Source organism: Coptis chinensis, chromosome 8, assembly GCF_015680905.1.
Source record: "Coptis chinensis isolate HL-2020 chromosome 8, ASM1568090v1, whole genome shotgun sequence".
NCBI classification, from domain to species: Eukaryota; Viridiplantae; Streptophyta; class Magnoliopsida; order Ranunculales; family Ranunculaceae; genus Coptis; species Coptis chinensis.
Window position 1 is genome coordinate 14,342,689 of NC_141463.1, and position 71,199 is coordinate 14,413,887.

Consider the following 71,199-nt stretch of genomic DNA (forward strand, 5'->3'; position numbering starts at 1 on the left):
GGAAATAATCATGTTCCAGACTATCAACCAAACTAATCTCGCCCTCCATTATAGGATCGGGAAATTGTTTCATTAATTTGAATACGTTGAGTTCAACAGAAAGGTTCCCGAAAGACAATATCATTGAACCGTCCCAACAATTTATGAGAGCGTTAGCAGTTGCAAGAAAATGACGTCCCAAGATGATAGGAATGGAGTCACAGGCCACTTCAGTATCTAGAATGACAAAATCAACTGGGTAGTAAAAATCTTGGACCTTGACTATGACGTTCTCTACTATGCCCTTTGGGTACTTGATGGAGCGATCCGTGAGTTGCAGAGTCATATTGGTAGGTTTTAATTCATGAAGACCTAACTGCTTAAATAAGTAGTAGGGAAGTAGGTTAACACTGGCACCTAGGTCTAAAAGTGTTGTAGCGGTATACTTGTCTCCCAACGTGCATGGTACAATTGGTCGACCTGGGTCCTTGTACTTTACCACACCATTGGTAGTGGTAATCGAGGGAAATTGCTCAGTGAGGAACACTTGTTAAGGAACATTCGTACGTCGTTTGGTGGTGCACATGTCCTTCAAAAACTTGGAATGCTTGGGTAAATGCTTAAGCGCATCTAGGAAAGGTAAGTTTATGGTCAAATTTTTGAAGGTTTCACGGATCTCATCGAAATGTTCTTCACGTTTATTCTTTACCAAATAGGCAGGGAACGGATCTTTTGGGCGGAATCGCGCATAAGGATCAGTGGCGTCTTTCCCTAGGGACGTGGGTGTAGAATTGGAAGGCACAACTTCGTCCGTTATAGGTTGCAAGGTAGGAGTTGGAAGGACGTCAGCCATGGTTTCCGTCGATTCCTCATCTGGCATACGTATTTTATTGTCGATGGTTCGGCCAGAACGAAGAGTGGTAATGGCATTTACCTCACCCTGGCTTGGATTACTAGATCCTGGTGCATTGTTGAGTTCAAAGGCGGTGTTTTGTAGGCTTAGGGTTTGGAACCGCTTGGCGGGGAACACACCCTTTGACTTTTATCCCGAAAGCTAACAACCCAAGAGATCCGTTGGATAGAAGCTAGGATTTGATTCTCATTGATTCATGTATGTCGAAAAGTTTCAATTTGTTTTATCGGCCGCGTGGATTGTACAAGCCGAGCAAACAGGAACTAGTTCATGGTTATTATTTACGGGTTGATTTTGGTAGCCATATCCTTGATTAGGGGAACAAGGTTGGGTTGTTTTGGTACCCTATATTTGTATTGTTGGGAAAATTACTTTGCCCCTTGCTTTGGAATTGCGGAGGATTTCCTTGACAATAGGAATTGTAGTTCGCGGGTGGTCGTAGAGGAACGTTGTTGACACCGGAGGAGCTTGTTGTTAAAGGTGGGGTGTCCAAGCTAAATTCGGATGTTGTCGCCAAGGTGCATTAGGGATGTTGAAAGCACAAGCCTCTTTCGAAGGTTGGTTGGGGAGGGAACTCGTGATAATGAAAGGACAATAAGAATCGGCGCGTTTCGGGACTTAAGCAAATAGGATATGGGGAAGCGTTGGCAGCCATGACCTGTTTGGGTTTTGATCATTTACTTGTACCGAAAAGAGCATCGACCTTTTGTTTAGGGACTCGATTAGAGTTTTAATTCGGATCGGGTTTAACCTAGAACATAGACGTAACTTTGGTAGGAGTGTCTTTAAAAGATCCGGAAGAATCGGTGTCCCCAATGGGTGCTTCGTGAAGCCCGTTTCTCAAGAAAAGTGTATGCTTCAAGATGGCCCTTGTCCATGAAACAACCGCCGTTCATGATATCTAAGGTTTCCTTTTGATGGTCAGAGAGACCATTAAAGAATGAACGGACTAATACAGCGGTGTCGAGTTGATGATGGGGACATTCGAGAAGCAGATCAGTAAATCTGCTCCATGCTTCCGAAAAGGATTCCTGAGGGTGTTGGCAAAAGAATTGAATCTTTTGAAGCATTTATGTAGTTTTCTTCTGAGTATAGAACTTTATCATGAATGCTTGTACGAGTTTGGCCCATGTGTCAATGGATTGCGACGCTTCACCTATGAGCCAAACTGAAGCTTTATCAGCTAAGGTGAAGGAAAACAACCTAAGCAAGACTTGTTCATTGGTAACAGTCGGATGGCGGAAAGTGGTGACTACTTGTTGCATCCGGACGAAGGTGATCAGACGGTTTTTCATGGTCTAGACCATGGTAAAATGTAACAAACCGAAAATGTTTGGCGGAATTTGAAAATCACCTATAATAGCATCGAGTTTAATGCAAGAAGCGTGTCCTTCTTTGTAAGGCAAGATAGAACCGAAAAGGGGTTTCTCGATCGTGGGATTTTCCTGAGCCATAATTAAGGGAGATAACGGCAGCAGAGATGTTTGATGAGGTTGATTTACGGAGGAGGAACTATGTCTAGAAGATAGCATAAGCAGTTGTTTTTTGTATTTTCGACGACGATATGTAAGTTCTAATTCCTTATGTTTACCAGACCGTAGTCTCATACAAATACAAATTTTAATTCAAGGCTCATAAGGAACAATTTATGACTGGAGGTTTTAAAATTAAGGAAGGAGGGAGGTGAAGCACGTCTTCCTGAGCTGTTGCTAACTCGAGCATGTAAGCTAGGATAACGTGTGAATATTCCAGCAGCCAAGTCACCTGAGAGAATTGAGGGAGGTTGTCCATGCTAGCATGTTCCTTAATTAGGCAACCTCAATCTTTCGAGTTTCCTAGACACTAATGGAATAGGATGATGATTTATGATGGTGTATTATGCGGGGTATTATTAAGATTATTAAGATGAAATTTTTAATTACTATGATTTTTTTTTTTTTTATTTTATTTTTATTTTTTTATTTTTTAGTTTACGTAATTAATGTATTATGGAGACGTGATTACGAAATATGCAATTAAAAATGATAGATGCCAAAATAGAAACTAATTAACATATACTAGTCTACGCAGAAAGTCTACACATGCAAATCTATATGAATAGAAATGTGTCCTACGCATCCAATAATCTATAGCTATTGATACGTGCAACTTAAATGTGAGCTAGGGGAATGTCGAGAACGAACTCATACAAATGAATACCGCATACGTGAATTGATGTAACATACACATACAAAAATATTCTAAGCAGGTGGTTTGAAACTACACATACATCCAAATATATTCGAATCATATTAATCGTGTTAACGTGAAGATGTAATGACGAACCACATTTATATGCAAAGAGTTCTTATGCCAACACACAAACATGCAAGATAAAACAGGTTATAGTAACAACTAAATAATAACCTCAACAAAGTTTGAGGAGTTTAAGAATTTGAAACCTGGCGTCCCGCGATTCCTCGTACACGATCGAACTAACTCCCGAGCCCGTGAACTTACTGGATAAACTGAACAAGAGAGTCCAAAAGAGTACTGAAAAGGAAAGTGGCCTGTAAGTGAAAACCGGAGTGTTGATACTCCAGGTTAGTCTCTCGCGCTACTAATTTAGTCTCGTCCGAGACTCTTTTGTCAGTTCAGTACTTCAAGTTCCTACGAAATACTTAAACTGTGCTAATAAAAATAAACAAGATCTGGTTCACAGATATATGTTAGTAGAAAAAGTTAAGGCAAACAGTTACGTAATACGTTAGTATCGTGAAAGAAATGGAAATTAAAAAAAATGAAGAGGTAGGGGAGGGGGTTTTACGTTATGTGTTCTAGTTATTATGTTAACTCCAGAGTCCTTCGGTGTGCAGCGGCGCCATTTGATAATGTCGTTTAATTTGGTACGTTTATTGGTTTTCTTGATTAAGTCCGAGGTCCACAGTCCGAAGTCCGAAGTCTGAAGACCAAAGTCCAAAGTCCAAAGTCCGTTTAGTCGTCCGTTTTAGTCAAGTTACCTTACTCACGTGGATTTGGTAGGATAGGTCGAGTAAAGGATCGTCCAAACCTTAGGGCTCGAAAAAGGTTCACAACTTGAACTACAACTTTTGGTGAGTAGGATTTTAGGTTTTTTAGTTGGTTTTAATTAAATTAACGGTAATGCAAATAATGTAACTTACTACGGTGATTTTGATGTAGGTAAACAAAGATAGAGAAACAGGGAGAGGGTTAATCATACTCATGCAAGAATCATTTTTCAACAGTTTATATTAACATATCACTACATCTCTAATTCGCCTCGCGGTTTAGGAGACGACGCCGAAAGTATTGATCCCTAGCGATGCTCACATCTCTCGAGCCGATCGCGACTAGCATAAGGAATTGAACTAATATTTCATCTCGGAATATCATTTCAGCTCCTGGCTCGATTCCACATCGGGTTGGACAAATTGGAGAGTCAGTTCGACACCATCGAGTCGCGCGGAGACATTTTTGATCGCAAGACGAGACTTTTCTAGAGCATCAAAGACTTCAAATTTGTACAGTCTCAGTCATTTTGGGACCGGATGTCTAATCTATGCCTAATTCTTAAGCAGTGATTCTAGAATATTAAAGAGTCAATCCGGATTCTCACACAAGCAACATAACCCTCCCCCTGAGGGGGGGGGGGAATTAGCTCATGGTCATTGAAGGAATAATAAAACTTGTTGTATACATTAAGTAAATAAATGCAGGACAGAAATTAAACTAGAAAAGAAATGACTGTTATTAAGGATAAAATGACTTACAGTATTTAAGCTGCTGGAATGAAAATGACAGAGTTTAAGTGTTGGAATGAAACTATAGATGTTAAAGTAAAACTAATGTATAGCTAAAGCATAGAATGCTGAAGGCCGAATAATGAAGACCCCCCTTACATATATATAGGTTGATCTCTCGTGAAGCCTTTAATTGGGTTTCATCTGTTTGCTAATTGAGACATTCAAAACTTTGAATAACAAAGTTTTGTCTCCATGTGAATTAATTTGATCCAAAGTTTTGTTACGAAACAAAACTTTCATTTAATGTTTTATCCTTTGGTGTTTTGTCTTTTAGCCAATTTCAATTCAAACCACCTGCTTTTAATTGGTACGTGTCTTCTCATATTGCAAGGTGGCACAATTTTGTGACCATCTCTTGCCATCTGCCTATGCTAACTCGTCATGCCTTTTGGGCTCGTCGAGTGGGTCCACTTAGTGTGTCCAGTGGCGGCGCTGATTTTGGCATTTTTACAATTTTTTGTCTTTGCGTAGGGTTCGTCGCCGTGGTCGCTCTGGCAGTTCACTAGCCAACGTCGGCATCTAGATTTATCAGATGTGAGCTTCCAAAGTTTGCTGTTTCTTTATATGTGGGCCCGCTCGCGACCGGGTTTTGTTCTTTTGGAAACTTCGCTCTAGTCGGGGCTTTGTTGGGCTTCACTCGGGTTGAGTGGGAAACTTCAAATATTCCAGTATTCCTGTACTTTGATGCATTTTTATCATTATATTCATGTTAACTGCGGAAACCTGCAAAAGTACGAAAATACAATTATTACATGATTATTAAACACATAATCGACCAAAATGCTATGTCTCTCGGGGTTTAATATTACAGTTTTGGGTGCTTATCACCTATCATTCCAAAACGTATGGAGGATGAGTTGATCTTTAATGAAGATAATATGGTTGCTGCTGTTGAGGTTATCAACTGAAGAAAAAGACCTAGAAAGAAATGAGATGTTATTTTATTATATGAAGTCTTTTGTTTCGAGAATTACATATTTAAACCTGTTTTGCTGCTTTTTCTAAATTCATATTTAAATTAGTGGTTCATGTTTTTAAATTAGTGTTTCACATTTTGACTAATTTCTGAATTCATTTTTTGTTATTTGTACATTGATCCTTATTGTATTGATCATTAACTTAATTGTATATGCAAGTGCTTGTTTAATTTGCAGAGTTTAGTTGTCGCTTTATACTATGGCTAGTAGCACATCCCCAGATTCAGCTTGCCCACTAGAGGACTCCCCCAACACTAACACTGGTAATTAGTTAATAATTCATGATTATCTTATTAAGTTAATTATTTCCATCTCATCCTTGTATAACATCATCAGTTTTTGCATTATCAGGTGGGTCTACTACTTCACAACCGCGCTCAGATAACACTAGAGGTCCTACTCTACCTATATCCGATCATTTGGAAGAGGGGCAGAGAATTGAACTTTGGCTTAATATCTATAACCAGCCTGATTTTCTTGAAGAAGGTGTCAGCCGGCTATCTAGTGAAGCTGCTCGCCTTGCGGACTGTGAGATCCCATGCTTCTATAAGGATTGGCCAACTATGATGAAACTTAGTAAAGGAACTCACTATAACAGAATCATTAAAAGCTTGAACGACACTTTTGTATTTGTTAATGGTGACGAAGACAAGGGGTAGGATCTGTAAGTATGTTAGGGATAAAGTCATGGCCGCATGGAGGAGCCACAAGGGTGAACTGAAAAAGAAATATGTTGCTGGTAAGGATCCGAAATTGTGAAAATGAAGGCACCAGACGGAATCCCTTTGGAGGATTGGAAAGCTTTTGTGAATCATTGTCATTCAAATGAATTTAAGGTATTGTCTTAGACATTCTAACAATATACTATACGATATGCACTGTCCTTACTAGCTTATAAGGTGCAAAGCAAACTGTAACTTAATTTGTGTATGTTATGTAGGCATTAAGTGCGAGAAATATTCAGAACCGTGCAATGCAAATTGAACCAAACTGTGGGGGGACGACACCAGCACAAGTTTATCGCCGTAAAATTGCAAAGGAACAAGGTGTGTCGGTGGAAGAAGTTGATCGGGGTGATATGTACGTAGAAATGCACACACTTAAAAAAACCGGTACACCCCAACGACAGAGTTTGGCAGTAAGTCTTTATTTTATATGTTTTTTTCTTGGATGCTTAGTCAATGTATCATATATATATATATATATATATATATATATATATATATATATACTATTTAAAAGTGTATGCTTAGTCAGTGATACAACTATGTTATCTATATGATTTTAGATTTTTTTAATGTTTTCCATTGAATAGGATAAGATTTCTCAACGTTCCCCTTTGAACTACAACACGACCTCCAACTCCGACTTTGAAGCATGCGACAATGATATTGTGACAGAGGTATGAATTTATACTTTGCTCAATTTTATTTTTATTCCTCAAATTAAAATCTCCAAGTACACAGGTTGTTGGTAAAGACTCAAGAGGGCGCATGCGGGTCATGGGTTCTGGTGTCTATAAGTCTTCATTTAAGCATTCGCTCCTTATAGGAAGAGATATCGAAACAGATTAAGGTCACCGAGGAGTTAAAAAATCAGTTTGAAAAGAAAATTGATGAGCTGAAGGACTCATTTGATGGAAAAGTAAATCAGATTAATGAAACGGTGCAGAATCTTTTCCGCCAGATGCCACCCACATGTAATTCCCCTATTGGACCCTCTTCTTCTGGATCACATGATTTATTCTCTCAGGTACGAATACGTATGACTTTATTTTATTCTCATAGTAATAGTAAAATTTAATGGTTTGTGTATTTGAAATTTTAACTAATGTTATTTTATTTTATATCTATTTTTGAAGGGGCCTGATTACATGAATGTTGAAGTCAATGTGAGAGCCTTTTGGCCCTTGAGAAAGGTTGCATCTGGGAGGGTGAAACAAGTTGATCCAACATTTAAGATTGGAGATAGAACTTTGGGGGATGGAAAATTCTTGGTTTACATTGAGGCGATTACGATAGGTTCTTACGAATTGCCTGAGCCCTATAATCACTTTCGTACCCTTGGTCAAGTTGGGCAGGGACGTGTTATTTGGCCTAAGGAATTTCTGCAGTTTCTCCCCCCTCGTTGTTAAAGGACGTTTCCCCTTTTCTAGTAGACACATAGTGTCATTTTCATCTTGGACTTGGAAGTATTTTATTTTGTATAAGTCAAGTCAGGATTTTGGACATGTTACTTTGCTTTCTGGATACATTGTTTTGTTATGGATACTTCCGATATGTTATTTTGTTTTATGGATATTTTGGTTGTGTTATATGTTGGATGAGCTTGTTTTATAGATATTTTGGTTGTGCTATATGTGGTACTTGCAATTGTGTGGTTGTTTGTTTACTTTTTCAGGTGGCAAGATTCGTTGTACTAATCTAACCCCTTTTAGCTCCGCCAACGCAAACTAGATATTTGTGTTGCTGGTCCCAAGCCCAGATAAAGGAGGAGGGAAAAGGTGGAACTGATTGGTTTTTGCAGGTTATGAAGTGAAAGCAACCTCACCTGTCCCTTGAAGCACAAAAATATGCAGATTTAGTTCCCGAGTTGAATAAGATAGTGTCTACAATTCAAGTGTTTGGTAAGTATTACGTATAGCCGTATTACTTTGATAATTATTCATTTTTTTTCTTCTAACGAACACTGAATCTCTTGATAGTTTCTTGAAGGTGAGAATTTTTCGTAGCCTGAGAGGTTTGAGTTTTTCTCGGAGGTTCTTCTTGGAATCCGGAAAATTCCAACCAAATCCGTGATGTGGAGATGGGAATTTTCTGCAGGCCAGTCACTGTAAGTACATCTACATTGATAGTGCATTAGTGCCTACTTACGTCATTGACAATAATTTTTTCTCATATGTATAGAATGATACTCCAGAACGTGTAAAACCTTTCAAAGCTGATCCTGCAAAGCAAGAAAGGTTTGAGCAGTTTCTTAAGGAGAAGTACCAAGGAGGATTTAAATTTCTAAGTTTCTTCCCTAGCAGTAGTCACTGTCTTTTCTAGAGAGAACTGTAAGCGACATAAAATTTGTCTGTTTTTTCCTTATTCTTCTTGGCCTGTAGGAGGTTATTGATTACTAATTTGAAGTTGTTGGAGTGAAATGTCTTTCCGTTCACATAGGGCCACTAGATCCACTAATCCACTATGTAGTAGGTCTTTGTATAGGGTTATATTAATAATAAAAGGTGATGACTTGGCCCAAATTTTTGGGTTTGGTTTGAGCTAGTATATATACTATTTTGTATATATAATGTGTCAGGGCAGTATCTTGGTATAACTAACATATACTATTTTGGATATCAATTTATGGTGTACAAGCTCTGTTTTTAAGGATCTCATTGTCATCATGTGATGTACCTGTTATTTAAAATTTCTTATATACTCTTGTTTTTGCTCTTTAATCACCAGATTACTTATTTTGTTCATAAAATCATCTGCATGTCTTTTTCTTCTTGTTATTTATGCAGATGAGAATTTATCTTGTGTTGTTGATATCCAATCAAGAAAGGGAACCAGTAACTCTTTTATCCCGAAGAGATTGCTGATTGACAATAATGAGTATGTTTCGTTTTATTCTAGTATTTATGTTTTTGAGTGGATAGAAACATCTCAAATTAGGATGGAAGATTAAATTTCTTATAATTTTCTCGAAGGTATTTTTATGCTTTGCAGTTTCTTTGAATAAAAACAATAATAGGAGCTTCCTTTGAAATGAATATATTTTATGTAGAGGGCCTTAAGCTAATGTATAGATGTTAGAGGGTTATCAAAAAACATCAAACTTTTATCTCTATTTCTGTTTCTGTTTCTTTGTGTGTGTGTGTGTGTGTGTTTTAATTAATTTGTTTATTTATTTATATCCCATTTTTTATTTTATTTTATTTTATTGTGCACAGATACATCCGACTTGGCAATGGTAACTTGACTTTGTTAGGGATCCAAAGAAACTTGTCCGCCTCTTGGCAAGTGAGAAAATTCACTGGAGTTTGCACAATCGCTAGATTACGCTTTTGGCTAGAAAATAGCAAGTATTGTCAATTTTTCACAAGATTTGGGAAATGCAATAAGGGCGATGGAAAGTGTCCATACATTTCATGATCGATAAAATTGCAGTACCGCACAAAGTTTCTGAAAGGCTTATGTTCCAATCCTAGCTGCAAATTGACTCATAAGGTGGGTTACATATTGTCATACCAAAGGGATTTCTTATAAATTATGTTCCAGAAAGAATGTCGGACTGTTCATATTTCTTACAAGGTGAATTGTTGTTCTCTGTTATATTGGTTGAACATGATCTTAAGTACACTAAAGTTCTGACACTCCTTTAACAGGATTATGCACGAACGATAGTTGTCCATATAGGCATGTGAATGTAAACCCAAATGCTCCTGTTTGTGAAGGTTTTCTCATAGGCTATTGTGCTAGTGGTAATGAGGTATTGCTCTGTTTGTGCACTTTATTGTTGTTTGGTGGATTTGAAAACTTAAAATTGCTCGCGATTTATTTTACTACTGAGACTATAGGCTCTATGTTTTGCTATTCACGTCACTATTTATTATTATTTAGTTAACCTTTGGTTTTTACTACACCATGCTTTTGTGTCTGTTGTCTCCAATTTGTTAAACATTTTAGGTTTGGTCTTAAATTATTGAGCATCTTAAATTATTTAGTTGCGACTTCTATTCAGTTCCATGAATAGTTAGTCAAAGGGCACCTTCCCCATCATTTGGGGTAGTATGTACAGTAATGATAGTAGTTTGGCTGATTATCTGGCTGTCCATGAAACTGGAAAACTGAATTATATGTTTCATAAATCCTCAATATTTATATACGTTGGTATGATTTATTATTATTTCTCCATTGTTGTCTAGACGGGGAAGTGGATGCGAAGTATCGCGTCACACTACTGTCTTCATTTAACATGTAACTAGCCTAAAATGTACTCATGCTTAAGAAAATGAATCAGCTAATCATGAACTTTTTTAACCTATTTACGAACTCCTTTTCCCTTATCCTTAAATTAGTTAAGTGTATCTTTGTTGACTATATATAGTTCCTTTGAGTATGTTTTCTAATAGCCAAGTTTGTTGTATTTGATTTATCAAAAGGTGAAATTTATAATCTTGGTTTGTGTTATTATATTGTCTTGGTTCTAGTTTGGTTTAAGTATTTGTGAATGTGTCCAGAAACTATGTTTTCGACATCGGATTTCAAAACTTTTTTTTGGTTTTTTTTTTTGAAGATTAAGCTAGGGTTAGGCAGACCCTCACCTGTATTTATTGAATCCTCATAGAGTACAATCTATCATTAATCTCCTCCCTTACAATCTTGTCTGATACAAAGTCCAGAGGAAGGACAAAACAAATTAAGCTATCCTCATTACAATTGTATAGAGAAGCTAGGTCGTCAGCTTGAAAAACTTAATTGTAGTGTTTCTCTTACTCCTAGAAAAGAATTTGCATTTGTACTTTATTTATAATGGAATATTTTTATAGATACCTTTGCCTTATCTGATTATCGTATATAACATTTGTTATTTTTTGTTGTCTAATGTATATTAGTGGACCTTCAGTACAACTTTCTCTAGTGGTAGTGGTGGCACCCATTTCACCAGTATCCTGAGCATATGTGTGCATGTTTCTTGGTCCCTTGCATCACACATTCCAAATTCCCGACTTCGACCTTTATGTCCTGCATTATGTTATCCTAAAAGTTTAGGACATGAACATGAAGCGTGCATTTGGCATGCTTTTCAATTAGTAAACCATTGAGCGTAAGATGCGGACATGCACTTTGAGACATCTATTCTCTTATATTGCTTTTTGCAAATTTACAATACTTATCAGATTGAATTCTCGTCCGGATGGACCAATCGGAGAATCGAATTGAGCCCCGTCATTTTGCTATAGTTTTGGTTCTCTGTCACAAGATTTGCGTAAGATTCTTGGCTAATTTTCCACCGGTGGCTGCTTTAATAGTTGGTAAGGATAAGAATGTTAAAGAGTTAGGCTTGCTTTGCATGTTTGGGAATATATAATTTAGATTTAACTTTCCTCTATCCTGGAGACCTGGATATAGACTCGTTGATGTGGAAATACCGATTTGCAAGACATTACCCTGTTCATTTATAGACTTTGTGAAGATGGCTGGTTACACAGTATTTATTTTTCAAATCCTAAATTATCATGGGGTTGTACATTTTATACAGTCCTATCAAGCAACTAAGCTCGGCTTTTCTTTTCTTTTCTTGGCAGGCTCCGAAGTTCTTTATGGCTTCAATTTATACCTCATCATATTGCTGCTAAAGCTGCATATCTTGCTACCAAAATCCTTAATTTCGATCTTGCTACTCATCATGGAATGTGGCAAAAGTTCCAAACAACACCGTCCATTTGCCAAGGTATAGAATATTTACCTTAATTCAAAGTTATTTGGAAGTATTACTCTCGTAGTGAAATCTGACGTATAGTTAATCTGCCAAAATAAATTTTTCTATATATTCATATAAGTTTTTCACTTGTTTCCTCATCTCTTTTTAGGGATTAACTATAGTCCTTAAACCATGTGTTATCATTGAAATGCAGATGTGGTCAAGCAGTTGACAGAGCTCTTCTAGAACGTAATTATAAAATAACGGGTTTTACATCAGCTGAACTTTGTCAGAATTGTATGAAGAGATTTTGTGCTAGCTTGGAGTTTGTGAAGGCTTATAGAAAGGTCAGGTTTTTGTTTTGAGACTGGGTTTCTTAAACCCCTAAGAGAATTAATATAATTGATTGTGTGCAATTGAAGTGGGTCATACTTTAAGGAATATGCGTCAGTGAACTTCTGAAGAAAGCCTTGTAGTACAGTTTTTCACTTTTTCCTCGATTCCATCCAACTTATCTCTTTCCTAGAAAAGAATAGAGCCGGGGAAGGAATTCTCCATCAGCTTCATTGCATGAAAGAACTTAACAAAAACATTTCTGCATCCCTACAGTCTTTCAGTTCATGTTGCTTATTAACATGTGAATGGGTCTTTAAGCAATGACCATGTGCTGTCTATAGAGAAGGCGATAAGCAGTCACTAAATCCAAAGTGTGGAGTCTCAATTGTGAATGGTTAGATTATGATTATGTGCAGGGATATACACTTGACATAACATTTTTCACTTGAAGAGTAAATGCAGAGAAAATGCATAACTATTATTATGATAATCAGGTCTGCATGATAGTCCCTATCTTCAGTTAATGGTCCTTGGGTTGATAACTGGTGTTAAAAGTATATGAATGCCAAAAACTATTGTGGTCACAATGAAGTTATGTTTTCACTTGCTAATAGTATCATGTTGGAGCTTCTCTTGTTTTCACTTCTGTTTACTTCTAATCAAGTGTGACCTGCTACTGTGGTAAGCTAAAGCCAAGGACTGTTTCTTATCTCAAGTTCTATTGAATTACACATGCATCTTATTAAACGTTGTATCATTTTATGTTCTTCACAATATACATGAAGATTTATTTCTGACATATATGTAGGATGATATGAGGGAATGGATGTTGATATAACTATGTAAGCATGTAGCAGTTGATGACAACCAAACTTCATGAATTACTGTTGATATAAAGTTGGAGCAGTAGAATTCTTCAAATTATGGTTTTCCATTCAGCTAGGTTCCGACTTTTAGACTTATGGGATTTTGACTTTAATATCATTTCCTTGTGATTCATTTGTATGTAGGTATTTGTATGCAGGTGGATGCTCATGAAAAGGTTATTAAGGCTAGGGTTCTATGAAGCTCGGACTTCAAATCATTTTCGAAAGTATTCAAGTGCAAGGGAATGATAAAACGTAACGGAGAAACATGCGCGAGGTGAACTAAGGCATTATTACTTGTACGGGGTGATGAAATATATTGAAAAATATTTGGAAATTCATATTATATTGAGCTTGTGGTAATAAATGCTCTGACTTTTTTTTTTTTTTTTTCACTTGTATGAATATTCATCTCTTTATCTATTATTCGGCAAAGGAATTTTGATTGGGAATGTGGCTTCTTTGTAATATTGTTATTAGGATGGATGGATTATTAGTTGGATTGAAAGGCAAAAGTGGATTATATATATATATATATATATATATATATATATATATATATATATATATATATATATATATATATATATATATATAATTCTAAAACGCGTTTTAGCCACGGCCAATGTCCGTGAGATAACAAAAAAAGATGTGTGTGGAGGTACTTTTACCACGGATTATGCCACAGCTTTTATCTCTCACAAAAATAATTGCAACGGATTATGCCACGGTTATTATCTATGGCACTTGCCACGGCTTATACCACGGTCGAGAGCTGTGGTAGTTGCTACGGCTATTCCCACGGTCATTATCTATGGCACTTGCGATGGCGTTTGCCACGGTCATTCGCAGTGGCAAGTTCCTACGACTTAAGCTGTTGCGTGGACCGTCACATTTACCCATGGTCATTCGCTGTAGCTAACATTTTCCCTACAGGTCAAAACCCCACAGACTTGCAACAGCCGATAGCCGTGGCTAAAGCCCTTTACCCACGGTTTTGGTCCGTGGCTAAAAGTCAGCTTTCTTATAGTGGTGGTAGAAAACAAATACATGTTGGGAGAAGTATAAGTCATTGGGTCAACCTCCAAATATATCAACTCTAACAATCTCTCGATCTCTCTGGCTCTCTAACAATTGAACTCTCTCACAATCTAACAATCTCTCTCAATATCTCAACAAAATGGGAGGAGGGGAAGAAGGCGAATCATCTAAACAGGTAAAGAATTTGACCATCTCAAGGAAATTTGGGTTTTTTGAAGAACGATAAAGGTACTGATATTTACCCTTTTTGTTTTGCATTTTGGGTAAAGGGGGTTGTTTTCTTTGTGTTGATACAGACCACATGAAGAGAGACTGTCGTTGGTTGAACTACTTATGTGTGTTGTGCAAATCAAACACAATGACTGTATTTTTTTGTAATCAAGGCAAAAACACTAGTAAAAGGTTTCTAAGGTGCAAAAGTCAACCTAAATGCATTGCGTTCAAATGGATTGATCTCCCAGATGAAGAACTTAATGAAGCAAGGCATGAAACACTTGTGAAAAGTGACAAGGTGGGCACTAAATGAGGGAAGGTGAAGGTAACAGTGGAGGGTACCTCTAAATTGACTGTAGAATGGAGTGTGAAAGATGTGTGTGCCCTTGTTAAGTCTTTAGGGTTTGCACCCTAAGTTGTAATGGATGTACTGCTATTTGAAATGAAATGAAGAATGTATTTTGGGTTTTTCAATTTGATAATGCATAATAACTTTTCTGAATTCTGAATGCACAATGACGTTTCTGAATTCTGAATGCACAATGACTTTTCTGAATTTGACTTAAACATGATTACATATGTTCCTAAAAAGAACGTGAGGGTCCAAAACCTAATAACAAATCTATGTTTCCAAAACCTAATAACAACCACCCAAAACATTCAGTACAACCCAAAATACATATAGGGTACTCATACATACATCTGCTCCAAAAAAAAAAGAAAAGAACCCAATAAAAACAAGTTCACTGAGTTCTTGAAGCTAAAGTTGGTGGCTGAGAAGCACTTACAGCACAACCCTTTCTTGTTGGACCCTTTGTTGTTAGCTGAGAAGCAGTTGTAGCACGACCATTTGCTGTTGGCTGAGAAGAATTTGCACCAGTAGGACCATTTTCTTTTGGTTGAGAAGCACTTGTAGCATGACCCTTTGCTGTTGGCTGAGAAGCACTTGTAGCATGACTCTTTGCTGTTGGCTGAGAAGAACTTGCACCAGTAGGACCCTTTGCACCAGTAGGACCCTTTTTTGTTGGCTGAGATGCACTAACACCATTCTTATGCTTTTTTGTCTGTTGCAAAGCTTGTGCTGATGGGTCTTCAAGTTGTCTCTTTCTTTGTGTTTTACAGGGAGCTTTTGGAAGTCTGACAAACAACTCTAGACACATTGTATCTTGAGATGGAACTGTTAAAGTCTCTTGAGATGCATCCACTTTGTCCCCACCTTTTTCTTTGGATCCTCCACCTTTCTCTGTAGCTGGTCCACCCTTGTTCTTCTTTGCTCTACCTTTCTGTGCAACTGGCCCTCCTTGACAACTGACTTTATTATGACCAATCATCCCACATTTACTACATTTTCTTTTGTTTTTTGTGGACTGAGGTCCCCTCATCTTCACCTCTCTTCCTATTCACCCTAGGCCTACCTGGTCTCCTTGAAAGCATGGGTGGTAGCACATCAGATGGTTCCTACATGCACCACACCATGTGAGTATACAGATGTCATAAACCATGTAAGTATAAAAAAGGCACAAAAAAAGGAGCACAAATGCAACTACTGACCTTGTCCCATGCAGTCTCATGAAGTGGTGGTAAGATGCAGTCTGCATATGTTCTTCTATACATTCTAACAGTTAAAAAAAGGCTACAATACCTACAAATAGACAAATAGACTTGAAATGACAAATATCTTATAAAAATGAAATAAATAATGGGTATAAATATGAGAGTAAAGACTTAAAATACTTACTGAGTCCAATTTATGCCCCTTTCGATAGTCATATGAGATATAGCACATACAGCATGAATACATGGTATCCCGTGAAAGATCCACTCCTTGCAATCACAGCTATGAGCATCTAAGTTCACATTCCACCATTTACTTTCAGTTGACACAACAAATGTAAACTCAGTTGACCCTGAGACATTATATCCCCTGACAGCATCCAAATGCTTTGCAATGATCTCCTTAACCCTAGGCACAAGTTCAAGGTCTGCACCCATACTATCTCCTTGGACCCTTTTCTGATACAATAAACTACTCATCATAAGAGTGAATTGCAAAGCCATCTGGTGTATTGGTTTGTCCCTGATTTCTAGAATCCAAGAATTGAATGACTCTGAGAAGTTATTGGTAACATGTTCAACTTTTGACCTTATATCAAAAGCATGTCTTGCCCACAATTTAGTTTCCTCTTTCATAAGGTACTCCTTGGCTGTCTTCACCTTTGGTCTCTTTGGTTGGACATCTTCACCATTACTTGGTATCCCTTTCTTTCTGATTTCTTCATTCAGTGCTGCAATTTCAAGGTCTTCCATAAAGGTCTTGAACTCATGTTCTGTGTATGCACTAGATGCTCCCCATGCCAATCTTTCCATCAGAGGCCCTCTGTGATACTTTTACATGTTCTGAAATATATGTCTAAAGCAGAACCTCTGATCAACCCTAGGAAATATAGTGCTCACTGCTATGTCCAAACCATCGCCTTCATCGACATGATAGTTAGATTGAATGAGTGATCCTCGAGGTCATTCTTCATAATCTCCAAGAAATTTGTCCAATTCTCCTTATTCTCCACCTTGCAAATGTAGATAGCCAAAGGGAACATGCCATTATTACCATCTAAACTTACAATTGACAAATAAATCCCACCATATTTACCCTTTAAGAAACACCCATCTAATCCAATGATGGGCCTACAGCCTCTTACAAACCCTCTCAAACTAGCCTTAAAGGCCACACATAACCCAGTGAACTTCTTTGTAGCATCATCCCTTGCACACTTGAAACTACTACCAGGGTTAGCTATTAGCAACTGCTTACACATCTCAGGCAGTCTATTGTAAAAGTATTCATAATTGCCATGAATCTTATCCAAAGTTATAGCTCTGGCATGCCAAAGTATTCATAAAGCCTGCCAGCACTTGATCTTAACTGTGAAATCCTTCCATATGATCTTAATGATATCCCTAGGTCTGTATGACTTGTAATGCAACCTCATTTGTTCATCAATCTGGCCAGAAATCCAATTAGCATTAGCCATAAGGTTTCTATGATTGCTTTCTTGGTTACAGGTGTGCTCAAAGTTTGCAGTCTTGAGCTTGAAAGTGTGTTGATCATTTAACCTAGTTAGATTGCCAAACCATTTGCATTTGGATTTGCCTTTCTTCCCTTTCTTTTGTTTCTTTTGCCCATGTTTCTTCCCTTTCCTTTTCCTCCCTCTATTCTCTTTCTTGCTTTGTAAATGCTCTGTGTCACAAGTTAATCTCAACCTCCTATTGTCATTGTAATCCCATGATATCACAAACCTATTTTGAATACCATAAGTCCTCATATATTGTCTGGCTTCCTCTTTTGTAGCCCATTCCTGACCAAGCGCAAGTTTTAACCCCTTACCCACATTAGTTTCCTCAACCCTCTTTTCTGGATGACATGTAGAATTATTCCTAACAAACTCCTCAATATTTGAACCTACAAGATACTTCTGAATCTCTTCCTCTTGTTCATCAACCTCATATGCATCTTCTAACTCATCCTCAACCTCAACATCAGCCTCATCCTCTTCTTCAATTTCTATGCCTTGTTCTTCATTTAACTTTTCCTCATCATATTCACTATCTCAAAGATTACTGTGATAGCCTTCTTCAGGCTCCACATGATCAATATCTACTCTGACCCCAGTATCTATGCATAAGAAATAGATATCAATGAAACAGACACACCCATAAATTTATAACAAAATCAAATACAAACACAATCATACCTTCAACAACTTCATGACCATTGGCATTCCCAATAGTCCTAGCAGTCCCAGCATTCTCTATATCAACACATTCTTCATCAACTGTGTTTCTCTTCAATGGTAGATTCTTCCTCTTAGCTGTTGGGTTAGTAGGGTTCACCTTACATTGTTGTGTGCATTTTTTTATTGGTCTGTGTTGTAGGTGGGAAAGGTATGACTAGGTTATTGGTCTGTGTTGTAGGTGGGGAAGGTATGATTGGGTTATTGGCTTGTGTTGTAGGTGGGGAAGGTATGATTGAGTTATTGGCATGTGTTGTAGGTGGGGAAGGTATGACTAGGTTATTGGTTTGTGTTGTAGGTGGAGAAGGTATGACTGGGTTAATGGTTTGTATTGTAGGTGGGGGAGGCATGACCCCAGTGAGGTCTTGTAGAAAATCCACATAAATATGCACATGTCCATTTTTGTCTGGATTTGACTTACTCCAAAAGTTCATCACCCTAGCATCAGTCTCTAAGAGTAACTTTGATCCACTCACCAAGGAATAAATCATAACTTTTTCATTAGGAGGAGAGGGAATAACCTCATGTATCCAACCTAACAGTTTCCCCTTGGTCATATAATTTTTCTGGAATTTTTTTGAATCAACCACATTACCTCCAACGTACTGAAATAATCTTAATCCATTAATACAATTAATAACCCATTTACCACCATAAAATGCCCTAATGACCTTGTAACCAGGCTGACTCATGCCTACATAGCAATTGAACCACGAACACCCTCTAATTAGTAAGCAATAAACATCAATTGACTAAATAATTTTACCCAATTTGTTAATGGGTACCCTTTGTTAATTAGACAACAAACCCCCAAATTTTTGTCATTAAAAATGGATGAAATTACAGTAAACATTGTTAAATCAGGGTAACAATGTTAAATTAGAATAAGCACATACCTTTTGAGGAGAAGTTAACAAATTGCGATCTCTCTTTGTCCCTGCCTCTTAACTTCTTTCAAATGCCATTAATTTCCAATTGGATGTGAGTAATTTTGAAGAATGCTTTGTTTTGTTTCGGGAACCATTAACCCTAGTTTTGTTTGTTGAGTACCCTAATTTAATTGACTTTCGATATTCATCGAGATTCAAGTTGTTAGACCAGATTGATAATATTTGTTTTCTACCACTAAGATTGTCCTCGAGTATAGTGGTGAGTGATGATGGATTGTATAAAAAAGGGGGGGGGGGTTATGTATATATATACGGTCAACGTACGGTTTGACCTAGTCAAATACGTTGACTAACATATTGAGACAGAAAAGTTGACAGAGTGTGACTAAAATCAAATATTTGAACTTCATGTGACTAAACTCAAAAGTGCACTATTATAGTGTGACGTACTACAAAAAGACCCTTAACCAAAATGCTATGTCCCTCGGGGTTTAGTATTACAGTTTTGGGTGCTTATCAAATATCCTTTTTTTATTAGGTGTACCCAAGACAAAACAATTCATTTATTAGAATATATACATCGTGAGACTATTAAGGACCCAAATCTAAACCCTAAATACTCTAATTGTAATTGAAAAAGAACAAGAACGTGTTCTTCTTCTTTTATAAAAAAGAAATGATCTTGATTTCTTCTCCAATAGCCTCTTCTTTAGCAACATTTCTCTCACTAATAAACATGCAAGCACCCACGCCTTTGATTTGAATCAACCATACCAAAGTAATGGGGATGAATACCAACCTAATGAAGATGAAGAAAAAAAAAATCGAAATCAAATTTGACGAATGTTGTTTTCTTTATTTTTTTTTTCATTTTTTTTAATAATGATAACGAGTTTTATAAATAATTAAGACAAGCGTGCAACAAGTTGCGCCGCAAGTCCTTTTTGAATAGCAAATCCTAACTTTTTGCAACCTCTTATCGTGTTTCTCAATCTTCCCTGCCGCTGCTCTAATAGTTGTTTATCCCACCTCAAAGACTTCATCCCCAAGCTCTACCAACGATGCTCTAGTTATATCAACACACGCATGTTTTCCCCCCGACCAACTGTAGATCAATACATTCACAGGCCGAAGCATCGATCTATTCTCATACGGATCAATAAAAAATTGGCAGGAATCTCCTTCTTCACTTGTACCCCAGCCCTCCAACATATACTATAGATCAACACACACACACACACACACACACACACACACACACACACACACACACACACACACACACACACACACACATATATGAATATGATTGAGGGAAATTTCAGAAAAATATGAATATGATAAAACCAAAAACGAGTAGCAAAAAAAGAGAAATAGAATGATTATAGTTATAAACGACCCAATTTTTTGATCCTCTGTTTTGAGCGTTCTAAAAAAACTTAAGCTAAGTTGTTATATAATAAAAATTTATGAGGTCCTTACTCAATGCTGCGAAAGCATTAATTCTTCAATTCATTTCAAAATACTTCAATTGGTACGTGCAAAAAATAGGCCAACTCTGCAACCCTTTTTTCGCGGAGTCAAATTCTCATCAGTACGAGTCAAGGACTCAAGGGGATGGCAACCTGTCCTCTAATTTCCATATAAAGTACATGCCAAGGGTAAATACCTTTTTTAACCTCTATTCTAATCGACTGAATATCTCTCATAAGGAATCGAAGGAAGATGCAACGATTTCTTCTAGGGAATCCCCAACGAAAAATGCACACTATTCCCTTTTTTCTATCGAATCTGTCAAAACCACTACCTACATTCCACGAAATTGTGCACCACAAATGGGAGCTAATGAACAAACCTGCGATCCCATAGAAAGATATCACGATCCCTTGTGAAAAAAAAATAATTTGCTGAGAAGGAAATAAGGATATAAGATTCCTACCAAGGTAACTAGAAGTTCCAACCAATAAGAATCCTAGTGAGCCTAAAAAAGGATACAGGCCCAGCATAAGTTACTTAGTTTGATATCAGGTACGTTTCATTTTTTTCCCAATTCTCTCTGTCAATCAATTTTCAAGATCAATTACAACTCTTTTATTCAATTTTCTAAATCAAAATTTTTTCTTCAATGGACCAGTTCTCATGATAAAAAAAGATATTGAGAGGAAAAGGAAGGAAGAGTTGAGTCAGTAATTCTCTTACCGAACTGAATTTCCTATTTATGATCATTTATGTCAATACTTTTCCTTTTTTTTTTTTTTCTTTTTTTCCCCATTTGAACAGCATAAGTTATAGATATTGGTTCATAATTAAGTGTCAGATATTGATTTTATTAATGATATTAAGGTATAAACAGTTGGATCCTTCTATGGGTGGAACTGTGGAAGAGGTGAGGAACCTATTTTTCGTGACAAAGAAGGTGAGAAACATTCTGTTAAGTATTTAATTTTTATGATTAGACTGGTTGTATGTTGTAGCACATGCATCTGATAAATTATTGCTCTAGGAAAAAGCATATTGAAGGAGGACATCTTAAAGTTACAAAAAGGGGAAGCAAAGCCGAAGGTATTTTTAGACACAATCTGTCTTGCTTTCATATCTTACGTTCAACTGTATGAAGTGATTGCCAGTTTTTGTTCATGGGGTTTTTGGTTGTGGGTTTACTTTGCTCCTTTTGATTACTCTCTTAAAGTTGTTCTTTCTATTTTATGATAAACTTCTTATTTCAATGTCTATAGTATATTAGAGTAGTACTATCTATCGCACAAGTATGCTTATGCCATCTTAATCATGGTCAATTTGCAGCCCTTCATTAAATGCCTCTTGATGGAATCCGTGCCAACTTTTCTAAAAGTTGTTATTTCCACACTTCAGCACAGAGGTCTTTCCGGTTTTGCATTTGGCATTTGGAATTGCAAGATCGTCTTTGGCTTTACACTAAAGGTTAGATGACTACTTTTTGTTTAGTTTTCCATGGGCCTTTCCAAAATGAGTGTATTATCTCAATTCAGCAGGTAAAAATGCCTTAAAGAATTAGAATGTAGTAGGTCTAAAAAATGATATCACTGCCATGTCAACTAGGAAGGGTTGCAATCTTTAAGGTGACACAGTCATAGATTATCCCAACCCTTAGATAGACCAATTTTGTAATTCTATACCTTGATTATTGATTCCAAATATAAATTGAATAATATTGCTGAGCTAAATTAGGGTGTAGTGGTGATTCATGTTGCTTCTTTGTCAATGTGCCACTAAACAGTTTATGTATTTGTATTTCTGCTGGTATTTTTTTTTGTTGAATTCATATAATACTTAATGCTCAAGATAGCCATTCTGTTTACAGATATGAATGAATGGTAGTTTTGGTCATGTTAATTCTAGCACAGAAGCACATCCAAATAGATTTCGTTTTGGCGGGGAAATTGCAAATTGGTTATTTATGCAACCAAGAGTTGAATTTATGCGGTCTTGATAGCCAACGGCTGGGATTTAATCTAAAGGTGGATAAATCTTATAGTGTGAGTTAGATTAGAATTAATTAGGGCAATAAAACCAAACATCAAAAGTCCCACGAACTCCCCACCAATTTAACCAACTAAACTCTTCGTTCTCCATCTCCCTCCTTCTGTCCCTCCATCTACCCCTCACTCTCCCTCTCCCTCTCACTTAGTCTGTGGCAACACCATGAATCATCTACCCTCATCTCAATAGAATCTTTAACTCACTTTCGTTTAGGTCACCACTTTGGTTTTCCTTCTGTTTATGTAAGCCTTTTTCTTCTATTTAGGTTGTCAATTTAAATTTCTAGGGTAAGTTTACGATTATGGTTTTGCAGGTTCCTAAAATAACTCTTGCACAACTTGCTAATAATGCTGCACAGGAGGAAAATCAAACAAGGCAAGTATAAAACTTTTGTTTTTTCAGAAATAGGAAAAATGGTATTCAATTTCTGTAGTTGCCTAATGGAAAATAGCAATTTTTGTAATTGTTAATTGAGTGTAGCAGGAACACTTCCAATGGGATTTAAACCTTAGAGTTTAAATTTAAGTCATTCACCAACCTTATTAGAGTTTCTATTTTAAGTCCTTCCTTTGTTTCAGATATAGAAGCTTAGAGTTAATCACTCTCTTTGCTCACTGTCATTGTCTACAAATTAAAATCAATTCCCAGCGGTGGACTTCACATTCTCAATAGGTATTAACTCTTACATCTTCTTCTTCCTCAAATTTTGTTTTCATATTATGGGTAAAACATGTTAAAAAAAAAAATGGTTATCAGTGTTGGGGTCCCTCACCATTTGTTAGAATGACCTCATGAGATCGGGTGGAAGGAGCTTGACCGATCTGCTCACATCGCTTGAAGAATGGAAATCGTATATCTCTCTTTAAAACTTTTCTTAATAGTTCCTCTGAATAATGGCCCTTTCGGTCAATGTCTTATCCATACCAAATGGCCTAGAAGTTTTTAGGGTTTGCTTTGTGTCTTTTTGCATTTAATTTTTTAAGCAATTTGTTTTTGAACTGCATACCAAATTTTCCTTGCTTTGTTGTCGTTGTGTCGTCATCTCTAATCATTTACTTCTACCCTATAATAGTGCTTGGTAGTTTGTCTGACCAAACCGCATTTTGAGAGTGTGTTAACCCCATTTCTAACATTGTTAATAAATTTTAGGGTTAACTAGTATTACCCCCCCACTAGATGAGCCAATTAGGATCCCCCACTAGATGGGAAATTAGGGTCTCCCCCCTAAACACACGGTCAACTTTAATTAGGTGGGGGCATTTATGTTATTTTCAGTTGTTTGACTTGAAAGTTAACGGTCAAACCAAGTTGACCGTGTGTTTAGGGGGGAGACCCTAATTTCACATCTAGTGGGGGGGAACACTAGTTCACCCTAAATTTTACATCTGTTTCGGAGTTTTGCAATGGAAAGCATGAAGTTCTTCTTCCATAATTAATTTGTTTCTTCCTTCTTTCTTATTGTTTAAGCACAAGACTTTTTAGTTACTTTAAGTTCGCTTTAACTTCAAGCATGCCGGAGCAAGTTGATGCGCACACGGTGATTGAAGTCAAGGTATGCCTGAAATTGTTGACTGGTGTTAAAGTGTGCGCATTCTTTAAAATGTGTTGTATATTTGGACAGATTTATCATATCGCTTAATGTGTTTTAAGTTTGTCATTCCATTTTCCTCTGCAGAGAAATGTATCAGGCAACAATTCATGACAAAGTTCAAACGCAAATGGTCAAAGAAGTTGAGGTATGCGTATTATTCTTATCACTGTTATTGTTTAGGAGGCATCCGTCCCAGACTTACAACTTCATCCATCAATAGTCACACTACCCACATTTTTTTTTAATCACAACAGTCAGACTTACAAGTTCATCAATCAAGGTTAAGGAAGCAACTTCAAACTAAAGTTGCGCAAGAAATCAGGCCGGGTTTAAGTATATTTTTGGAGTATGCGTATAATTGTTTTTACTAGCAAATTCGTTTTTGCCGCATGTCTTAATTTATTTTCTAACAAAAGTCAATTGTTCAAGTTCAACAATGGTGAGGGAGAAACTTCATACCTCAAACTGTCAATGAAACTATGGTGTGCATATCTTCTTCCACTATTAAGAAAATAATAATGGTGCCAAGGATTGTCCAACTATAGAGACAATGGTACCATGAATATCAACTCTATCATCCAATTATGCTCAAGTCTATTGGCAACGTTACAAGTCTCATTAGCTTGCTCTTTTGAATTTGTCATTACTGTTTGTATTTTTCACCTGTTAAGTAATTACATATCTTTGTGACTTACTTAGCAGTCTGTATCTGTTGGGAATATAGGGAACGTTGGAGCCACTGCAAACACATGTGAAGAACAACTAACAAGCGTGGTCTGGGTGTAGAGCAGACAAATAAAAAGACCTTGCATCTTTATGAAGAATCAAAGTCTAAAGTGTAGAATGAAAATGTCAGTTTTCTTTAATGGAAGTGACATGCTCCCTTTGTGCCCTTTTGCTTAGTAAAATCATATACGAACAAAGTGAACAACAATAGACTGGAACATTCAAGACACCTCCTACTTTAAATATATATCTTCAATTTGGCTACTGCATATAACTATATAAGTACATATGGCATGTATGCAAGCTTGGTGTGCTTTCACAATATATGGATAGGTTCTAGACGATTAGTATGCTAGAAATGGAGGTTAAGAGACTAGAGCTTTACCAATTATCTATATTTTGTTAGGTCAACTTGCAACCAACAGTTTCATTAAGTACCCCCTGGATGGCGGCTTTCTATTTGTGTTATTAGTTAGCTTTTGGATTATACTTTTTACCATGCAAAAGACGCCTACTGCATGCTAAGTTTTTATCTACTCATCAGGAGGACTCTCAATCCAGAAAGAAAGCCAAATTAAAGCATTATAAAAAAGGGCAAGGAAAATTCAGGAGCAGGAAAAGTGCATGCAAGAACAAGAATTTGAAAGAACATTTTTCAGGGAGTTCGAGTCGGACAATGTATGAAGCGCAGTTTAGATATCCACCTCAGATAGTTTTCTTGGTTTCAAATTTTCAATGTTGTGAAAGGATTTTCTACAGGTAATGAGTTTTGTGTTATGGCTTCATGTATTCTTTATATAATAGTTTTTTGTCGTTGTCTGTTTCTTTGGTTTCTTACAGTGTTGTGCAAAGAAGTCTTTTATTAATTTGTCTTAGCTATTGCTACCCCAAAAATAGGGCTATTGGAATTTTGATTTTGGCATTATTTTAAGATTTGTCTATGGTTTCAAAATTCAGGCACCTATATAATTCTTTCAATCACTTTTTTTTTTTGGCAAAATAATCATTGGATATCTTTCTGCACTCTCTTTGTTGGTCGCTCTTCTTGCCTCACTATCGTACACAACCTTCTTTTACTAATTGATTTATAACAATCATAGGACACTTTCCTCTTCTTTTAATCCCTACCAAGACAGACTTCTCTCCTAAAATAAAGTTCGTTCTGCCATGCTTGAGTGTTTAAAAGAAGGTAAAAAAAAAAGTTGTTGGTGAGGCACTTTCTATAATTAATTGTGTTTTATCGTTGCAGGAGGGGTAGCTCAATTTTGGCTACTAGAACAGACCCTTTTTTAGACTTTCCTTTAGCTCTAGAAATTAAGGGTTCTTTCTTGCATAGTAATGTTAATTGATCATGGATAGTTTGAATTGATTAATGTAAGCTTATGTAATGTGGAAAGACAGAAATGTTTTAAGCCGGCGTGATTGAGACTGATAAGATAATGTGAGGGTTAAGAGTTCACTAAAAAGGAAGTGGAGTTAAGTGAAAAATACAAGCCAATAAGCCATTAATATTACAACTATAGTTTGTATAGCCTTAAGTGGCTCCAAAGCTTTACAAATCTCATGTGACCTATGTACAAATGTGTGCCATTAGTACAAAGGCACACCTTTAGTACTGCAAGGATGAAAGTGAAGCGAAAGGATCTTAAAGGTGATGATATTTCTGTATTTTTATGTATCATCTACTCCAAACATTACATATATCAATCATGATAGATGCTTTGATGATATTAATACACACTATTATTTTAGGTTCTTTAGCCAGCATAGTTTTATGTCCGTGCAATTTAAGAATCTTCAAATACAATCCGCGTCGAAGGCACGGGCATTAAGTAGTAGATATAAACAAGAGCAAAGAGCAAATCAATATCAATATATCACCTCTCTCTATATTAAAGCAGAGTACATTTTATATGGACAATCTCTTTTCTAGGTGGCACATTCTTAAGACATATGTATGCCACATGGACACTATTAATTAATCTCTTTCCTAGGTGGCGCATTCTTAATTAATCATAAGAAGTTTTCTAATACAATATGAACTCTTAATCTTAAGAAGTTAATTTCATAATACAGCACAACTCTAATAAGTCAATCAACATCTGACGAGGAAATTTTATACGACTCCAATAAGAAAACATTGCTAAATCAACTCCAAAAACTTATGCTAATAATTATCAGTTATTGAATTCCTCACAAAAATTTAGGGGATGTGAATTTTAGAAATGATTCCGGCCATATGGCCGGGTCTAAAACCTTGTTAATATTAAAGCTCCCACAAGGGGTATTTTTTCAGCTCTCTTAAAATTACATGTCATCAAACTCCTATTAAAACAGGAAGTCCTGACTAGAGGTATATATATATATATATATATATATATATATATATATATATATATATATATATATATATATATATGCCCCTCTATTGGAAATAACCCAAAATAATTTGGGAGATATTATTGGATTAGGGTATGTGAGTGTGTTTTATGGGTGTGTCCAAGATCACCCTATTTTTAATATGAGAAAGAATTTTCGTTTTAAAGATGATGTAGATTTTTAATAGAGCTTGGAAAATATACATATTGGATGCAAGCTTTAATATTAAAATATAAATATAGATAACTAGAAGAAATTTACACACTGGCTCTTTTGAATACTTGCTCAAGTATATATTAAAATTTAATGACAAATCGAATGTTTTAATAATTGTGAAAAAAAAAAGATGATGTTTTAGTTGAAATCACATGTTAATTGAGTTTTAAAAACTCATTTTTAATTGGGGGAAAGGTCCTATTTTAATAGTTGCCTTAATTTAGAAGTGTGATTCTCGTTTTTAGTAGGAGAAGGATTCTCATTTTAAATTAGAAGTGCTAAAATTTCTTTTTTAAAAAGGGGGAATAATTTCTGTTTTAATAGTTTTAATAGGAGATGATTTGGAATTTTAATAGAGCTCGAAAATACATTGGGTGTGAGTTTTAATATATTAAGACTAGAAAGTGTGCATATGCATATACAGTAGCGCTCTTTTGAAAATTTGCTCAAGAACTAGTAGAAATTTTCTAACTTCTTGTTTTAGTTGAAAACCCATTTTAATTTTCTAACAAATCATTTTAATTGTACTTTAAAACCAGTTTTTAATTAGGAGAGAAATCCAGTTTTAATAGTTTGACTTAATTTAGAAGTTGTGATTCCCGTTTTAATAGTAGAAGGAATTTCCGTTTTTGTTTCTTTTTTGGAATTGTAATTAAAGTGTGACTCTCTCGATTTATGTGGAATTTTTGAAAATACATTTGGTGCACTTTTGAAAAATTGTTCATGAACATACACAAATTTCGTGACAAATCGTATGCTTTAATTGGAAAATGATACGTTTTAGTTGAAAACCCATTTTATTTTATGACAAATCGTTTTAATTGTGCTTTAAAACTCCATTTTTAACAAGGGGAGAGACCCCGTTTTAATAGTAGACTTAATTTTAAAGTGTGATTATCATTTTAATTAATAGGAGAATGACTCCCATTTTAATTTAGAAGTGCAAGAATTTCTCTTTTGAATCAAGGGATAAATTCCCATTTTAAAAGGAGATGATCATTTTAATAGAGGTGTGAGCTTTGTTAATATTAAGATACAGATATAAACAAGAGCAAAGAGCAAATCAATATCAATATATCACCTCTCTATATTAAAACAGAGTACATCTCATGTGGACAATCTCTTTCCTAGGTAGCGCATTCTTGAGATATATGTATGCCACGTGGACACTCTTAATAAATCATAAGAAATTTCCTAATACAACATGAACTGTTAATCTTAAGAAGTTAATTTCATAATATAGCACAACTCTAATAAGTCAATTAACATCTGACGAGGAAATTTTATACGACTCCAATAAAAAAGCATTGCTAAATCAACTCCAAAAATTTATGCTAATAATTATCAGTCATTGAATTCCTCACAAAAATTTAAGGGATATGAATTTTAGAAATGATTCCAGCCATATAGCCGGGTCTAAAACCTTGTTAATATTAAAGCTCCCACAAGGGGTATTTTTTCAGCTCTCTTAAAATTCCACGTCATCAAACTCCTATTAAAACAGAAATTCCTCTCCTATTAAAAAGAGAAATTCTAACACTTCTAATTAAAATGGGAATCATTCTCCTATAATATTAATGGGAATTCATCCCCTATTGAAAAATAAAAATCTAGCACTTCTAATTAAAATTGGAATCACACTTCTAAATTAAAATGGATTTTTAAAACTTAATTAAAACAATTTGTTGAGAAATTAAAACGGGGTTTTTAAAACTTGATTAAAACAATTTATTATGAAATTAAAACGGGTTAGCGACGAAAATATGAATCACAATTTGTTAGAAAATTTATATATGTATAGTTATGATTGTTAAACAAGTTTTTAAAAGAGTTGGTTCGTATGGTCTACTTTTTAGTATATAAAAATTATAAAGTAGGCCCATGTATATGCACCGGCTCTTTTGAAAACGTGATTAATAACATATAGAAAATTTCTAACAAATTAATCATTTTGAATGCTCAAGATCAAATCATGACTAAAGCATTATAAATTTCTTAATAAATTGTTTTGATCATAAAAGGACCCACACTTTAATTTCCTAACAAATCATTTTAATTGCGCTTTAAATTGAAATACCCGAGGAGGGAACCCATTTTAGTAGTTGACCTAATTTAGAAGTGTGATACTAGTTTTAGTAGTAGAATGATTCTTGTTTTAACAGGGGGAAATTCCCATTTTTGGTGTTATTATTATTTTTTTTATGTGACAAATCGAACGTTTGAATAATTAATTAGGAAAAGAATCTTGTTTTAATTTTATACCAAATCATTTTAATTCCGCTTAAAAAATCATTTTTAATTAGGGGAGAGATCATGTTTTAATAGTTGACTTAATTTAGAAGTGTGATACTCATTTTAGTAAGTCAATGATTTATATTTTAATTTAAAAGTGCTTGAATTTACTTTTTTAATAAGGAGAGGAATTCCGGTTTTAATAGGAGATGTTGTGGATTTTTTATAGAGTATGAAAAATACATTTGGTGCGAGCCTTAATATTAAGATATAGATAATATGTATATATACTATAAAATAGGCACGTTCCTACGTATCGACTCTTTTGAAATTGCTCAAGAACATATTCAATTTTCATGACAAATTGTATGTTTTAATTATGGAAAAGATCTGTTTTAATTTCCTAACAAATTGTTTTAATTACTCTTTAAAAACCTGTTTTTTAATTGTGAGAGGATCTCATTTTAATAGTTGACTTAATTTAGAAGTGTGATTCTTGTTTTAGTAGTAGAGAGATCCCCAAATTTTCATGTTCAATAGGAGAAAGAATTTCCATTTTAATAAGAGATAATGTGAATTTTTAATACAGCTTGAAAAATATACACATTGGGTGCAAACTTTAATTTTAAAATATAAATATATATAACTAGAAGAAATTTTCTATCCTTATTCCATTTTATTTTTCCGATAGAGGCAATTGTCAGTCAACCAAATTAAATCTCAAAAGTGAGAATAAGTAATTAAAGTAAATGCTAGAATCTTTGGTTATTTGGTTATTAACTAGAGTCGAGCCAATTGTGATTTGTGACATCGTAGAAATAGAAAGGTGGTTTGCTGCATGCAATTCTGACTAAAATGTAATCACAAAAATAAAAATGAGAATAAAATATATGTTTCTTTATTAAGTAATTAGATCGAGTCAAGCCAACTGTTACAGGGTAGAATGGCAAAGGTGCTTTATGGTATGTTAACCTGAAGAGCAGATATGCAGTTCTCAGTTTCTCAGTATATATTATTCATTTGTCACGCACCGTCCCGTCAAAAAAATTCTTATGAACGTAGCTAGGCATGGCCTCAATGACCAGTCATGTAAAACTACTAGTACTTCTTTGTGTGTTCACGTTGTCTCCCTACGTTTTGGGTGGCACCAGCCGAGAATCCAAAGGCTTGAGTATGAAGATCATGCCTATAGACTCCGAAGAGTCACCATTATACCCAGGCAACATCACACTTGAAGAAAGATTACAACGCTTAGTGCAGCTATCGGATGCCCGTATTAATATGTTAGCATCAGCGACGACAAGCAAAGTCGATAATATACGCCCTGTGGTAGGCCAAATAGCAATTGCTGGTACTTACTACATAGTCCACGCGAAAATTGGTACACCGCCAGTCCCTTTCTACTTGTTGCTTGACACTGGCAGCGATAGTTCTTGGATCCAATCTTCTGATTGTAGGCCTTGCTTTAAAGTTAAAGGTGGTTCATTTAATTACAAGAAATCCCGAACTTTTCATATCACCCCTTGCGACAGTGAAGCTTGTCTGAGTAGACAATGTAACAAAGACAATCGTTGTTTCTATAGCCAAGGTTATGGAAGTGCTGGGGCGGTAACAACTGGTTTTTTTGCAAGTGAAACATTTAGATTTCCATGTGAGCTTCCTAACGACAGAGAGGAGGTCGTGGAAATTGCGGTTGGAACGAGCAACAGGAACATCAAATTTGGGCCCAAAGATAGTCCTGATAATATTATAGCTGGAATCTTTGGATTAGGGGCTGGATCTACAGCATTTCCAAGCATTATGAGCCGCTATAAGCGCTTCTCCTACTGCTTACCTCCATGGTTCGAAAATGCAAAAACAACCATTTTAACATTTGGTTCTGAAGCACAAATTCCACCCACCACTTTGCAAATCCAAAGCACTCCTTTGTTAGAAGGACCAATAGACGCACTATACTATTTGGATTGTTTGGGTATGTCTGCTGCAGGACTTCGTCTTCAAATTCCTAATGATACTTTCAAGATTAAAAATGATGAAGGTGGACTCATTACCGATACAGGATCTCCGTATCCTTCCATTTATCCAGTCGCGTATGAGGCTTTAAAGGCGGTATTGAGGGATTATTTTTTAAAGTTTGATATGGTGCCATGGCAACGGCCCGGTTTCGATCTGTGCTATGATCGACCACATAGGTTCATTCGCTTCCCAACCGTCACATTTCATCTTTCAGGTGCTGATCTACTTCTAGAACCTCATCAGATTTTTGCTATTAACGAAGACGACTTTTGCTTAATTTTTAGGCCTAATAAGTATTTAAGCATCTTAGGAGCGTTTGCGCAATCAGATCACAGATTCTTGTTTGACCTTGACCCAAGGAAAATGTCTTTCGTCCGTGAGAAATGTGCACCTAATTAGCATATGTTTATTGATGATAAATAATTCAAGCGAACGAGACTAACTTCGAGAACAACCTACATTGCTTCCATCAGAATATGTGAGAATATAACTCTTCTTTTTTTGTTTGCGTCTGTGTTTGTGATTGATTTTGATTTGTAGCTGTTGGCTAATTTCCGCATACAATTAAACTTTTGTAGTGTATCTTTTTGGCATGCTTAGAGCATTCCCAATGGTAGGGGACTTTTCAGGGAAAATAAATGTTAGGAATATACAACTTAATTATATTTATTCTCCAGTGCTAACTGAGTCACAAATATAATTTAGTTGGTCCATTGAACCTAGATCTTGAGATCTCCAGGCAACTAGGTTGGTTTTTCTATTATGAGGACTCTTAGTTGATTATTTCAAAGGTTTTAAGCTCATTCCCCTTGATAATCTTTCCACTTGCTCTCTTGTTAAACCTTTTGTAAACGGATCCGTAATGTTATCTTTTGATCTTACATAGTCGATTGAGATAACTCCATTTGAGAGCATTGTTTAACGGTGTTATGTCTACGACGTATGTATCGAGACTTCCGTTATATATGCTACTCTGTGCTCTACCAATATCAGATTGGTTGTCACAGTGTATACACACTGCTGGCACAAATTTAGCCCAGCTTGGAATATCCTCTAAGAAATTTCGAAGCCACTCTGCTTCTTCTCCAGCCTTGTCCAATGCTATGAATTATGATTCTATAGTGGACCTCGTTATCCACGTTTGTTTTTGAGGATTTTCTTAAAATTTATGCATCTCTCCTAGAGTAAAACACCACATTTGATGTCTTTTGAATAATGCTTCAACAAATTTCCAATTTTAAATAGATTAATTCAAGAAGATACATAATCCCCCACATTTTTCAATTTCTCATGACAAAGTCAATAAATTGGAAAACCATTTAGATATATGTTTTTCAAGTGAGGCGTCTTGTTAAAGGATGTCACATATCATTCATATAGTGTCGAAAACACTTCTAAGACCTCAATTTTGCTTACAAAGTATGCTTACAAAACAATATCTTAAGCAATCTTCTTTATTGGCACTCTTTGGCGCAATAATAAAACACATACATCTTACAAATAATAAAATAATTTTAGAACCCTTTTAGCACCCGCCATTCCTAACATCTGGAATGAAACAAGGATTCTCGAAATATTAGATCATAATCCCCCCCAAGTGTGGCATTACCACCACTTTGTTTGCTTTCAAGAAGTCCATTCCAAGAATGACTTGAAAATGGTCTAAGTGAGCTATCATCAGGTCCACCTTTCCTCGCCAGTTGTTCATCTTAATGTCAACTTCTAAAGCGAGCCCTTTCACCGGTTCAACTTCTTGGTTCAAGCCTCTCATAGAGCCTTTACATTCTATGAGTTTCAATCCAATAGGCTCGGATATATACTCAGAGATTAACGTATGAGTTGAACCAGTATCCACCATTGCTAGTAGAAACCCGTAGTTGTTGAGTTCCACCTTTACGAACATAAGGTTGTCATCAAGTACCAAAATGTTCATATCATTCAACGGACTAGTAGGTCTAGCAAATGAAATAGGAACATCATGAATAGGAGAACCTGGTGGTGTTGTCATTTCTATTTTGAAATAGAAACACACTTTGTTATAGTCGAGAACTATATAGACTAGTAGAGGATGATGCAATAGGAACATTGTATGAGCGTCTTTGAGATTAATGCAGGTGGGGGTCTGCCTAACCCTAGCTTATTTTTTTGAAAAAAACAAATCCAAAAAAAAAAGAAACAAATTCTGTTTAGTAAAGAAGTTACACTCACAAACTAATATGTGAACTTGCTTCTGTTTGAGAGAGAAAAATGGAACACCTCGGGTATAACAAGTAGGCATCGAAAGTACCTTGTTACTATAAAAAAAAGTTATTTTGTTGTTCACCCAAAAAGCCGTGGACGTCTCTCTATATATAGACCAAGTGATTGTTTTCGTCAGGTTTTAAAACAACACATAGTCGATTTTAAGCACAAGTGCAAGCCAAAAACATGAAAAGCCGCCACTTATTTGTTTTTAGAAAAAATGCTAGAACTTCAAGAAACCAAGCACCAACAGGTAAAAAAAAATAGTGGTTTCAACCGTTTCTTGCCAACATGTGGTACCGCTTTAAGTGTTTTGCATTTTCAAATATTTGTTCCTTTTTTGAAGGGTCACACTTTTTCACACTTGAAAAGCGTCTATGCACCGATTCAAATATTTCTGAATTCAATAAATTACCAAATGACCAGGTGTCAAAAAATTGCACCTATTCGCAACTTTTCACAATTTTAAAGTGAATTAACCACTTTAACCAACTTTAACCACTTTAACCAACGAGAAAAAATTGCCCTGTAGTTATGCAAATACTATTTTAGCGCTATCAAAGAAATCCAATTCACATATGACATACCTGATTTTTGAACCAATTCCATGCATCAAATATAGTATCTATGGTGAGAAAATTTTCTGCCACATTGCAATCTTTTCCGCTAACGTTTTTACCAATAAAGCAAAAACGAAATCTTCTTCAAAATTGTTAGTGCATTTGTACTAAACAATAAGTATAGCCAAAATTAATTCAATCAAATTAATTCAAAGAAAAAGAAATATGTCTTAAGTTCATAGTGATGATCACTAGGCTTGGATTTAATTATTGGTAAATTAAGTTCATTCGTTGAACTAAAATGTTTGTTTGTTTGTTGAAATTAAAGGTTTGTTCATGATATATTTATTATATCAATTTGATTTCTTGTTTACTTAACAATAAGTATATTTTTGGAATAAGTTTCCTACAATAACAACTTGTCAACCCTTAGACTTAGAGCATATTTAGGAGAGACACTATCATAGCATCAAACACCAAATTTTCAATAATTTGGTGTTTTTTCAATTTCAGGAGAGACACATTTTGATAAAAACACCAAAGCAAACACCAAATCGGCCAAAATTTGGTGTTTGCTTTGGTGTTGTATCAAATCTCTCTCACGGCTTTGGAAAAACCGCGCGGTGTTTCGAACACCGCATGGGCATATGCTAGAGTGTGGGCTTCAATGACGCGGTTTTGCGAAAACCGCACGGTGTTTACAACACTGCGTGCTCTAAATGAAAAAAATGGGCAAAAAACGACTATATTTTGCTTTCACTATAAATTGAAGCACTCACATAATAGGTTTTACACTCACTTCTATTCTCCACTTTAATTCTACTCTCTACTCTAAACCACAATGACTAGTGAAGAGCCAAAAACAAAATCTAGAGGGGTTTCATGGATACAAAAAGAAGATGCTGCTCTTACCAATAGTTGGCTACAAGTTAGTCAAGATGGTGTAGTAGAAAATGAGCAAAAGTCAAACGAATTTTGGAGTAGGATTCTAAATGCATTTCATGCAAATCTAGGAAGAGTGACCGAACGCAACTTCACGCACATGAAACACCGTTGGACTTTCATTTAAGCTAATATCAACAAGTTTCATGTTATTCTTTCTAAGATTCAAGCATCTCCTCCAAGTGGCTATAATGAAAATATGATTGTAAGTATTATTTACTTTATATTTGTTATTTTGATTCACAAATACTTTTTTCAATTTTAATATAGTTTTTTCTTAACTGGTAGGTTGAGTAAGCAATAAATGCATATGGGATTCATAATGGGGTTTGGAAGTGAATACAATGCTATAATATGGTGAAAGACTCACCCAAATGGAAGAGGCTACAATTGAGAAATGAAATGCGACCCACCAAAAAGTCGAAGTCAAATAGTGGAGAAAGAGGTTCATCAGTTCCAATATCAACTGCAACAACTCAACCCAATGGATTATGATCCACACCAAGTTGATGGGCTTGCGGATAGGCCTATTGGAAATAAAGAAGAAAAGAAAAGAAACCAAAAAGAAAAAAATAAGGTAATTCTAAAGTGGAGGAATCTGCTAAGAAACTTGATGATTTTCTTGTGGAACTTTCTAAAACCACCAAGGAAGGCAATAAATTAGAAGCTCAAAGACAATTGAAGAAAGATGAGATGGAATCCAAAAAGAAAGAAAAAATGATGGATGGAATCCAAAAAAAAAACTTCAATTGAAAAAATGCGATGGATTGGAAGATGAAAAATCTAAAAAAGAATGAAACTTCAATTGAAGAAAGAAATTTGGCAACTCAAAAGGCAGAAATTTTACAAAAATGAAAATGATGCTAAAATACTAGTGTGTTTGGAATGAATTTTAGGGTGGAATTCATAATATATTTTCAAAAATTAGAGTCCAAATTTGGCAACTTTTTAAAAGGAATAGAAACCTTTTACAAAAAATGAAGAATTGTAAGTTGCCAATATAGAAACTTGAGATTTCCATATATTCAGGAATTTTAACTACTTAAAATTGTAAGTTTTGGAATTATATTTTCAATTCCAATTCAAAGGAAAACTTCCAAACAGTAGTAGTCAAAGTAGTGCAGAGTCTAAATGATTTACTTTCTACTTATGTCTTTTAATTTATAACGTACTTTAATTTGAGTTTGTATCTTGATTTTAATTAGAATGTACTTTAATTGAATATTTTCTTTTAATTTGAGTTACCTTAATTTAAAGTTGATACTTTTTATTTATCATTCTAAAAAAAAATCGGCAGAGTCTACTTTGTATTTTCAAACAAAATTCTCATATACACAAATCCTTTTATAAAACCACAAATAAATAGAAATAAACTCGGAACACAAATACATAGAAATTGAAACGATAAATAAACACAAAGTCCAAATATAAATAGAAATCAACGCCAACCACGCCTACTCCACAAATGCTCGACCAAGTCATTCTTCAATCTATCGTAAAAAAACTTATGAACGGACCCTCTCAATGCTAGATGCCCAATGAGATAGAACAAAGTGGCGTTCATCTTCAGATGCACCTTCTCTACTTGGCCTTTCATAATCAGGAATATACTACGGGATATCCGTTTCGCGTTCATCTTCCACAATCATATTGTGTAAAATGATGCAAACCCTCATAACAGTAGCCATGGTCTCTAAATACCATAACCTGCACGGATTCGCTAAAATAGCCTAACGCGACTGCAATATACCAAACGCCCGCTCTATGTCTTTTCTAGCAGCTTCTTGCTTCTTTGCAAAATATTTAGCTTGTGCAACAGTCAACTTAGAAATCGTTTGAATCAAGGTGGCATAATTAAGATATATACCGTCAGCCAAGTAATAGCCCATATCATAATGATGCCCATTCACAGTGTAGTTACAAGGAATAACTTCATCATTGACTATATCATCAAATATTGGTGAGTGGTCAAGCACATTAAGATCATTGTGAGAACCCTTCATTCCATAAAAAGCATGCCAAATCCACGTGTCACGAGAAGCAACCACCTCCAGAATCACTGTTGGTTTATGCACATGGCCAGTATGAGACCCTTGCCACGTGGATGGAAAATTCTTTCATTGCTAGTGTATGCAATCAGTGCTTTCTAGCATTCCAGGCCATCCGCGTTCCTCAGACTCTTCAAGCAAACGCTGAATATATGCAGCATTTGGTTTGCGCAAGTATTCACCTCCAAAAATTCTAATAATTCCATCACAAAAATAGTGCATGCTTTCATGAACAGTTGGCTTAACAATATGTAACATGTCATCTACTAGATCAGCTGGAGACCCTTAAACAAGCATTCGTATAGTAGCAATTACTTTGATTTTTGGGTGAATCCCAAACTTACCTGCATTATTAACTTTTTGTTGAAAATATGGTACATGATTGTTAAGATGATTGAAAATATGAATAAACAATGACTCACCCATACGAAATTGGCATCGAAAGTCATGGTCAGTGAATATAGAATTTACGCCGAAGTAGTTAGCATTTATACGAGCCATTGTTGCCTCGTACTGACGATTCTTGCATTTTCTTCCTTTCTTCGAACCACCATGTGGTTTATAAAAAGACTCCGCTTTTTGCTGACGCAATAAACCCAGACGATGTCGGATCAAAGGTAGAGCAATAACCACTAATTTTTTATAACGCTTAATTGATGTATTATCATTTGAAGAGCTCGAGCTCAATGAAGAAGAAAAAGATGAATGATCCATTGAAAAATTGTCAACAATTTCGTTTTTTTTTTTTTTTTTTTTTGCTAAAGAGATGAGTTTAGGATTAGAGGGAACATGAAAAATGTAGAGAGCCACGTAGGAAACACGTGGTTAAAAGATGATAGAACGCAGTGTGTCACACACCACATGGTTTCTGGAAAACCGCGTGGGCTTGGGCTTCTATGGTGGGCGTCTATGGCGCGGTTTTGCGAAAGCAGCATGGACTATATTATATATATGGTGCAATTTATCCAAAACCTCGACATTTGATGTCAACTTTTTGATATCGCTCCTGAAGTTAGCTGGTGTAAGTTTGGTTTGGTATTTGGTTTGGTTAAAAAATTTGGTGTTTTTTTGGTATCGCTCCTAAAGATGCTCTTATTAGCCAAAAAGAATGGTCTAATATAATGCAAGGGTGACTATGGAGGTAGTTATTCACTAGGTAACAATGATGATGGCACTTGCTACCTCGATTGTTACTGAGTTGTAAACTTCGAACGGAACATTTTATTCCGTCTCGCATGGTTTTTTTTTCTTTGGATGGGGATATGTTTCATTCCGTCCAGTGTGTTTTTTTCGATATTTTTTCATTGTTTACATTCAGACGGAATAAAACATTTCGTCTGAATTTTAAAGTCATTTTTGCATTGGGCAACGCCTAGTAGCTTTTCACCAAAAAAATAATTATGAGAGGAAATAGTCTTATGTGGCCGCTATGTGGAGGTAACAAGTTGTTGCTTGCATTGGGAATGCTCTTAGAACAACTCGGCAATCTCCCTTTAAAGAATTGAGGGAGATACATCTCCTAAGAGCATCTCCAATGGGGGGTGTAAAATTACACCTCGAGCTCCACGTAGGTGCCATTAGGATTTTACAACTCTAATTGCATACTATTGTATAACCTATAAATATCCACTCTATACTCCCCAATGGAGAAGTGTACTTGTAAAAACAATGGATTTTAAACTCGAATGTCACTTAAAGTGACGTCTCTATTTAATTTAAATTGGGACGTCATTTTAAGTGACATCTACTTAAAAAATTACAAATTATGACTTTAGAACTAGAAAGGGATGTGACTTAAAGTGACGTTCGATTTATTTTTTTTTTCGGACGTTGGTTAAAGTGTCGCCCGAGCTATTTATCAACTGATAGCAAGATGGGGAATTCCATCCCCACCTCCTCTATCAACTAATAGTCTATTACCTGCGGTATACCACCCCGATTGAAAAGAGTTTTTTGACACTTGGAGTGTAAACTTTACACTCTATACGGTTTATACCCCCATTGGAGATGCCCTAATGATAATGATTAGGGAGATTTAGAATAGGGTCAGTAGGACGATTAACAGTTTCACAGACTTCTACGACATGTAGTATACATGAATTCATGGCAAAATGTAGCTTCCTAATCCCTAGACACTTTAGGCACATATACATGAAAGTGACAGTTTAACTGTCTTAAACACCTTGTCACCGTCGATGTATAACTTTTTAAAAGTTTTCAATAGTAACAAACTGGAATGGCTAGGGCGATCTTTCTACAATATGATCCTAATGTTTTAAATTTTAAGAATAGCTTTTGTTTGTACTAGTATACATACTACAAAATATCGTGATAAATATTGAGATTTCAACAAAAGATACATAAATATCGCAAAAAGTTTAGAGATATATACATCTACAAATATCGTCGATATTTCAATGATATATGTGATATTTTTTATATTTTAAGATATATTGTGATATTTTTCGATATTTTGTTTAGTTAACAATTTTATTTAATATTTACCATTATATTTCAAATAAATATAAATGATATATCGTGATATATCAAAAACTATTCACTATATTTGTCCATATTTTAGATATATCTACAATATTTGCATATCAAACAATGTAAAATATCTCTAAAGAGGGGGATATTTCACGACACATATCAAGAAATTGAGTATCGATAAACATTCATATCCTGATATTTTGTAATATACTAGTATATGCCCGACACTGAACAGCTGTCGCGAGTCCCAAAAATATAACACTAAGCCAAATTTGGAGAAACCATGCAAGCCCATTATCGGCCGGACGACACTCATTAGGTCGCGTCTTGGGCGCTATATTCACAAAGCACAATACTATGTCAAATTTGGAGAAAACCCAATCAAGGTCAGCCCATTATCTATAAGCCCAACATTATAAATTGGGCCAGCCCAGCAAGCCCTATATTCAAAAAAACAGTACCATGCCCAATTTGGTGGCCCAACATTTAATAAGCCCAAACATTTATAGGCTAGCCCAATGTTTTAAGCCCACTACCATCGTCCACTCTGTGGGAGACAATTGTTGACTTTTAGAGCATTCCCAATGCAAGTCATTATTTTTCCCCTCTTTCACCTCCACGTAGGCAGTATTTTCCCTCTTTTCCACCATTTTGGTGAAAAGCAAGGTGAAGCTGCCCAATGCAAATGTGAATATTAATCTTGGACGGGATGTTAGATTCCATTTGGACGTAAAAATCGAAAAAACGCTCTGAACAGAATGAAACATCCCGTCTAATTTTTTTTTTTAAAAAAAACCGAAAAAAAGTTGAAAAATCATGCAAGACGGAATGAAACATTCCGTCCAAAAAAAACAAAACAAAAACAAAACAAAACAAAAAACAAAACAAAACAAAACAAAACAAAACAAAACAAAAAAACTCCATTTTTTTAAAAAAAACACACGAGAAGGAATCCAACATCCCGTCCGAAGTTCACAACTTAGGCACTATCTCTGTTGAAGGTTTCACCTTCATTTTGACTTGGGAAAATAGTCACCTTAGTATTCACCTCTGCATTGGGCAAAGGTTTTGAACCATTTGGAGGTGAATAAAGTCACAAACCCACCATAATGACTTGCATTGGGAATGCTCTTATAAGCTAGTTTTTGTTATGTTGAACTGTGAGATGACTGAGATCAAATTGGATGCACCTCCTTCTGAGTACCCATGTACTTAGATAGAAGATCTAACAACTCTTTATGTATGAAGTAATATTAAATATCAAAACAACTTATAATATGTACTGTATTAAAATCACTAATTGTTTAGTGATTCTTATTGACAGGAATATAAGGATTAGTATTAATTAATGAACTGCTGATCATCTATTTCTAACAAACTTACGCAAAATATATCTAAGCAGAGTCCAATTTCAACATAGTGGCCAAAGTGAGGCTAGTAGATAAAAGATGCTAGTTTTTACCCTTTATTTAGATGAAAAGTTTGTTGTACATAATCAGACAATCGGAAACAGATTACATGTGCTATAAACACTCATGTTCCGAACTCTCTAACAACAATTCTGAAGTTTTAATGCTAGCGATAACTATCTGCTATGGGCCAAATGGCTTAATTTTAAACTTTTTCTTTTGTGATTTTACAACATGATGATCTCAAGATTTGAATCAGACAGATCTTGAAAGAAAACAAAATGGGGTAAAAAAATAGGTCAACCATAGCGTATCTATCTAAACGATTCATCTTGTGCTATAATTCGCTTTTTAAAAGGGGAAAATAATTAACGATCGATGTTCTATTTCACTATATAAGTCTTTGATCATGCTCACCGAGAAATAGCCAAGATTGCTTCCGTATCACTTAAATTTTGTTGGTATTTGGATTACTACACTTCCTGCCGATGCCCGATTTGTCGCGACGGTTGCTCCCAAAATTCTTACGATTTGATTCTCTTGCTATCCTCGAGCCAAACTGGAAAACAAATTATAACCAGTCAGATTAGGCAGTAACTCAGAAATTTGCGAAAAATAAAGAAATGAATAAACATAAACAAATAAAAGTTACAAAACAAGATAATCTCTACTACTTATAAGGGGCGTGGGTGAGTTAGCCGATTGAGCTGTCTCTCGGAACTTATAAGGGGCGTGGGTGAGTTAGCCGATTGAGCTGTCTCTTGGTTCTGCCCTTTGCATAATTTCACGACACCTATTTATTTGAGCCGGTTTTGTTTTATTGTTTTTTTTTTGGTCTTCAGTTGGACCCACCACAAACAAAAATATGAGAGAGGCGACGTAGACGTAAAAGAAGAGAAAGAAAGAGGCACATGGTTCATTCAAAAAATAGGTATGAGAGAAAGAAGAGAGAGAGAGAGGCACGTAGTTCATTCAAAAAATAGGTATGAGAGAGCGTAAAAGGAGAGAGAGAGAGAGAGAGGCAACATGGGAACCACGTGCCAAAGGCTAGTAAAGTTAATTACTGAGCTGAAGTACCAACATGCTCCCCAGTACTATTTTAATGCCCCTGGTGCTAAATAAGTGTAACATTCTACAATTACAATTAGAGCAAGTCCAATGGGGAGCCCCAGTACTATTTTAATGCCCCTGGTGCTAAATAAGTGTAACATTCTACAATTACAATTAGAGCAAGTCCAATGGGGAGCAGCTATAATATGCTGCTAAAAGGTGCCACATAGGCCCTTTAGCAGCCCCAGCCAAATTTGGCAACCCAAATTTGAAAAACCAGTCCAATGGAAACTTTTAGCATATGTTAAGTTCGGGATACAGACGGCAGAATTCCTGTTATCTGTTAACTCTGCCGTCTGTACACTCCAAATACTATAACTCACAAATCTCTTCTCAATTCACTCCTTCAATTCCTCAATCCTTCACTACTCCTCTTCTCTCCTCACTCCCAAAAACCAAAAACAAAAACAATTCACTCATTCATTCCTCAATTCACTCCTTTTTGTGCTCAATACTCGTAAGTTTCACTCTCTCATATTGAAATTCGATTTTAGAAATGTTAATTGTGATTGAATTGAATTGAATTGTGATTGAATTGATTTTAGAATTGAATTGAATTGAATTAGAATTGCAAATTTGATTTTAGAATTGAATTGAATGTTGATTTTAGAATTGAATTGAATTGTGATTGAATTATAATGTTGGAATTTATGAATGCTAGTTTGAAATTGTGTGTTTTGTTTAAATTGAAGTTATAAAGAGGGTATTGTTGATTGAATTGCAAGTGCCGCACAAAATGAATAACAAGGGTAAACGATTTTTCGGTCGAAAATCAATTAGTAGATTGACACAAGAGTCGACGTCAGCGCTAAACTTCGATGAGTATGAAAACGTCGATGAAGTCTATAATTTGCAAAACCCTCCAGTAATTCAATTTCTGAACCCAGACGATCCACTAACATATGTTACATTGGCTAGAAACCCAAAAACTCGCGTCTTTCATGGACCGTGATATCATCCCACGGATTAGAGCATTGATGAATGACTTTAAAGATCACCAAACTGGTCAAAGACGCCACAACATTCACTTAGATCGTAACCAACTCGAGACTAAGTCGGCATTGGCAATATAGTGGACACCATGGTTTCATACTCAATATATGGAATTAAATGTTGATGATGTGGAGGGAGATACTATAGATGATGTTTGGTTATGTGAGGCGATTCACCGTATACGTCGTTTGTATAATCTTACAATGCGCCGAATCGTCTTTGAGTTTGGAGGTATCATCGTCTTTAGTTCCAGCTCCTTCCGATCTGGATAACCCATGGAGCTATGGCATAGTTACATCTCAGGGAATGCATGTCGCCATACCTATACCTCATGTTGATCAAAGTTATCTTCCGAACCTTGTCTTGGATTTTGACACTCTGGATGAGATTAATATTTGGTTTATATTTTGAAACTTGAATTATATTTGGTTTATACTTTATAGTGATGATTTTTCTTAAAGTTATTGCTTTTTTTGTAGGCTACACTTAGAGCGCGATATGCCGAGTCGCAGCTAATGATGCATGGGATGCGCGATTCATTTATGACTACAACCGATGAATGCTATCATTATTTGGTGGTTGAGCGAGAAAAGAAGAAAAAGACACATGATAGAGTCGCGGAGTTAGAAGCGCAGGTGCTAGAACTGACATTGCGAGAATCACGGCGAGCGAGTAAATCAAAGAAGAGGAGGGTTCGAGCGGAAATTAGTTTAGAATTTGTTTTTACGTGTGTTTTGATTTACTTCTATGGATTTTGTTAAGTTGAATGAATTGAATCATATTTGTTTAATGAATGAATTTTGTTTAGTTGAATGGATGTGTGGATTGTTGTCTCTATTACATGAACGAAATGGATTGGAATGGAATGAAGTTAATGGAATGAAGTGGAGTGAGTTTGTATATGAAAAGAATAATGAGATTTGTCAGTTTTTGCGTCTAGCAGGTACAGACGGCAGAGTTTTTGCCGCCCGTCAATTTAATTAAAACGGGATACGGACGGCTTAGATTCTGTCGTTTGTACATAAATAACCAACAGACGGCAGAAACTATACCGTCCATCTCCCGGAACTTATTATGGCAGCTACTAGCAAAAGTCTTAAGTTTGGCTGGGTTTTTTACTCTTTCCAAATTTAAGACCCTTTTAGCAGCCCCATTAGAATGACATTTTTGTGTTTTGGGTGCTATATTTGCCTTTAGCAGCCCATATAGTACAAGATAGTATACCACAAGATACAAGAAGTACAAGAAGTACAAGATAGTATACCACAAGATACAAATGTGGAAAATGTGTTGATGGTTATCCCACCAACAATTGAGGAACATGCTACAGTCTATGTAGCAGTTGATGATGTTGTCATTGACTCACCTAGTGTGGATGATACTAACCTACCGCGTGTGTGTGCATCACCCACGGTGATGGGTGTCACATCACCTCAAGTAGATGCGTGACAAGAAAAAGAAATGGAACCTCTACGCTCAAAGCCAATGAGCACAAACTTGAACAAGCAAGTAGAGAAGGAGGTGACAGTGGTACAAGCTATGAATAGTAGAGTTTTAGACTCCTATTCTTCATTAACAACGGGAGAAGAGTCCTCTAGTGCCTCTTCAGAAGCAGCCAATAAAGTTAAATGAAACCAAATTCATACTGAGTTTGGTCAATTGGGCAGATCTTGTTGATGACGAAGATAACTCAGAGGATGACAAAGATAACTCAGAGGATGGTGATGAACCATGGAAAACTCAGAAGAGGAGAGGAAGTAAGCCAAAGGGGAAAGTTGTTGATCCGACTCCTCGTCCACCCAAGGCTCGAAATATTCCAGCAAGATATAAATGAATTACTCTTACTGGAAACACACAGGGTTTAGAATTTAGAATGAAGGTTTATCACCTTCATGGAATATATTATTTTGGATTCAAAGTGGGAACTTAATCCAGCCCGGGTGGTGCTCAACCCCTATATTGTAACCTTATTATTATATATAATATTCACACTTTGCCTGCAAAAAAAATGAAAATGCACAATATGAAAGAAAAGTTACTATATGTCTAGCTGTAAGACGAACCATGAGAATCATCAACTAAGCTTCAAGGAGTTACTCATACAACTTTATCATTGTGCCAATAAGGCTTCAACAAATTGGGCAGAGCGACAATTCTTTACCACAATTGTAACATGTCTGCAAAAAGAGTTTGATAGAATATTAGACTGAGAATGGTGTACAATTACGAAACATGAAACTTTATGGATTCCTACCTGATGTCCACATCCAAATACAAGATCTTTTGTGCTCAATAAGCATAATGGACAAGCCTGGTAGAAACAAGTGGCTTTGGCATCAAAAGCTTAATATGATCATACCATATTCAAACTTACAATCTAATCTAAACTTTTAGTGTAAACAGAACCATCAAATGTTCATGGCTCTAATCCTTTAACTATTAACTTCTTATGCAGTAACCATATAGGTACACTTAAACATACAAAGACAGAAGAACACACAAAGTATATTCACACTACACCAAAATGGCCATTTTGTAACAGGGCAAATTTTCCATGTGTAACACTTATATCCGTTACTAGCTTCCTAACGGATAAAAGCGTTAGGCATTACGGTATCAGTTACTGTACATCTATTTTCCCTTTTATTTATTTATTTTCTAAGGATTTTTTTATTTTTAATTTTGGGTAAAAGAAATTAAATAAAGCCTAAAATCTGGAAGGGTACATTTCTCTTCTCTCAAGCTCGTCTCCCTTCACTCTCCTCCTCTCAAGCACTAAAGTCTAGGGTTCCAAATCTAATTGTCAAAAGAGGAAGGCGATCTGGTTAAATTTGAAATTTCTCTCTTTCTTCTATGGTTTAGGGATGACGAATTAGACAAACCAGATCAAGGAGGATAGCTTGAAAGAGGAAGACAAATCAGGTATAGCCCCCTTTTCAGTCTCATTTCTCTCTCTAATTTGTTTGCGCACAAAATTCTAATTATTTTTCTTTTTGGGTTTTTCAATTTGGGGTAGGTAAGTTAAACACAGAACTGTTTCTAGTGTGTATCTCTCTTCCTGCGAATCTCAAAAGAAAAAGAAAAAAGATGGAAGCTTTTGTTGATTTCTTCGTTGATGAGAAGGTTGTTCGTGTAGAAAACATCTTCCTTGATTTTCTAAAGAAGTAAGTAACTTTCCATTTAAAGAGATTCAAAAATGATGGCTCTTATGTTGAGAAGATCGACAAGTATGTGGAGTTCCCACTAGAACGATAATGTGAGTTCTGGGACTTTCTCACTTGGAAAATAAGAAATCAATTAAGCCTCAACAATATTTTATATCTAATTTCATACTTGGAACTTGGAACACACAATCTACATTTAGAAATGTGACCTACCTATATGCAAAGCTTTGAGTTAATATTGTATATTTTAAATAGTTTTATAGCGCCCAGTCACTGGACATAGATTTTTGTTACACTAGTGATGGCCTTCCTCCATTTTGGAATTTGGTATTTACTCCGTGCACATTGCTTGGGGTGCTCGAGAGGCTTTCTTCAATGGTGTTCCTTCTTTGTCTATATCATATGATTGGTATGCCAAGATATTTTATTATTGAAATACCTGCGCATGTTATGGAACTTGAGTAGTGTTTCAATCTGTGTCTATGTTAGTTTACTTGTACTTACAAGCACCCAGGTTTCTTTCATTTGCTCTTGTGAACTGTTTGAACAATTTAGCTAGAGACTGGGAGAAGAACTTTACATTGTTCTGTTTTACTTGTTATTTTGCAACTGGGATTAAGAAATGTTGAAGTTAGGGTCAGCCTCTTAGATTATTGACTTTAAGGTTATGTGTGTGTGTTCATGCACTGACTTTCTAAATCTATTAGTGTTGGGTTATGAACTTAGATAAAGGACCCAAGTTTTCAATTTTTATCTACTTCGGAATGAATCGATGAACTTTCTTCTATTCTGTCTCATGACTTACTCTAAGGTTAACTTTCAGGGTTGGAAGTCAGAGCAGTATCCATGACTTCAAACTCTGTGCCGAAGCATGCTTGCCTCTCATTCACGTGGTATTGACGGAGATCAAGAATAAAACTTGTCCTCAAACATGTTTTCTAAATGTAGATATACTGACAAACATTGCGAAACATAAGGTAATTCTCAAAAATTCATGAGTTGTATATTTCGCGACCAGCATGCCAGGTGCATGACTTTCTTTTGAAATGATAAAATTTGCTTGTTTATAAATACTGGAGAAAGCATCATTTGTAAATTGATAAGACGATATAATATTCAGCTAAATCAAGAAGTGGAAGTAATTATACTTCAAGATTCATAATCAGTTTTTATCAGGAGACTTACTGATCCTATTGTTATTTTTTTTCCTCCTCGTGCTCCATTAGGGATATAAGGTGACTAAACAGGGTACAAGTATGATAAAAATGGGGTGGAAATAGGCCACTTCTACTACAGAAGGAAGGAAATGCTATCAACAATGACTGGAGATTGACTCAACAGGCGTAGAATCAAATGGGGCTTCAACTAAATCAGATGGGACTCTCTTATTCAAAAGAGTGGTAAAATTCTCTCTCAATCATTATATTAGTTTCGGTTTTTCCTTGATATGTTGTTCCATTTAGGCATTTACTGACACAAAATACTATTAGTTGTTAGTCACTCTGTGAATACTTTGTCATTTTGCTCATCTGAGCTGCTTGATATATTGAATCATCTGAGTGATGTTTAAGCCTTTTTCCCTTTTATGATCAGTAATGTGCTTAGTCTAAGACTGCAAAGGAAGAATAGGGGTGTGTTTGTTATGATGGAAACACTATGGAAAGGAAAGGAAAATAAGAGTGGTCCACCTTTTCCATAGTTTTTAAGGCGTTTGTTTACCCATGGAAAGGAAATGGGCTTTTCAATATGGAAACAAAATCATGGAAATGGAAAAGGTTTTGTGTCCTTAGCTAACCCCTGAAAATTTTGTGGAAAGGAAAGGAAATGAAATATATAGATAGAGACTTACTACTAATACACCATGACCCAACAATACAATTATTCATTTCCATAGCTTTTGCAAACAAACATGATTATGCCTTTTCTCAGTTTTTACTTTCCTTTCCCAGTTTACCAAACACATACCATTTAAAATTATTTCATTTCCATTCCATTCCATAGTGGACCACCCATTTTATTTCCTTTCCTTTCCATGAGTTAAAATTTAACAAACACACCCTAGATTAAAAATACAAAAAGTACAAACAAGTATTTTCCTGAAACAGCTGGTTAAGGCTAGTACATTCTCCCACTGTCCTGCAAGCTTGAAAACATTCAAAGATGGTATTGCCTTAGGTCACATATAGTATGTGTCTTTATTTGGAAAAACCAAATAGTATTTGGACAAAATAGTATATATGTCTTTGCTTCTTCACTTTGTAAATATGTGGAACTAATTTTTTTCCCTACACAACCCTTTTACAATTCTGAACTCTTTGTGTTTCATTTCTGAAGAGATTTTTCTTTAATAATTGGTGTGCCAAATAATTGTGGAAACTAAGGTTCTTATGCTCTGGTATATACCTAACTTTATTCAATGATATCAACCTCATTATCTTGTATTTTTTATATACGATTAATTAATGGATATGTAAGTTTCCATTTCCTATAGACAAATTTCAAATAGTTTTGAAACATCATCTGTTTTTCTTCCTTTTCAGGTAAAAGGGGCACAGATTGACAAGGGCGACCACAATGACTACCGTGCTCTCCAAGAAGGATATGTATGTCCATTTTCCAATATTTGGCTATGAGGTTTTTCTTCATTTTGATCCAAGTGTGGCAGCTTATCATTGACCGGTACTCATATGCTCTTTTCAGACATGATCCTCCTCGGGCATTACGTCTCGTGCAAAAGTAGAGTGTGACTCCTACTTCAAAGAGTTGCTTCTCGGTGTGGCATCGGCATTGTGATTTTGTGAGTTTCATCTTCAAATAACATTTAGCCAATTATGGAAGTTTTTGTCCCTTTCCTACTAGTCTGACAATAACTGTAGCAATACTAGTTTCCTACTTGGGTCTCCCAAGGCCGTAATTTTGGTCTCTCATCACAATTAGACTAGTTTGCGATATCTTGTACGTATAGACTATAAACTGCCGGACTACTGAAGGTTGATGTAATTCTTTGACTTGTGGTGTGTTTCCACTATAGTGGCTATTCAAGGTTGGGGAGGATCTAGTGTCAGGTTTGAAGCTAGTAGTGTGCGTTACGAGCTGTACTTTGAACTTTGAACTTTGAAGTGACCCTCCCTCGTAATTCATATTTTACGTTGTTAATATGTATTTTCTGTGTATGCTTGCAGGTACTCAGTGGCATCAACATGGGTACCAACTGCGGATACCACATGCTAGTAAACTGCCTATTCACTTCTTCATGGTTGTTCTTTTGTTTCTTACATTCTGATCAGTAAAGGTGATATATATTACTTGCCAATCTTTCCCAGATGCTAGATCCTGTATCCAAGTTTTCAGTTGAGAGCTGGTTTGAGTTGGTTTCCTGTTCTGGCACCCTGGAGTCAATGCCCATCTATTTGAATTCTGGGTAGGCTAAGGTTTTCCTACCAAACCATATGTGTAACATTGATATCTTCAGTATCCTCACTGAAGCTAGATTAAACTTAAATTTCTCTGAAGGGAATCAAAAGCTTTTGACCCATGCTCTGTGATTTGACTTAATCAACAGTTTATTAGTTATATTCGAAATTGTTTGTAGCGTATTGATGTTTTCTCTAGTTGTATGGAGATCTATATCCACTCGTAGAAGTCTCATTATAACTGTTCTTTAAATTCCTGGACTAATAGTTGGACTTGGTGATCTATGAGTTTCAGGGACTCAAAGAACATAGTGGCAGGAAACAACCTAAAAGCAAATAAAGAGGTTATTGGCATAGTAGTATATTCTGATGAAACATGTGTGCTAGCAGAATTTTCCGAAAGAGGTGGTGTCTGATGGATTTTAATTTCGTACTTTGGAACTTGAAACATACAATCTACATTTAGAAATGTGAACACAAAGGTGACGCTGAGAAGGCTATTGCAATGCTCAATGGTTATGGTTATGACAACCTCATCCTTAGAGTAAAGTGGGCTGCGCCAAGAACAAACTAGATTGTTAGTTGCTCCTTTTCTGAGTCAGTATGAGGTCTGCTGGTAACTGTGTTTTTTTTTGTATGTATGACACTATCAAGTTTTTATGTCTTAGATTGATAACTATATTTTTATAATAATGTTTAATTGATTGGTGGCTTTGTTTTTTGTTATTCATTTGTTGATTAAGTTTGTGGAATGTGATCTTTATATCATATTTGCTAGAACTAGATGTGCATGGTGGACACTATTTGACCCAGGAAGTGCCGGAAACACTAGACACATCGCAAGTGCCGAAAACACTAGACACATGTTATGGCTAAATTAGGTAAGTCTGGTATAAAACTCTGGTATAAAAGTCTGGATTTTACTAGCCAAGCAGCACCTATGGCTCTCCGTATGGCTTTTGAATAAGCCAGAACCAATATGTATGATTTATATGTTGTATCTTACTTGAGTCTTTTGGTTTGTTCAAAAAGAAAAGGAAAAAGAAACGAAGAACACACAAACATGCGCACCTGCTTCTCATTTGAAAGATTCTCTGGAGGTGTTGAAGCACGTTGATTGCAAACAGAAGTTTGTTTGAAACTATTTGATTGTGAGAAGCTCGAAGTAAAATTTGCACTATTGGATTTTTTTTACTGGGGGAGGGAGAGCAGTACTCCTCCCAGACATCCCTCTTCGGCGGCCCAAAAGCTAGAGCTCTAGAGTAGCCTTGTACTGTTGAGGTATTTCCATCAGCGCCGCCAAAGCTAATTCTGTCTCCTTCCTGAGCTAACAATTTTTACTTCTTCGTTACTAGTTCTCAATGCAACAACACCTTGATCTCATCAATACCTTCTGTAGATCCTTTAATAACTATTCTTCCCTCCCATCTTTACTAATATAATTTCAATGGACTGCACCACACAAGAAAAGGAGTCGGGTGATTTGTAAAAGAAGAGATAGATCGAGTGATTGAGTTGCAGAGCTTGAAAGAGAGGGATTGAGACATTGAGGTGAGAAAGAGAGTGTTGACAAAAAAAAAAAGGAGACACATTATAATAGTGGAGAGACAGAGAGAGAGAGATAGAGAAAGGGTGGGTCGGAGAAAAAAAAAGTCACGTGAATTTGTTTGGTCTGGAATTTTTTTTTATCGTGAATTTGTTTGGTCACGTGAACCCACAACATTATAGGTTTTGTGAAAATCTTGTTTTTATTTTTTTATTGGCAAGCCGGCTTGTTTTAAATAAGATCAATAACTCTTTGATGTTGTGGGGTTCCACCCCAAAATCTCTAATATCATCACCCAAAGGTTTCACCGACTTTACTAGTCAGCACTTGCAAACGGGCTGATATCAACATCAATCATTAATAATTTCACTATAAATACATTTCTGGGCTGGAGTCAGCAAGTAATTTTTTATTAATACCAATTATGACATTCTTCTCCATCTAGCAAAAAAAACTTCAACTTGTAAAATTTGAGATTTAGTTATGCCCATCTTGGAGGTAGATGGTTTGTGTTTTAAGATTAGTAATTTAAGATATGAGAAAACATCTTATTCAATCTCTCATGACAAATACTCTTCTCACTTTGTAATCTAATTTTTCAATTTTCAATTATAGGTTACTGTTAATTAATGAATAATTAAGTTAATTTCGACACCGATTCGACAAGCAAGCAATTGAACAACAATTTTATTTTCTCTTCAAATCTTCAAATCTTCAAATCTTGTGTTAATCAATTATATGATTTATCTCGATTTCGATATTGTTATCATCGATGATATTTTTAAGTTGGGACTTGGGAGTAGCAGTCCGATATACATACAGACACCACTATGCATGTATGATATACACTGCATGTGTATACCAACATGCAAACACCACCATGCATGTATGATATGCACTGCATATGTATACCAACATGCAAACATCATTATGCGTGTATATAACACGAATGCAAACACTACTATACATATGTATGCCTGTGCATAACACAATGCAAACATTAATATGATGTGTATATCACACATGCACACACTATTATGCATGTGTGTAACAAACGTGCAAGTACTACTACCACACATGTACACACCAGTATGCATGTATCCAACAAATATGTAAACACCACTATATGTGTGTACAATATGAAATAAATTAAATTTCTCATGCTATTTATAACATATAAAATGTGAGTGTCCTGGGGTGGTCAAAAAGCAAAATTGAAAAGTCATGTGGGAGTTTTTCCCCACAAATTCGAACCCTTCTGGCCACAACATTTCAATTTTGATTTAATTGAGAAAAAAACTTAAGAATAATATTGTATTTCAGCACTGATCAACCCGGTTTGTCCTTAAGCCATATTTTGGCTGTCTGCAATGTTGTTTGGTAGGTTTGGCGTTATATTAATAATGTAAACACAAAGGTAGAGAAAAATGTTGAACTATAATCGAATATATGAGTAATATTTCTATCATACATCACGAATGCTAAACAAAAACCTAAAATCCAAAGGAAAAATCGAAATTCTGCCTAGATGGTGGAAATGATATTCTAACACCAAACAACCCACTTTTCTCAAAATCAGTATCACTATTGAAGAAGCTCAATACTGAATAATAAGTTACCAAGATAAGAATGGGAATCTCTCAAAGTTTCAATCAAACTCAAAACAATAACAAAGATAACAAATTCAATCCAACCACATAAACAAACTTAATTAGAAAGACTGACCGTGACCTCTTTGTCTAAAATCAGTAAATGGAAATTTCGGCATAAAACAAAACATAAAAGTAAAATGTTTTTGGGCTATGAAAAGCCCCAAAAAAAAAATAATGAGTAAATAAAAAAAGCTCCCGGCGAGGATCGAACTCGCGACCTTTCGCTTACGAAGCGAACGCACTACCACTATGCTACGGAAGCACTGCTCGTTGCCTAGTTTTACGAAACATTGTATTTATACTATACTATGTAAGTTATTATTATTATAAAAGCACGCAAGAAGAGAAAGAGGGAAAGAAAACGAGAGACAGGAATGTGTGGAATCGCTATAGTAGTCTCCGGTGTTCGTTTTGAGTTATCGTCTTTTCTCCCTGATTACAAGCCGCCACCTCCTCTTCATTCTCAACCAGTAAGTTCACTTTTTTCCTTGTTAAGTCCACATAAAATGTACTTTTAAATTTAATATGTCTCAAGTATTTAGGTACACTATCCAAAAGTCACAGTAGAAGATATTAAAGCTGTTCTGGAAAGAAGGGGTCCTGATAATTTGGGAACTAGGAAAGTATATCCTCAAAAGAATGACGATCCTGTTGCAGAGTTGTACTTTGTTGGGGCCACTTTGCAACTCACGGGGATAACTCCTGTTTTTCAACCTTTGGTGGATACTTGTTCGAATGTCCTTGTATATAATGGTAAGGTTCTATTGTCCACACTTTTACGCTCTTCCTTGTAATGATGCCACGTTTACTTAGCTAACGTTTGTCTTATAAAGGTGAAATATTTGGAGGGCTCCATATTAGCAAAGATAGCAATGATTCGGAGACTCTTATGCATTCTCTGGGAAAGTGTTGCCCATGCAACTGCCATGGGCATATAATAGAATGCCAATGCATTGAAGATGGGCAAATTTCTGTTATTGAGCTTCTTTCAACAATCAAAGGACCGTGGGCCTTGATCTATTGGCAGGTATATCTCTTTAGTTTGGGTGAGTTTTTTTGTTTGTTGAAACACTCTACGAGATTGTGCCGTGTATATTTCTTCCCTAATGCAACTCTTTTGATCCAAGGATACAGGATAGCTCAAAGACCTTGTGGTTTGGTAGAGATGCATTTGGAAGGCGGAGCCTCCTAGTTCACTGGCCAACTTGGGATGACCCTCGATTTTTGTTATCTTCTGTATCGCCACCTTTACCTGTCAAAGATAATTCTGGTATGTACTGCCTGTGGTAATTGTTAATATCTGCACTTATGTCAATAATATTTAATTACCTGCACTGGCCTCTCCTACGACACTCCCTATTACTTTCACCCTGAAACTGGTGTTGTTTGGAAGATAAAGTCAAATTTTTTAAAATTATCAATTTCATCAAATACTAACTTATGGTTTATAGGTTACGTTAGTTTGATAGATAAAAAGGTTAAAAGTGCAACATAATCTATCTTGTGCCATGTCTGGTTTAGTTATCGCATAATCCAATGCATCTTACTTTTTTAAGTTGAGACTGTCCTTTGTGAAGTTTGAAGACTTGCAATGTTCTCTTTATAATCTAATCTAATCTAATGGGCAACTTCCCTTTGATACACTGGTTAAGTTCTTGAAGCTGGTCAAGCACTACCTTAAGGTGCATGGATTTTGAATGTAACGACTTAGTAAATTTCCTTCTTGTGAGCAAACGAACAAGGGAAAGAAAGGCAATGATGCAGATTTAGGCAACAATAACAGTTGTGCATGGTGGCATATTGTTAACAAGACAAATTTGCTATATGGCTGAATGCATAATTGCGTGTTTGAAATTTTCGAATGATAGATTTAGCATTTCTCATAGTCTTGTTAGAAGATCAAGTCGAATTTTCTAAAGTACTAATTTGATCAAATGCTAACTTATGGATCTGAAGTTGTTTCACACTTAGAAAGGGTAAGAGGTGCAACGGCTTCTCCATCTACCTTATGCAAATGATCTCTTTCATCAGCAGATGCTAATTGCTAGCTTGAATATGATTGGCTATGTAGTTCTACACAAAAGTATCCTAGACTGATGAAAGCTAGTAAAGTTATCTATCATGACGTTGCCATTTAGAGCCTTAGGTAGTTAGATGAATCTCTCTGACTTCAAAAGTCAGTAGAGATTTACGCGAGGTGTCTGTGCATCAGAACATGGTAACATTTCACAGATGAAATAGTTGGAAGTTTGGAACCATATTTTCGACAAATAGATCTCTTCAAACAACGTTTCTACGATGATGCCTATACATTTTTTGTTGTGGATTATATAGCAGTGCGGTATGTTTTCTGCAATTTCCACCATGGTGACTAATAATCTCGATCTAAACACTGATCCTGTAGGTGAAGGTCAGATGAAAGACCTTGGTTTCTGGGAGGAACTTTCGTGTGGGATATATAGCGTAAAGTTGAATGAAACAAATCTCACAGGATGTCTGGTTGGTGAGGTGAGGAAACATGATTGGGCTGATCCTGTACTCAATGAATTGATCAATTGGGAGAGAACTTATGTGGAACGCAAGGCTCATGAAATATATCCCCACAGTGTTACTGTTAAAAAAGGGCATCATATCCTGAATCCATGTAATACAAATGGAATATCAACCAAATCAAGTTGTACTGCAGAAGATGGCAAATTGTGTGCTGAAGTTCCAGCCTCATTAGTGAATGGTATGTTATTTTGAGGACTTGAGGTTCGATTTCACTTGTAATTTGTGCCGGTGCATGTAGACATTACCATTTGATTTAAATGCTTGAGTGTGACGTTGGATAATGCAGGGAATAATGTTCATCTACCAGTTTCACTTCCTGCACATAACGTACTTGTTGCTCTAAGAGAGGCTGTAGTGCGTCGGGCTATTATAAACCCAATATATCAGGTTTAATTTTCACACATTTACAAATAGGTTACTGATTCAGTCTATCTGTTATTCCATGTGTATTATTATTATATATAATTTGAAGACAATTCCATGATTGTTGGTCGTTGAATTCATTTGGTGACATTAAAAAGCATTCTACAATTCGTATATATATATATATATATATATGAACTCCACTTATACGAACTCCAAAAAAACTTCGCCATGAAAAACAATGAATTAGAAGCTGATTTTTGGTGGAGATGTTCTCCCCACAATATAGATCATCTTTAGGAAAAATCAGCACATTTGAAGATGTCTAGACGTATCAAAATTTGCTTACAATGTTATAAAATTATCCAACAATCCAGATTTTTCAATTTTCAAAACAACTTTTGACAAGGTTAAACATTTTTCGTTTGGGCTGATTTTTTGTAAGGAGATTCTTCAGTATCAAAAGACTATCTTCACCAAAAGTTAGCCCTCAATTCATCTTATAAATCCACTTTTGGTAGTGGAGTTCATATATATATATATATATAGGCTACGTCGACATATAGAAATGACATACGCAATCCTACCTACTTACATAATGAACTAAAAGTTGATTTTATGGGGATGTGATCTCCACAACATGGAGATCATCTCCATAAAAAATCAGCTCTTTTGAACATGTCTAACCTTACCAAAAATTGAGTTCAAATTAGAAATTTATCTGACGGTCCAGAATTAACACTCTTTTGACAAGACTAGACACATCTGACTGAGCTGAGTTTTTGTGGAGATATTATTTATGGTAGGGAGATAATATCTATAAAAAATCAGCCCTTAGAGCAATATGCAAGTCCGTTTTTGGATTGCGTATGTCAATTCCGTATGTCGACGTAGCCAACCCGTATATATATATATATATATAAATTTCTGAACCGTTAGATTTCTTCTTAAAAATTACATAAATTTTTATCTATGTTAGAGATTTCCAAATGAGCTAAAATTTTGTGGAGATGATCTTTATGGTGAATATATCACATCCACAAAAAATTACGTTTGAATTCATTGTTTAGGTGAAGTTTTATTTATGTACTTACTTTTAACTTAAAATAAGTATGTATTTCTAAGATCGGCCCTGTATATATATATAGTCTCGATCTTAGAAGTACATATATATTTTAAGTTAAAATAAGTACACAAGTAAAATTTCACCTAGAAAATGAATTCAACTCTAATTTTTTGTGGATATGACCTACTCACCATAAGATCATTCCTAATGCAAGCATATTTTTTTCACCTCCACGTAGGACTATTTCCCCCTCTTTGCTACTTTGTGGTGAAAAACAAAAAAATGTTGTCCAATGCATAGGTGAATGAAGAGATGAGTTTAAATCTCGGACGGAATGTTTGATTCCGTCTGAATGTAAAAATAAAAAAAACAACCCAGACGGAATGAAACATCCCGTCCGAAGTTAAAAAAAAATCGAAAAAACGACCAAAACGGAATGAAATGAAACATTCCGTTCGAAAAAAAAAATCGAAAAAATTAAAAAAACACGCGAGACGGAATAAAACATTCCGTCCGAAGCTCCCAACTCAACTACTATCTTGGTTGAAGGTTTCACTCTCGTTTTGACTTGGGAAAATAGTCACCTTGATATTCACCTTTGCATTGGGCAAAAGTTTTTGACCATTTGGAGGTGAATATTGTCACATCCCCTTGATATTCATCTGCATTGGGAATGCTCTAAAGATCATCTCCACAAAATTTCATATTATTTGGAAACCTCTAACCTAAGCAAAAGATAATTGCAAAAACTTGACATTTTTTTACTCTTGGATTTATTTTTAAGGCTAACAACAATTTTTAGCTAGGTTAGAGGTTTCTAAATGAGCTGAAATTTTGTGGAGATGATATTTATAGTAAGTATATTATATCCACCAAAAATTAGGTTTTAATTCATTTTCTAAGTGATGTTTTACGTACGTACTTATTTTATATATATAAAGTATGTACTTCTAAAAGCGGGACTGTATATATATAAGTACGTACGTATGTAAAACATCACCTAGAAAATGAATTAAAACCTAATTTTTGGTGGATATGATATACTCACCATAAATATCATCTCCACAAAATTTTAGCTCATTTGGAAACCTCTAACCTAGGCAAAAGATTATTGAAAAAACTCAACATTTTTGGGCCGTTAGATTTTCTTTTTAAAAATGTTAACAATTTTTATATAGGTTAGAGGTTTCCAAATGAGCTGAAATTTTGTGGAGATGATCTTTATAGTGAGTATATCACATCCACTAAAAATTAGGTTTTAATTTATTTTCTATGTGAAATTTTACTTACGTACTTATTTTAACTTAAAAAAAATATGTACTTCTAAGAGTGGGACTGTAGACTGTATATATAGGGATAGAGCCACATTCTTATATACACATTATAGCCATATTTTCGACATACAAATGAATTAAGGCTTAGTTTTTTGTAGAGATGATCTCCCCACTATGAAGATTATTCTTACAAAAAATCATAATATTTGGATATGTCTAACCATATAAAAATTAGTGTTCATTTTTGAACTTTTCATCAAACGGTTCAAAATTTGTGTGAGCATATTCTAAGGTTAGACTTCTTTGAATAAGCTGAATTTTTGTGAGCATGTTCTCCATGGTGGAGAGATAATATCTACAAAAATTCAGCCCTTAATTCAACTTTTAAGTCCACAATTTTGCTTGGATTCGTTTACAATGTGGCTATAATACGTCTCTAAGAATGTGGCTATATTTATGTTTTTGTTGTATCTAAATATTTTTATGGATAGCAGGCAACTGTATGCAAAACTATACAAGATACACCTGTTCCAGTGGCAATTCTATTTTCTGGTGGACTCGATTCAATGATACTTGCAGCATTATTGGATCAGTGTCTGGACCTTTGTTGTAAGTAAAGCGTCTATGCATTCTAATTTTTATTATATTGAGCACTTCATTTCCTGTCTCTTTTTTTTGCTGTTACCTCCGCATGTGAGACATGGTAACCGGTGTGCTAATTAAAGAGAATATTGTTAGGAGTGAGGGCAGTGAGTAACACTTGTACTGGATTCCCCATAAGTGATACGGTGAACTGTTAATAGTATTTAATTTTTGTTGGTTACTGCTATATGAGAAGTGAAGCTTATGCTATAGTCTTTTGCAAGAGGAGGGCCTAATTGAATAATTTTGTCGACAGATGAAGTAGATCTGCTTAATGTAAGTTTTGATGAACAGCATGCACCTGATAGAATATCTGCAAGGGCAGGAGTGAAAGAACTTCAAAGAATATCACCTTCAAGAAGGTAACTATTATGAACTTGTTGATATGTTCGCATGCCTGATTTTAGTTTCAAAATTTTACAGACTGCATACACTTGCGTGAAACTAATGTTTCTTTGGCGAGGTGTCTTTCCTAGCAACTGATGCTAGTTAGAAGCTTTCTTAATCAATATTCCGTTTTTGTGATAAATAACTAACACCATTGAACAAAGATATTTTATTAACAAATGTTGGGGCGAGTCAATGCTTGATTGCTCTTCTTTTTATTGGTCTCTGCAGCACTTTTTGGCTGCAAATCGCTTAACCATAATTTTTCCTATCATATATAAGAGTACAATCATGTATCCTTGTAGCAACTCCATGACACAATAATAATCAACATTCCCTTTTGTTCACTGGTAAATGTAGAGATTTTTTATACATATATAATAATCAAATAAAGTTGAGAGGTAGTACGAGAAATCCTGCATTATAAGGAAATGAAGGCAGACTACATAGAGAATCAAAACAGTTGCAAAATGTTATAATTTAACCCAAAAACATTTCATATTACACATCAACGATGAAGCTCCCAAGTGGCTCCTCTCTCCACTCAATCCATAGCAACCAAGGACGACTTAGCCCCTTGATTGAAATAAATCCTCCCAGCGGTAAGGATATATCCTCAAAATGTTTCATGTTCCTCTCCTGCTAGAGGCCCCACATAATGGCAAAGGGTGTGATACTCTACAATTTACTCCGCAGGAGAGCAGAGTATTAATATCTAGGATGCTAATAGCTCCTTCACCTATTGGGTATCTATCTATGCAATATGATGAACAAGATGACCCCAAACTTCCCAGGAGTAATGACAATTGACCAGACTGTGACATTAGACTCTCCATCTGACAAACATAAAGGGCAGAAGTTACTAATAAGCTTCCCCTTAAAAGGTTATCAATGGTAAGGATTGTTTTTCATTTTGGTCATTTCTGCGAAAAGTTTACTCAACCTATCCTACTGTTTTTTTGTTTTTTTTTCTAATTAGGGTAAACAAAGCAAAGAATAATTACATCTTACCCGTTGGCTGAGTGAGCACAGTTTCAGAACAACATAAATTTCCTAATTTAGGATTGTGGTGCATTATTTAGGCAGTATGTTGGCAGCATGTTACATATTGGCCTATTGCAGTTCGGTTCATGACTGTTTTAAGGTTGCAGGTGGAACCTTGTGGAGGTTGATGCTGACTTGTCAAATTTGACCTCAGAAACCAAGCATGTGATGTCACTTATAAGTCCTTCAAAAACCTACATGGTAACTAGTCACGTAACTAGTCACTTTATTTCTGCATATTTTGTTTTCTAGTGCTTTGTTGTTATCCATTGAGGAATTCTGAAGTGTTACATATAGATCAAACTCCTCGAAGGCACTTTATTATATCTGCACAGGGTTCACCTAATGAAGTATGTTATGATTCAGGACTTGAACATTGGAATTGCACTATGGCTAGCTGCTGGTGGTGATGGTTGGGTGGATCTGGGGATTTCAGATAACTGTCATCGTGTGAAGTACAAGTCTGATGCCAAGATTCTCCTAGTTGGTTCTGGCGCTGATGAGCAATGTGCTGGCTACAGTAGGCATAGGACTAAATATAGACTGGGAGGGTACACAATCTTTGTTATGGAATTACGATAATTTATATCAGTTATCTTTGTTGCTCATACATTCTTTTATTTATTTTTATTTTTATTTTGCAATCAACAGTTGGCTTGGGCTGCATGAGGAAATGAAACTGGACATGCAGAGAATTTGGAAAAGGAACCTAGGGAGAGATGACAGATGCATTTCTGATAATGGAAAGGAGGTAATACTGAAACTCTGAAAGCCTAATAGCCTATTCTGTCGGTTTCTACTTGATTTAATCTAGAGTGCTCCTTCCATGTCTTTTATTGTCTAGGCTAGATTTCCATTCTTAGATGAGGATGTTATCAAGACCTTACTAAAAGTTCCTTTATGGGATGTTGCTGACCTTGATCAGCCAGTTGGAAGAGGTGATAAGAAGATACTTAGAGAGGTATATACTCTTGTGAATATTGATTTTGTGGAGTTAAGTCACTTTAAATATGCACACTCGATGGATGGTTAGCTTTCTTCTTGATAAGAGTGTCTGTTTCTCAACTGATATGTTTCAATTGTCTTGAAGGTTGCACAATTGCTGGGCTTAAAAGAATCAGCTTTTCTGCCAAAAAGGGCAATCCAGGTCATTATTCTGCCTACTCTAAGAAACAAAGACTTCAAAGTGTTGCATAAATTTGTATTCTTCTCTGTTTGCATCAGCATTTGTTTCTTTCTTTGTCTAACCATTGATTTGAGAATATTGTGCTGTGTCTTATAACTGATGCATGGATGTATTGAGAGTTGTGGGTTTCCTTTGCACATCTTAAGATTTGGGTTATATCAACTTTTTTATTCTTATAATTGGAAGAGCTGGTTATTATAACTAAGCTAAACTACATTCGTAGTGCTCATAGATTCATCTTTACCTACCAATGGTACATAGACAGTTAGGCAATCAATCATTTTACATCTGGAGAACATAGTTTATTTGTGTAAAGTCAGATATTTAGGTTTGTTACTGAATGGGGGTGTGTGACAGTTATACAGTAATAATGATATTGGTAAGAATTTTCACGCATTTATTTTATTTATTTATTATTTTTCATAAATACAACTTCCCACTAATGCCAAATTGAAGCAATCAATCTCTGGATTTTGAAACTCGTTAAAAAAAAAAAAAAAATGGATGTGGTCAACTAGTATACAGAGTCGCACATCATATTGGTTAGACACAGTATTTATACCTTTGGCACAAGTTTGTGTAATGATTCTCTTACAAGTGCCTTATTTTCTTGGGTGAACTAGTATTACCCCCTAGATGGGAAATTAATTAGGGTCTCCCCCCAAATACACACAAAAAAAATTCGGTCAACCCAATTTGACTTTTTTTGTGTGTATTTAGGGGGGAGACCCTAATTTCCGATCTAGTTGTGTGTGTGTGGGGGGGGGGGGGGAGGAATCCTAATTGGCTCATCTAGGGGGGGTAATATTGGTTAACCCTATTTTCTTAATAAAAAATTATCCTGGTAAGCTTATTAAAATGAGGCAGTACTCTCTAATCTACTGAGGCTCAGTAATTGTAGTTGTAGAATGTTACACTTATTTAGCACCAGGGGCATTAAAATAGTACTGGGGAGCATGTTGATTCTTCAGCTCAGTAATTAACTTTATTACCCTGTTTTGTAACTTTTATTTGTTTATGTTTATTCATTTCTTTATTGTTCGCAAATTTCTGAGTTACTGCATAATCTAACTGGTTATAATTTGTTTTCCAGTTTGGCTCGAGGATAGCAAGAGAATCAAATCGTAAAAATTTTGGGAGCAACCGTGCAGCAAATCAGGCATCAGCAGGAAGTGTAGTAATCCAAATACCAACAAATTTAAGTGATACGGAAGCAATCTTGGCTACTTCTCAGTGAGCATGATCAGCCCTTATATACTGAAATAGAACATCTGATCGTTAATTGTTTTCCCCCCTTTTAAAAAGAATTATAGCACAAGATGAATCGTTTAGATAGATACGCTTGTGGCTGACCTGTTTTTTACCCCATTTTGTTTTCTTTCAAGATCTGTCTGATTCAAATCTTGAGATCATCATGTTGTAAAATCACAAAAGAAAAAGTTTAAAATCAAGCCATTTGGCCCATAGATGATAGTTATCGATAGCATTAAAACTTCAGAATTGTTGTTAAAGAGTTCGGAACATGAGTGTATTCTGCACATGTAATCTGTTTCCGATTGTCTGATTAATGTACAACAAACTTTTCATCTAAATAAAAGGTAAAAACTAGCATCTTTTAATCTACTAGCCTCACTTTGGCCACTATATTGAAATTGAACTCTACTTAGATATATTCTGCGTAAGTATTTAAGAAATCAGCAGTTCCTTATATTCCTGCCAATAAGAATCACTAAACAATTAGTGATTTTAATACAGTACATATGATAAGTTGATTTGATATTTAATAGGGTTAACTAGTATTACCCCCTATTAGATGAGCCAATTAGGATTTCCCCCAGCTAGATGCATAAATTAGGGTCTCCCCCCTAAGTACACACAAAAAAAACAAGGTCAACCTAAGTTGACTTTTTTTTTTGTGTGTATTCTGGGGGGAGACCCTAATTTCTCTATCTAGTTGGGGTAAATCCTAATTAGCTCATCTAGTGGAGGGGTAATACTAAAAGATCCTATTTAATATTACTTCATACATAAAGAGTTATTAGATCTTCTATCTAAGTACATGGCGAAATCCATGTACTCAGAAAGAGGTGCATCCAATTTGATCTCAGTCATCTCACAGTTCAACATAACAAAAACTAGCTTACAAAAGTCAACAATTGTCTCCCACAGCTCTAAGGGTTGACAAGTTGTTATTTCCCCTCAAAGTCACCTGACATTGAGAATGCTCTAAGCATGCCAAAAAGATACACTACAAAAGTTTGATTGTATGCGGAATTAGCCAACAGCTAGAAATCAAAATCAATCACAAACACAGACGCAAACAAAAAAGGAAGAGTTATATTCTCACAAATTCTGATGGAAGCAATGTAGGTTGTTCTCGAAGTTAGTCTCGTTCGCTTGAATTATTTATCATCAATAAACATATGCTAATTAGGTGCACATTTCTCACGGACGAAGGACATTTTCCTTTGGTCAAGGTCAAACATGAATCTGTGATCTGATTGCGCAAACGCTCCTAAGATGCTTATATCCTTATCAGGCCTAAACATTAAGCAAAACTGGTCTTCGTTAATAGCAAAAATCTGATGAGGTTCTAGAAGTAGATCAGCACCTGAAAGATGAAATGTGATGGTTGGGAAGCGAATGAACCTATTTGGTCGATCATAGCACAGATCCAAACCGTACGGCCGTTGCCATGGCACCATATCAAACTTCAAAAAATAATCCTTCAATACCGCCTTTAAAGCCTCATACGCGACTGGATAAATGGAAGGCATCGGAGATCCTGTATCGGTAATGAGTCCACCTTCATTATTTTTAATCTTGAAAGTATCATTAGGAATTTGAAGACGAAGTCCTGCAGCAGACATACCCAAACAATCCAAATAGTATAGTGCGTCCACTGGTCCTTCTAACAAAGGAGTGCTTTGGATTTGCAATGTGGTGGGTGGAATTTGTGCTTCAGAACCAAATGTTAAAATGGTTGTTTTTGTATTTTCGAGCAATGGAGGTAAGCAGTAGGAGAAGCGCTTATAGCGGCTCGTAATGCTTGGAAATGCTGTAGATCCAGCCCCTAATCCAAAGATTCCAGCTATAATATTATCAGGACTATCTTTGGGCCCAAATTTGATGTTCCTGTTGCTCGTTCCAACCCCAATTTCCACGACCTCCTCTCTGTCGTTAGGAAGCTCACATGGAAATCTAAATGTTTCACTTGCAAAAAAACCACTTGTTACCGCACCATCACTTCCATAACCTTGGGTATAGAAACAACGATTGTCTTTGTTACATTGTCTACTCAGACAAGCTTCACTGTCGCAAGGGGTGATATGAAAAGTTCGGGATTTCTTGTAATTAAATGAACCGCCTTTAACTTTAAAGCAAGGCCTACAATCAGAAGATTGGATCCAAGTACTATCGCTGCCAGTGTCAAGCAACAAGTAGAAAGGGACTCGCGGGGTACCAATTTTCGCTTGGACTATGTAGTAAGTACCAGCTATTAGTTTGCCTACCACAGGACGTATATTATCGACTTTGCTTGTCGTCGCTGATGCTAACATATTAATACGGGCATCCGATAGCTGCACTAAGCGTTGTAATCTTTCTTCAAGTGTGATGTTGCCTGGGTATAATGGTGACTCTTCGGAGTCTATAGGCATGATCTTCATACTCAAGCCTTTGGATTCTCGGCTGATGCCACCCAAAACGTAGGGAGACAACGTGAACACACAAAGAAGTACTAGTAGTTTTACATGACTGGTCATTGAGGCCATGCCTAGCTACGTTCATAAGAATTTTTTTGTCGGTGTGTGACAAATGAATAATATATACTGAGAACTGCATGTCTGCTCCCCAGGTTAATTTCCTACCATAAAGCACCTTTGCCATTCCACCCTGTAACAGTTGGCTTGACTCGATCTAATTACTTAATAAAGAAACGTATATTTTATTCTCATTTTTATTTTTGAGATTACATTTTAGTCAGAATTGCAGGCAGCAAAGCACCTTTCTATTTCTACGATGTCACAAATCACAATTGACTCGACTCTAGTTAATAACCAAAGATTCTAGCACTTACTTTAATTACTTATTCTCACTTTTGAGATTTCATTTGGTTGACTGACAATTGCCTCTATCGGAAAAAATATGGAATAAGGATAGAAAATTTCTTCTAGTTATATATATTTATATTTTAAAGTTTGCACCCAATGCGTATATTTTTTAAGCTCTATTAAAAATTCACATTATCTCTTATTAAAATGGAAATTTTTTCTCCTATTGAAAATGAAAATTTGGGGATCTTTCTACTACTAAAACAAGAATCACACATCTAAATTAAGTCAACTATTAAAATGAGATCCTCTCACAATTAAAAAACAGGTTTTTAAAGAGTAATTAAAATAATTTGTTAGGAAATTAAAACAGATCTTTTCCACAATTAAAACATACGATTTGTCATGAAAATTGAATATGTTCTTGAGCAATTTCAAAAGAGTCACTACGTAGGAACGTACCTACTTTATAGTATATGTACATATTATCTATATCTTAATATTAAGGCTCGCACCAAATGTATTTTTCATACTCTATTAAAAATCCCCACCATCGGAATTCCTCTCCTTATTGAAAAAGGAAATTCAAGCACTTTTAAATTAAAATATAAATCATTGACTTACTAAAATGGTTATCGCACTTCTAAATTAAGTCAACTATTAAAACATGATCTCTCCTCTAATTAAAAATGATTTTTAAAACAGAATTAAAATGATTTGGTATAAAATTAAAACAAGATTCTTTTCCCAATTATTAAAACATTCGATTTGTCACAGAAAAAAAATAATAATAACACCAAAATGGGAATCCCCATTAAAACAAGAATCATTCTTCACACTTCTAAATTAGGTCAACTACTAAAATGATGGGAATCCCCCTCATCGGGTATTTCAATTTAAAGCGCAATTAAAATGATTCGTTAGGAAATTAAAGCATGAGTCTTTTTATGATCAAAACAATTTATTAAGAAATTTATAATGGTTTAGTCATGATTCGATCTTGAGCATTCAAAATGATTAATTTGTAAGAAAATTTCTATATGTTATTAATCACGTTTTCGAAAGAGCCGGTGCGTATACACGGGTCTATTTTATAATTTTTATATACTAAAAAGTAGACCCGTGCATACGAACCAACTCTTTTAAAAACTTGTTTAACAATCATAACTATACATATATAAATTTTCTAACAAATTGTGATTCCTATTTTCGTCACTAACCCGTTTTAATTTCCTAATAAATTGTTTTAATCAAGTCTTAAAAACCCCCGTTTTAATTTCTCAACAAATTATTTTAATTAAGTTTTAAAAATCCGTTTTAATTTAGAAGTGTGATTCCAATTTTAATTAGAAGTGCTAGATTTTTATTTTTCAATAAGGGAGGAATTCCCATTAATATAATAGCATAATGATTCCCATTTTAATTAGAAATGTTAGAATTTCTCTTTTCAATAGGAGATGAATTTCTGTTTTAATAGGAGTTTGATGACGTGAAATTTTAAGAGAGCTGAAAAAATATCCATTGTGGGAGCTTTAATATTAACAAGATTTTAGACCGGCTATATGGCTGGAATCATTTCTAAAATTCACATCCCCTAAATTTTTGTGAGGAATTCAATGACTGATAATTATTAGCATAAGTTTTTGGAGTTGATTTAGCAATGTTTTCTTATTGGAGTCGTATAAAATTTTCTCGTCAGATGTTAATGTGTTATACTATGAAATTATTAGTATAAATTTTTGGACTTATTAGAGTTGTGCTATATTATGAAATTAACTTCTTAAGATTAACAGTTCATGTTGTATTAGAAAACTTCTTATGATTAATCAAGAGTGTCCACGTGGCATACATATGTCTCAAGAATGCGCCACCTAGAAAAGAAATTGTCTACATAAGATATACTATGTTTTAATATAGAGAGGTGATGTATTGATATTGATTTGCTCTTTGCTCTTGTTTATATCTTAATCTCTACTAGTAGTATATCATATAATGATCGTGGCCTCTTAAATTCATCCGGGTATTTTTCTTACGCATAATACCCCTGGATGAATAATTATATCAAACACCTAGATATTTATTAATGAGGACTACTTGGTCTTTTTATGTCTTTGTAAATTCTCAGTACTGATATTGTCCTTAAATTAAAATGTTGCTTAACACCTTTGAATAGGAGCAATCAGTCTTTTTATGTAGCGGTATATTAAAAAACCAATTCCACGCCATTTTGAATTGTACGCTTACCATCAATTTACCATAAATGACATTTAATTAGTAATAATTAGCAATAAATACACCTCTACGTCTCCCCCTCCCAATCTCCACCCCTACGTTTCCCTTCTTTTGCAAACAGTACAAAAAATTAAATTTTGCAACAAAAATTAAACAGAGCCATCATTCTCTCTCCCCCTCTTTTCAAATTGAGTTCTCTCATTGCAACAAATTCCAGCCATTCATTTCAATCAAGGTAAAAAATCTAAATAGTTGAAATAGTGAGTACTCTAATCTAGGATGGAATAGGCGAATGGCAAACGAATCCCTGCCGTTATCTCTCTATTGCTTATGAACCTCCAATCAGGTATGATTGTTTTCTTCACTTCTCGAAATTAGTCAATTTGCTTTAATGCATGAATTCTCTTAATTTCCACATTGGTTAATTTCTGATTGGGTACTTTAATGGTTATGGTCTTTCGAAAGGTTTGTTCTGATTGAGTTTTGGGTTTTTGGTTTGATATAGATTAGTTATTTGGATTTAATTTCCGCTTTATTTTCCAATTCATATTTAGTTCTAATTATAAAGTGGATTAATAAATTGAAGAAAAAATTCCTAATTGATTTTGGCTCACACATTTGAGGTTGATGATACCAATGGCCATATCGACAATATGTGTTGTTTTCAAAAAGCACAGTTACTAATAGATCTTTGACTTGCTTCCTCCAATGATGCATGGTTACAAAACTCCTTTTAGACTTCTTGCTCCAATCATTTTACATTAAAGAGGTTGAAAGTGAATGGGGATGATTTTGATACATTTTCTGAACCAAGTTGGTCTTCTGAATTTAGACCATCTACTGAATTTTCAGATATAGGGGTTGTTTGGGATGAATCTGGGAAGGATTATAGTGGTTTTGTGAAGAAGTTGGTGGTTTTGAGAGGGAGAGCAGAAGACGCAAAGTCGGAAGATGAGATGTTTGATGGGCATATGGCAATTGGCAGGGTTTTGTATGAGCTCCATTTGTTTAAAGATGCTTTAGTGAGTTTCAAGAGGTCTTATGAGCTTATTTGGAGAACTTTAGACCGCATTTTCGTCTTTGGGAATTGTTTGTATATTCTTGGGAAGTGTGGAGAAGGAAAGGAGGAATTTCTGTTGGCATTAGAAAGCAGGTAAAGCGGTGGTAATCACTCATCTTACCTTGTTCCTCAAATTCATGTTAATCTCGGGATTTCGCTGGAAGGGGAAGGTATGGCTTTAAGTGCTTGTGGGCATTATATAGGGGCTATAACTCTTTGTCCAACTCATTTCAAGGCTATGAAGCTTTTAGGTCGTGCACTTTTTGGAGTAGGGGAGTATAAGGCAGCTGAAAAGGCTTTGGAAGAGGCTATTTTCTTGAAGTCAGCTTATGCCGATGCACACTGTGATACAGGGTCTACTTTGCATGTAATCGGAGAAGATGAGAGAGCCATTCAGGAGCTTCAGAAGGCAATTGATTTGAAGCCTGGGCATATTGACGCATTATACAATTTGGGTGGACTTTATATGGATATGGGGAGGTATCAAAGAGCTTCCGAGATGTATACCAAGGTTCTAGCTGTTTTGCCAAATCATTGGCGGGCACAGCGTAACAAAGCTGTAGCTTTGTTAGGGGCTAATGAGGTGAAGGAAGCGAAAAAAACCTTGAAAGAGGCTTTTAAGATGACTAACAGGGTTGAGTTGCATGATGCAATTGCTCATATGAAGCAAATGCAGAAGAAGCCTGCCAAGGGGAAGGATTTTGTTGTTGTGGAGCCATCAAATTTTAAGATGCTAAAAAAATTGAGCTTGGATGTGCTACTGCAATAACGTAAATACTCATGGTGCAAATTATAGAACTGTTTGGGCTTTGAGCAAGTATTTCCCAAATGTGAAGACATTTGTTCATGCCCACCATGTTGATCATGGTGTCAATTTGGAGAAGGTGGGTGCGACAACGGTATTTATCCTGGCCTATGCAATAAAAAATAGGGATTTACAGAGTTTTATGAACTCCAAACATGTTGTTTCTTTATGCATGTTGATCTTATACTTAGTAAACCTAGTGGCTTGACTAAGCCAAACTAAACTAATCATTTCTGGTCTAACATAAATTTCAGGTTGTTCCGAGACCTTGAACCGAAAGTATGCTTAGCGGCCAGATTGTTCATGCATGTAAACAGCCTACGATACATTATAAAATGTTTTTTTCCAAGTTCTGAATGAGAAAATAACTCTAAATTGCATGTGGTTGGGTTGTTTTCAAATCGTTATAACTAGCAATGTTGTAGTCATTTTGTTATTGTTTTTGATGATGATGTTGTTCTTAGTAGTAGTTATAACAAGAAAATAAAATTTGCCTTACTGTATGGTTATGGTAAGAGATTCTACTTGCTTTGGAAAGGGGGGAGTGAAAGGAGACTATAATGGCTACAGACTTTCAGTTTCTTTAGTCCTTTTACAAGAAATGAAAGGTGGTGACATCTTAGTTGTATGACTGTTTTATTATTGTAAACGATTCTTTGGAAAATGTGGTCAAGAGTATTATATCAGTGTTGGGAGGACCTATTAAATCTCGGCTATCTGTGGCCAATATGTTGATATTTCAGGTAGTGCCTGTAGGGTATCCATACCTCCGTACTAATGAGCATCTTCCTTCAACTTATGCTTCACTTTCAAGCTAAGTTGCCTACATCAGAAATTGCAGCAACGATCAACGAGTTCAGAACCCGCCACCTCTTTGACCTAACTGAGGTATACAACTAGCAAAGCCATGCACTTGTATTTGCTATTAGTCAAGTGAACCTTTTTTTTTTTTTTGTCATGTTTTCCTGATTGTAAGGTAGAGGGAAACTAGAATTGACCATGTCTCAGATCGAAAAGCTTATTGTTACCGTTCATCTGCGGTTATGTGAAGCAAGTGGGAGC

General features: G+C 35.5%; 5 protein-coding genes, 4 long non-coding RNA genes, 1 other non-coding gene and 1 pseudogene across 15 annotated transcripts; 7 read left to right on the forward strand and 4 right to left on the reverse strand.

Moving 5' to 3' along the window:
• The first annotated feature begins 11,813 nt into the window (after positions 1-11,813).
• LOC147480108 (uncharacterized) lies at positions 11,814-13,655 on the forward strand. The gene is made up of 2 exons (XR_015205226.1): positions 11,814-12,116; positions 13,433-13,655. It is a non-coding gene; the product is annotated as an uncharacterized LOC147480108 (long non-coding RNA).
• Positions 13,656-15,883: 2,228 nt separating this feature from the next.
• On the reverse strand, positions 15,884-16,909 carry LOC147480109 (uncharacterized). Its single transcript, XM_086578560.1, has 3 exons — positions 16,281-16,909; positions 16,094-16,184; positions 15,884-16,000 (listed from the first exon to the last, which is right to left on the reverse strand). Exons 1-3 carry the CDS (start codon positions 16,907-16,909, stop codon positions 15,884-15,886), a joined length of 837 nt encoding a protein of 278 aa, XP_086434686.1.
• Positions 16,910-22,029: 5,120 nt separating this feature from the next.
• LOC147480110 (uncharacterized) lies at positions 22,030-23,415 on the forward strand. Its single transcript, XR_015204858.1, has 3 exons — positions 22,030-22,163; positions 23,056-23,121; positions 23,321-23,415. It is a non-coding gene; the product is annotated as an uncharacterized LOC147480110 (long non-coding RNA).
• Positions 23,416-30,805: 7,390 nt separating this feature from the next.
• LOC147480111 (aspartic proteinase nepenthesin-2-like) lies at positions 30,806-32,408 on the forward strand. Its single transcript, XM_086578027.1, has one exon. It carries the CDS (start codon positions 30,955-30,957, stop codon positions 32,299-32,301), a length of 1,347 nt encoding a protein of 448 aa, XP_086434153.1. The 5' UTR covers positions 30,806-30,954; the 3' UTR covers positions 32,302-32,408.
• A 9,650-nt stretch (positions 32,409-42,058) lies between these two features.
• Positions 42,059-46,012, reverse strand: LOC147480112 (uncharacterized). The gene is made up of 3 exons (XR_015207039.1): positions 45,953-46,012; positions 45,762-45,875; positions 42,059-42,154 (listed from the first exon to the last, which is right to left on the reverse strand). It is a non-coding gene; the product is annotated as an uncharacterized LOC147480112 (long non-coding RNA).
• Positions 46,013-46,521: 509 nt separating this feature from the next.
• On the forward strand, positions 46,522-48,262 carry LOC147480113 (uncharacterized). The gene is made up of 3 exons (XR_015203894.1): positions 46,522-46,620; positions 47,686-47,839; positions 48,089-48,262. It is a non-coding gene; the product is annotated as an uncharacterized LOC147480113 (long non-coding RNA).
• An 837-nt stretch (positions 48,263-49,099) lies between these two features.
• On the forward strand, positions 49,100-50,973 carry LOC147480114 (uncharacterized). Its single transcript, XM_086578561.1, has 6 exons — positions 49,100-49,120; positions 49,403-49,465; positions 49,894-49,938; positions 50,045-50,092; positions 50,186-50,283; positions 50,571-50,973. Exons 1-6 carry the CDS (start codon positions 49,100-49,102, stop codon positions 50,689-50,691), a joined length of 396 nt encoding a protein of 131 aa, XP_086434687.1. The 3' UTR covers positions 50,692-50,973.
• A 2,690-nt stretch (positions 50,974-53,663) lies between these two features.
• TRNAT-CGU (transfer RNA threonine (anticodon CGU)) lies at positions 53,664-53,735 on the reverse strand. Its single transcript has one exon. It is a non-coding gene; the product is annotated as a tRNA-Thr (tRNA).
• A 52-nt stretch (positions 53,736-53,787) lies between these two features.
• Positions 53,788-63,614, forward strand: LOC147480116 (Asparagine synthase family protein). 4 transcript variants are annotated; one of them, XR_015204289.1, is made up of 14 exons: positions 53,788-53,943; positions 54,016-54,226; positions 54,307-54,500; positions 54,608-54,743; positions 55,878-56,204; positions 56,313-56,413; positions 59,224-59,338; positions 59,628-59,733; positions 60,910-61,003; positions 61,169-61,353; positions 61,454-61,553; positions 61,652-61,763; positions 61,893-61,949; positions 63,082-63,614. XR_015204289.1 is itself a non-coding variant. In XM_086576978.1 (14 exons), exons 1-14 carry the CDS (start codon positions 53,848-53,850, stop codon positions 63,223-63,225), a joined length of 1,986 nt encoding a protein of 661 aa, XP_086433104.1. In that variant the 5' UTR covers positions 53,788-53,847; the 3' UTR covers positions 63,226-63,614. The 4 variants fall into 4 exon arrangements, 2 of the variants coding, with proteins under 2 accessions (XP_086433104.1, XP_086433105.1); XR_015204288.1 differs by having other exon boundaries at positions 59,221-59,338; positions 63,082-63,427; XM_086576978.1 differs by having other exon boundaries at positions 59,221-59,338; positions 61,647-61,763.
• On the reverse strand, positions 63,489-65,890 carry LOC147480117 (aspartic proteinase nepenthesin-2-like). 3 transcript variants are annotated; one of them, XM_086576983.1, is made up of 2 exons: positions 64,600-65,890; positions 63,489-63,701 (listed from the first exon to the last, which is right to left on the reverse strand). In XM_086576983.1, exons 1-2 carry the CDS (start codon positions 65,759-65,761, stop codon positions 63,694-63,696), a joined length of 1,170 nt encoding a protein of 389 aa, XP_086433109.1. In that variant the 5' UTR covers positions 65,762-65,890; the 3' UTR covers positions 63,489-63,693. The 3 variants fall into 3 exon arrangements, with proteins under 3 accessions (XP_086433109.1, XP_086433108.1, XP_086433106.1); XM_086576982.1 differs by lacking the exon at positions 63,489-63,701 and adding an exon at positions 64,155-64,529 and having other exon boundaries at positions 64,638-65,890; XM_086576980.1 differs by lacking the exon at positions 63,489-63,701 and having other exon boundaries at positions 64,308-64,773; positions 64,861-65,890.
• Positions 65,891-68,716: 2,826 nt separating this feature from the next.
• Positions 68,717-70,331, forward strand: LOC147480118 (putative TPR repeat-containing protein At2g32450 pseudogene; annotated as a pseudogene).
• Positions 70,332-71,199: the final 868 nt, after the last annotated feature.

Bases quoted from the DNA above. Each gene is read 5' to 3' on its own strand.
- LOC147480111 (XM_086578027.1), top strand. From the start codon at position 30,955: ATGGCCTCAATGACCAGTCATGTAAAACTACTAGTACTTCTTTGTGTG.
- LOC147480109 (XM_086578560.1), bottom strand. From the start codon at position 16,909: ATGGAAAGATTGGCATGGGGAGCATCTAGTGCATACACAGAACATGAG. The intron at 16,185-16,280 runs GTAAGTATTTTA...GTCTATTTGTAG, and splicing joins AGGGGCATAAATTGGACTCA to GTATTGTAGCCTTTTTTTAA. The intron at 16,001-16,093 runs GTCAGTAGTTGC...TGGTGCATGTAG, and splicing joins ATGAGACTGCATGGGACAAG to GAACCATCTGATGTGCTACC.
- LOC147480116 (XM_086576978.1), top strand. From the start codon at position 53,848: ATGTGTGGAATCGCTATAGTAGTCTCCGGTGTTCGTTTTGAGTTATCG. The intron at 59,339-59,627 runs GTAAGTAAAGCG...TTTTGTCGACAG, and splicing joins TCAGTGTCTGGACCTTTGTT to ATGAAGTAGATCTGCTTAAT. The intron at 61,764-61,892 runs GTATATACTCTT...ATTGTCTTGAAG, and splicing joins ATAAGAAGATACTTAGAGAG to GTTGCACAATTGCTGGGCTT.
- LOC147480117 (XM_086576980.1), bottom strand. From the start codon at position 65,761: ATGGCCTCAATGACCAGTCATGTAAAACTACTAGTACTTCTTTGTGTG. The intron at 64,774-64,860 runs GTATGTCTGCTG...TTACCGATACAG, and splicing joins ATACTATTTGGATTGTTTGG to GATCTCCGATGCCTTCCATT.
- LOC147480114 (XM_086578561.1), top strand. From the start codon at position 49,100: ATGTCTTTGCTTCTTCACTTT. The intron at 49,939-50,044 runs GTAGTGTGCGTT...GTATGCTTGCAG, and splicing joins TAGTGTCAGGTTTGAAGCTA to GTACTCAGTGGCATCAACAT. The intron at 50,284-50,570 runs GTAGGCTAAGGT...TATGAGTTTCAG, and splicing joins CCCATCTATTTGAATTCTGG to GGACTCAAAGAACATAGTGG.